Here is a 72,089-nt window from a genome sequence, read left to right on the forward strand (position 1 = left end):
TCAACATCATGGGAGCCTACCACCATTCCCAGGAGACGATGGCAACGGTACTGGCCAAATTTCAGGAGACCCAGCGGCTGCAGGAGGAACAACATTTGGGGTTCAGGGAGGAACTCAAATCCATCAATACCACCCTGGGAATCATTGTAGGGGTGCTGAAGGAACTCATGAACACCAGGAGGGACACTGTGGCACAACAAGGGGCCCCTGACACTAGCCTGGATGATGAACTGCCCACCACCTCCGCCGGTGCTAGCAGCCAAGAGGCACTGCCACCGGACCTCAACACAAGCACCCCACCCCCTGCAGATGGAGAACCACCCCGCAAGCGGTCCCTGAGATCCAGGACATAGACAGAGAACAATGCCAAGACCTCCGCCAAGAAATGAGACCACCCTGATTGTCATCCTCTGTCCCACTTTGTCACCCTGTCCATCCATCAACTGTCCCAGCTCCACTTACTATGCCCCTTTGGACAATGCACCTGTGAAACAAATATACTGGACTCTGCCATGGACATTCATCCACCCTCACCCCTGACCACTTTACAACCCCCTCCACTATTTAGCACTTAAATAAACACCCTTAAATCACAAAACTATCTGGAGTCAGTCTGTGTTTTCACATATGTGTATTTGCAATAACTGAGGAAAAATGCAATATCCATTGTACTGTCAACATACCTATCTCACACAGCTATAGTCCATGAGGAAACATAGCAGATGTCACACAGTGGGACCCACATCTGCAAAATCGAAAGGGAAAGTGACAAATCAGGGTCCATACACTGGGTGAAAGTGACAGACAGATGAGAGGTAGAACAAGTGTATCAGATGTAGCAGGCAGTGATGTCTTCTTACCTGTGTCTCACTGGAGGTATTGATGAATCACAGTGTTTCTGTTGTCGATGTCCTTTTCTTCTGCTTCCTCTTCTTCAATGCCCACAGGCTCCAGAACTGCCACAAGACCTCCTGCAGGATCACCCTCCTGCAGAAAAGGCGCCTGTCATCGCAAAGCCAGGTTGTGCAGCATACAGCAGGCCACGATGATCTGGCACACCTTCTTTGGTGAGTAGAATAGTGAACCACCTGTCATATGTAGGCACCTGAACCTGGCCTTCAGGAGGCCGAAGGTCCTCTATATAACCCTCCTAGTTCGCCCATGTGCCTCATTGTAGCATTCCTCTGCCCTTGTCCTGGGATTCCTCACTGGGGTCAGTAGCCATGACAGGTTGGGGTAACCAGAGTTACCTGCAAATGTCGAGGGACAACTGCTAGACACACACTAACCCTTAGGGACAACCCCAGACAACTATTCACACTGTATAGGGTCCATGTCCTCACTTAATAGCCACACACAGTGCCTCTGGAGTTGCCCCATCACCGAAGGGATGTTGCTAATCCTCAGAAAGTAAGCGTCATGCACTGAGCCAGGATACTTTGCATTGAGATGGGAGATGTACTGGTCTGCCAAACAAACAATCTGCACATTCATCGAATGGTAGCTCTTCCGGTTTCTGTACACCTGTTCATTTCTGCGTGGGGGGGGAACAAACGCCACATGTGTCCCATCAATGGCACCAATGATGTTGGGGATAGGTCCCAGGGCATAGAAGTCACCTTTCACTGTGGGCAAATCCTCCACCTGGGGGAAAACGATGTAGCTGTGCATGTGCTTCAGCAGGGCAGACAACACTCTGGACAACACGTTGGAGAACCTAGGCTGGGACATCCCTGATGCTATGGCCACTGTGGTCCGAAAAAACCTACTTGCCAGGAAATGGAGTACTGACAGCACCTGCACTAGAAGGGGGATACCTGTGGGATGGCGGATAGCTGACATCAGGTCCGGCTCCAACTGGGCACACAGTTCATGGATTGTGGCACGGTCCAGTCTGTAGGTCACAATTACATGTCACTCTTCCATTGTCCACCAGCGGTCTGTACACCGGAGGATGCCGCCATCTCCTCACCTGCCCCAGCGGACGTGCTCTATGGAGGAGAACAGCGAGCAGAGGGTCTGCCAACACTGAGGTACGAAAACACAACTTTTTTGCACATATTTTTCAATCTGCTATGTGCCTGTCTTAGTGTGTATGCAAGGCATAGATATGTGTGACGCATTTAAAAAGAATGCCATGTGGCCCCCTGAAATGTCGGCTGCCTGACCTGTAATGTGGGACAATGGGATATGAGGTAACTGCGCTGGCGTTGTACACCTTCGCGGTAGGCAGTCGAACATGGCAGTACAATCCTGCATTGGTTAACATTGGGCCCTATGGGTCCCAGGAGCCAATGACGATGTACGCCGGCGGTGATGGTACGCACCTCCGCGGACGTGACCGCCATTTTCTATCTGTTCACTCACTCTTGATACCTGATCTTTGACAGGAGAGGACCTACACTGCAAGTGCTGCTGTGACTTCAGTCTGGAAGCGACAATGGCTCATGTGTCTGGGAAAGGGCCCCTGCCTTCACCACGGAGAAACTTGTGGATGGGGTCCTCCCCCAGTACTCTCTATTCTACAGTCCTCCAGACAAACAGGTAAGTACACTGTGAGCTTGCTGTATGGGCAATGCCTGTGTGGAGTGGTGTGGATTGAAGATACGGGAGGAGAGAATGAGGCGTGCATGAAACAACGGTGAGTGCATGTGCGTCATGGCAAGGGTAGGAACACGGGCCAATGACTGTGACGGTCCGGACGGTTATATCTTCTCCTTTTCCCCTGTACTATTAATCTAGGTCAGCGTCCACCAGAAGAAGGATATTTGGCGTGCCATCGCCAAGGAAGTCCGGACCCTGGGGGTCCACCACAGACAGAGCACCCACTGCCGGAAAAGATGGGAGGACATTTGACGCTGGAGCAAGAAGACAGTAGAGGCCCAGCTGAGGAAGGCCTCCCAACGTGGGAGGGGTGCCCGTCGCACCATGACCCCTCTGATGTTCCGGATGCTGACGGTGGCATACCCGGAGTTGGATGGGCGCTTGAGGGCATCACGGCAGCCACAAGGGGGTGAGTAAACTCTCATTCAGCTGAATCATTGCGAATTGGAGGTGTCTGGGTGGGGGAGGTGGGCTGTGGATACCCCTAGGCCGGGGCGAGTTTTGTAGGCAAGGTCCCTTCATAAGGCAGGCCATGTGGCACCCCACCCCACCACTGTTAAGAGCCAACTACACCTAGTCAGGCTCCTGTGACTTCCATGTGTGCAGCAATCGGGAATAGGCCTTGTACCCCATGGCCCTGTGATTAATGAAGGAACTCTAAGTGCATGGCATGGTGCAGAGAGCTGCTGTGTCTGTAGTGTCCGCCAACGGTAGCGGTATTGCATGCACTGAACATGACTTTCTTCTGTCTTCCCCCCCACTTTTTGTGGTCTACCTGTTTTTGTGTGCAATAGCATCATCAGGCGGAGGAGCAGTGGCACCGGAGCAGGAGGGCGCTGCATCCCACATGGCCCTGGAGGGCGAGACAACAGAGTCTGAAGCCACCAGTGGGACGGAGGGCAAGGGGAGCTCCACAGTGGGGACAGGAGCTGAGACCAGTGACACGGACTCCTCCTCTGATGGGAGCTCCCTTGCGGTGGGGGGCCCCTCTATGCCCCCCGCATCTACAGGTACAGCCACCCCCCCTACCAGCACCGCCCACCCAGCAGCCCCTCAGCGTGTGCCCAGTGGCGGCTCACCCAGGAGGGTGGGCATCTCCTTTGCCCCAGGCATCTCAGCCCCTGCCCCTGTCAGCCCTGCTGCCCTCAGTGAGAAGGCCATTGACCTCCTCAGATCCCTCACTGTTGGTCAGTCTACCATTCTGAATGCCATCCAGGGTGTAGAGAGGCAGTTGCAACAGACAAATGCATACCTGGAGGGCATTCATTCTGGTCAGGCAGCCCAACAGAGAGCTTTTCAGACTCTGGCCTCAGCACTGATGGCAGCCATTGTCCCTGTGTCCAGCCTCCCCCCTCCAACCTCCTACACCAAGACCCAATCCCCTGTACCTCAGCCTATCCCAAGCACACCATCAGACCAGCATGCACACACCTCAACACACAAGGGTAGCTCTGGCAAACGTAAGCACCACACATCCCACAGGCACTCACACAAGCATCATACCCATGCACACATACCAACATCCACTGCCTCCACTGTGTCCCCTCCTCGTCGTCTCCCTCCTCCCTCCCTGTCGCGTCTCCACTCACACCTGCATGGACTAAATCTTCAGCCACTACGTCCATCACCAGCACGCCCATCACCAGCACGCCCATCACCACACCCCACTCACGTGCACTCACCACCCCCACTACCATTCACACATACCCTGTGTCCTCTCCCAGTGTGTCTGTGAGCCCACCTCCCAAACTACACAAACGCAGTCACACACCCACCCAACAGCCATCCACCTCACGACAGCCTCCAGCCCATGCACCTTCACCCAATGTCAGCAAACGTACACCTCCTACAACCACTACTTCTTCCTCCACTCCCAAACCCACTCCATCTACCCGTCCCAGTGTGTCTAAAAAGCTTTTCCTGTCAAACCTTGACCTCTTCCCCTCACCTCCCCCACCCCTTCTGTCACCTAGGGCCCGCCTTTCCAGGTCCCAACTCAGCACCTCAGCCACCACATCACCGGGAAAAGTGGTAACCGGCTTCTGGAGTGCGCCAAGCAGCAGGACAGTCAGTGTGCCAAGGAGCCAGACCACAGACAGTCCCACACCTCAGAAACATAAGTAGTTGGCCACAGGTCGGAGGGAGAAGGGCAAAACACCTGCCACCAAGGGCACACACAGGACTACAGTTGGGAGTGGCAAGACAGCTGCGCCACCATCCAGGGTGGGGAAGGGGCACAGAAAGAAAGGGAAGTCACCTCCAACCTGCACGGCAGACAAAACCGCCACCAGCACCGCTTCCCAGCAACCGCCGCCATCAGCACCGCTGCCAAGGACACCGCCGCCACCAGCACCGCTGCCAAGGACAACGCCGCCACCAGCACCGCTGCCAAGGACACCACCGCCACCACCACCGCTGCCAAGGACACCGCCACCTCCAGCACCGCTTCCCAGGACACTGCCGCTACCAGCACCGCTGCCAAGGACACCGCCGCCACCAGCACTGCTTCCCAGGACACCGGCGCCATCGGCACCACTGCCAAGGACACCGCCAGCACCTGCACACCTGGCAAGGACACCGCCGCCACCAGCACCGCTGCCAAGGATACTGCCGCCACCACCAGCACCGCAGGCCAATGAGCGATGCAAGCACCACTGCTACTGAGGCCGCCACAAGCACCACCAACGGCCACGCCACATCCAGTGCCAGTGGCACCACCGCAGACATGGCTGCCATCCCCTGTGGTCATTCGTACAAAACTGGTTGTCAGTTTCAGGGGCCTGGACAGCTTCCATGTAGGCCCACCATGAGTGGAGATTCACATACACTACCTCAGTCCTTGGCAGGATGAAGCACTCTGGGCACAAAGTCCCCTCCAGAACCAGTGGAGTTTCACATCCACTATCTAAGTCCTTGGCAGGATGAAGCACTCTGGGCACAAAGCCCCCTCCAGAACCAGTTGAGTTTCACATCCACTACCTCAGTCCTTGGCAGGATGAAGCACTCTGGGCACAAAGCCCCCTCCAGAACCAGTGGAGTTTCACACCCGCTACCTCTGTCCTTGGAAGGTTGAAGCACACTGGGCACAAAGCCCCCTGCAGAACCAGTGGAGTTTCACATCCACTACCTCAGTCCTTGGCAGGATGAAGCACTCTGGGCACAAAACCCCCTCCAGAACCAGTGGAAAATTCACATCCACTACCTCAGTCCTTGGCAGGGTGAAGCACTCTGGGCACAAAGCCCCCTCCAGAACCAGTGGAGACTGTTATTCACTTGTGAGACTGTGGCTTTGCACTCCCCGGGATGCAGCAGTGGGCAACCCACCCACTGTAAAGACTTGAGAGACTGTGGCTTTGCTCTCCCCAGGATGCAGCAGTGGGCAAAACACCCACTGTAAAGACTTGTGAGACTGTGGCTTTGCACTGCCCAGGATGCAGCAGTGGGCAAATCACCTACTGGAAAGACTTGTGAGACTGTGGCTTTTCACTCCCCAGGATACATCAATGGGCATGGAGCCCCCTTGTGGATTTGGCGTTGTGCACTCATCCGGCTGAGGTGCCCCCCTTCCCTTCCCCCTGAGGTGCATGTTTTATTTTTATCTAATGCCCCTGAAGTGTTCTCTCCGTTTTGATCTGGTATCTTGTGTGGGCCTCTCCCATGCATTTTTGTCCCAGTGGTCCACGGACTATGTATGTGCAGTACATGGACTTGAATTCTTGGTGTATATATTTGTTAATAGTGTATATATATTTTTGAGTACAGGATTTCTATTGATTACAATTGTTACAATCATTTCCTTTTGTCCTTGCATTCTTCCAGGAGGGGTTAGGGGGTGTAAATGTAATGTATCAACATGTATTTGTGTGTGTGTTGTAGTGGGTGAGGGTGGGGGTGTTGGGTGTTGCATGTGTGTGTCACTCTCTTTTCCCTCCCCCCTCCCCTGTGTCGTAGGTGCAGTACTCATAGCAGTCTTGCTCCTGGTAGAGGAGCAGGAAGACAATGGCTGGTAGAATATGGAGTTCCGCTCCATGGCGTCCTGGTTCCTCGTGGGTTGTGTAGAGGTGAGCGTTTCCCCTTCCAAGTCCTGCTTCTGCCGTGTTTTTGTTCGCGGTGAATCCGCCCCGGAAAAGGTGGCGGATTGGCCTCTCATGATACTGTGGGCTGTACACTGTCTTCCGCCTGTCTGTTTGCGGTGACTGCCATGCTGTTTGTTTGTACCGCTGTGGCGGTCGGAGTGTTAAAGTGGCTGTCTATGTTGGCGGTTTCCGCCACGGTCGTGATTCCAATTTCTTTACCGCCGGCCTGTTGGCGGTTTTACCGCCGCTTTAACACCGACCGCCAGGGTTGTAATGAGGGCCACTGCCATTCATTAAGCACAGATTGGTCCATCAGTAGACTTATCCTTAGGTCAATCTGCACACATGCACACACAAAATGCTGTCACTTTAGAAATTCAGTCGCCAATTGGCCCATGTTGTATGCCACTTGAATGTCACTTCAACAAGCCAGTGATTAAATAGTGTTGAACTAGAGCCTCCTCTATTTCAGAGGAATGAGGTTGAAGGTTGAGTTCCTTCATGAGGTAATGGAGCTCTGAGGAGATTTGCAATACACTTTTAAAGTATAACATAGAATGGCATATTTACATGTCTCTAGCGTCACCAAAGTGTCACTTTTTGTGATACTATGGTGGTGTTGTGTCTGGCGCCATATTTACAAGGCGGTGTTAAGCCACTTTTTTGTGACTTAATGCCACCTCGTAAATATGGGCCCCTCCGGTGCAGTTTTCTGTGGCAGAGGGGCGTACAAAGGGTGCTGCTGTGGGTTTCTACCACAACACCCATTGCTTTTGAAAATGCACCAGATTTACAATAATTTATAAATCTGTGGGAGCGCCACAGTGCAACGAGGAGAAATACTTTAGTTTTTTCCTTTTTTTTGCTTCATCTATGTCTGCAGCACACATGGAAAGAGCAAAACACCATAAATGATTGTAAATTTTTGGTAAACAAGCACATTGTGCAGAGGCAAAATGACTTCACATACTGTAAAAGGAACCAATGGTTGAAGTAGGATCTCCCACTGGCCAATGCTGTATACTCAGGTTGGTGTAACCAAAATGTGAATGACACTTAGACAGACCAATGGATAAAAAAGGGCTGGATGAAAGCCCTTCTTTGTATGTATATTGCAGAATATTAAAAAAAAAATCTGGTGAGGCAGCTAAAGTTGTCTAAAAGGCCAGGACTAAAAATTGACCTCTGTTCATTGGCACCTTGCACGGCAGTCAAGTGACTCAGGAAATATTTAGCAATCTTTTCAGTGGACACATCTATCAGATCTCATTATTGCTAGCCTTAGGAATCTGCACACTTTACCACTACTAAAGAGTGCTAAGTGCTTGTGCTCCGTCCTTTAAATATGGTAGAATTGGCTTATACCCAATTGTCATATTTGATTCACTTGTAAGTCTCTAATAAAGGGGTGGTACCTGTGCCCGGGACTGTAAATTTAATGCTACTAGAGGGCCTCCAGCGCTTTCTGTGATACCCACCTAAGTTGGCCTTTAAACATATATCAGGCCTGCCATTGCAAACTGTGTGTAAGTTTTCATGCTGCCTTTTTAACCTAGCACAATAAATCTTTTGCCAGCTTAAACCTTCTTTTTTAATACATGTAGGTGACCCATGGGGTAGTCGGTGAAGAGCCCTTAGGCATAGTGCAGTGTTTTTAACAAGCTGGACATGTACTGTTAACTTTCAAATGTCCTGGTAGTGAAAAACTCTTAACTTTGTTTTAAGCCTACAGCTTGTGTCCTGGGTCACTTGACTAGGTGTAGCTGGCAGTTGGTCTTTATATATTGCTCCTATTCAGTGAGACATTGGGGGGGAAGTGTCGGCAGGATGAACCATATTGAACTTGATGAGGGGAAGTAGCTGTCACCTATAATACTTCCACTGTACAGAGGTTCTGCTCAGCACACCCGCAAAGGATTTCAATACTAGTCTTATATGTCCTCAGGCAAGATGAAGCCAGGGCAGAGAGGCGGGACATTTCAAGCACCTCTAAGAGTGGAAACCTCCAGAACTTTCTCCTATTTCAAGGTGGGCAAAATCTATAAATAGTAGACCCTCACACCTAACTACTCAGTACACTTCTAGACATGTGGAAGAGTCAGAGGGACTGCTATGCTGCTCTGTAAGAAGAACTGCTATGCTGCTGCTCTGATGCCTCAGTGAAAAAGACTTGACCTGCAGCTTGATCCCAGGATGACCAAAGTTGTGGGCTAGTTGGCTATCCTCCTAATCAGAGTCTCAGGGACTGAAAAGGCACCCACCGCCCTAAACCCAGCACCTGCAACTTGTCTGCAGTGTGTCCTATCCTCCCAAGTGGGGCCACCCCAGTCCTGGACCCTTGAAGTGGTCCTGACAGTGCTCTGCGAGCCTAGCTCTGTTCCTGTAAGCAGACTTGATGCAGCATGATGCATCTCCTTGCAGCCGCTTCAGAACTGCCTCGATGTGGTGCATCCCGATACCGGGTCTTATCTCACAGCCTGCAGTTTCCTTAGAACTCCCGCTACGTGACATTCCGCTAACACCTCATCAACGGCATCCCCAGCGACGACGCATGACTCTGCATCGCAGATCCGCAGCTTCTACAGAACCAGCAGTGTGCGACATATCTTCAATGCAGGACTTCGCATCACAAGCCCTTCTTCAATGGCATCCTCAGCAATGATACAGGACTCCACTTCGCAGCCCCGGAGCTCTTAGAAACTCCCACTGTGCAGCACATTCTCGACATCGGATCCTTCAATGCTTTGCAGCCAGGATTTAAGGTACTTTGTTCAGCATGCTTAGCTTGGTCAATGTATTTGGCCCACACTTGACCACAGTCAGACTGATCTTGTGACTTTGTCCTGGTCTGACCCGACCAGATAACCAGAGTTGACGCTTGGTGCTTTGGGACACTATTTACACTTAAAATTTTAAAATTGCATATTTCCTGTCCTACTATTTGAAATTTTGTCTTTTTGATCTTCAATAAGTTATAACATTTGACTCTATTTTTCTAATTGGGTGTGGGATTTTTCTTGTGTTGTGTTTTCACTTCATTACTGTTTGGAGTGCTTCATAAATACTTTGCAATTTGGCACTAAGTTAAGCCTGACTAATTTTGTGCCAAGCTACGGAAGGGTTGAACACAGGGATTCACCCTCTCTTAACCAGTAACCCAGTTTGCAGCAACCAGTTTCATCCCTTACATTCTGAAAGATACTGCGTGAGCTACCCTGATACAAGCTTGAATCCCAGCCTTTGTCCATGGTTTCTTATTGTAGTGTGCACTAGTTACTTGAAGCCCGGTAACTACTATAATGGTATTTCTGTTATATAAATTGCCCCACCTCCTAGTCTACCAACATAATTATGCAGACAATGGTGAACAAGTGGCTCTCGTGTAGCCCTTCATTCTCTTCATCCTCTCTAGTTGTACTCCTTCGGCTTCCACCTCACTCAGACTGGATCAGATCCTTAAACTCTATTGATTCCTTCTTTGAAAATCCATCTCACTGGCCACAATAACTGCGCTACACAATAGCACACCTCCAGAGTGGGCATCCCATCCCACTTATTATCCTCATTGTCTTTGCCACTGCCGGGCTTTCCCTCCTGGTTGCTTAATTTAAGCATGGGAGAAGGCTATTTATCTTCATAAAAAAACACTTTTTTTCAAGACAGCAGGGATGGCTAGATTGTGGGACAAAAATTGTGGGGCACCTGCTATTTTAGCAATGGCCACCCACATCATGGGTGAGAGGGGAAGTGTAGTCCAAAACAGGATGGATGGTCTAATTTCAGATTACGTTTTTCTAAAGTTTTCCAATTCTAGATGTTCATCTCTGGGATGGATTTGTACCCCCAGGTACCTAATGTATTCGGCTCCGACTTGAAAGGGGAATCTAGATATAGTGTGTCAGCTCTATCTCACATTGGAAAGAACGGAAAAAATAGAATTTCCCAATTTACTTTCCACACTGAGTGGAACCCAAATTTGCCCAATATCTCCATGACTCCTGGTAGACTCCACTAGGGCTCCCTCAAATGTAGAAGAACATCATCTGAGTACAGAGATAAAAGATGTGTACTAAAGAATCCAAAGCAATATCACACACTCTTTGACCTCTCAGCATTGATCTCTTGTTCCCCTCCCATGCTCACATTTGCTACTGAATTATTAGAGGAAAGACAAGGAGGTGAAACTAAAGAAAGTAAAAAAGACCCAGCCAACACTGTTTATTTTTGCATACAACTGCCTTTATGGCTTCTGAGACCAGGGGTAGTAACAGCAGAGCAAAGGGTAACAAAGAGAAAGAGAGGCAGGGGCAGGTACACTGACTACCCATAATTTATGTGCATGATATTAATGTTATAAAGGATCAATCAAACACCGGCAATGAGTGTTAGGTTTTTCGGTTGTACAAGTCTCCATCCACAGTTTGCAGTTACATTTTGACCTCAAAGTTTCAAAGACTTGCACAAATTGTGGGTTGTTTTGGTCCTGTAGTCAATATTGTTTTTTTGTCTTTGTGAGGCCATTTGCAAATCCTTTGTTTTTCAGAGTGTATATAATGGGGTTGCACAGAGGAGGAACTGCTGTGTACAGTAAAGACAAGATCTTGTTTTCTTTTATTGAAACCTTTGATGTTGGTCTCATGTACGTAGAAGAAATAGACCCAAAGAATAAGATAACAATGGTGAGGTGCGAACCACATGTTGAGAAGGTCTTACGCCTCGCCTCCGTAGACTTCATGTTCAGTATCGATGAGATGATCTTGATGTAAGATGTGAAGACAATAATTAAGGGTAACAGTACAAAAGTACATCCAAGAACATAGGTCAGTGTCTCAATAACGTGGGTGCTGGTGCAAGATAACTTCAACAGGGCAGTCAAGTCACAGAAGAAGTGGTTGATGGTGTGGGATTGACAGTAGGAAAACCCTGAGATTATTACAGTGTGTGGTAGAGGGACGAAGATACCACCAAGCCAACTTCCAGCGGCCAGACGTATACACATAATTTTGTTCATGATGCTCATGTAATGTAAGGGATAACAGATGGCCACATACCGATCAAAAGCCATAGCTGTGAGGATGAGGAATTCTGTTGCCACCAGGAGGACAAAGAAATATATCTGTAGAAGACACTCGGTGAGAGAAGTGAGTGTACCTTTCTGAAAGAAGTGTGTCAGCATATGTGGGAAAGTGAGTGAAATGTAAGTGATGTCAATGAAGGCGACATTTATGAGGAAAAAGTACATGGGGGTGTGCAGGTGTGAACTGGAGAATACTATTGATATAATAAATAGGTTTCCAATCAAAGTAATGACATAAATTACAGTAAATGTAACAAAAAGGGGAACTTGCAGCATTGGAAGATCCGAAAACCCTACTATAAGAAACAGTTCCTCTGAAGTTAGGTTTTCTCCTTCCATTTGGGATTTGAAGACAGGCTGAAACAAAGCACAACAGCAATGTGAATAACAGTTTTGACTAGCTAGTTTGGCTTGTAATTTTCTGTATTTAGTTTTAAACAACAGTCCTAAGTTCACCCTTTGTACATTTTTTAAATAAATGGTGTTCCTTTAAATATGTCAACAACAAAAAATGTACTCGCATCACAATTTTAGTGTTTTTTATCATCTGTCACTAAAAAAAGGAACTTTTATAGTAGAATATATATGTGCTTAAAACTGGTATCTCTGTTTTTAATGGAGAATAATGTATCAACTGTATTAAACTCGCTAAAATATTGAATTATATGCTGTATACTAAATTTTTTACTCTATTGCAACAATACTATCCAAAATATTTAGTTTTGGAAAGAATAAAATATATATATATATATTCAATTAGCAAAGACTCCAGTCCAAGATTATCACATTAAAAGAAGGCACACATAGTAGAATGAATCACACTCACCACGTGATGCCATTTCTGGGTACAAAACTGCTTTCTGTGACTGGTGGTCTATCTTCCCTCTGACGTGATATTTTTCTGTCCCTGATCCCACTTCTGTCTATGGCATTTATTATGTTTTTTTTTTAAGGTTGACTTTTTTTCATGATTTTTCAACCTATTTCTAATTTACTTCCTCTGTTTTGAGGTCTTTATTTTTGTTTTAGATTTAAACACAGTACATGACTGAGGCATGTTCCCTGAAGATGAAGATGAAGTGGCCCTCCCTATCCAGTCTATTTAAAAGGATAGGCCATAAATGTTGGGGTATGGAGGGAGAGTATATCCTATAAAACTTGATGGTTTTTGAACCAGAGTGGTCCAACAATAGAAGGAATATTGGTATAAAATGAAAATAAATTAGGCTCAACACTGATGGGGCAAAATTTAATGATGGTAACTCGACTGGAGAAACATGTGTCCTAAAGTAATAGCTAAGTATGAGATAGCAATAAAGTTTGTGCTAGTTTGACAACTATGAGTTAGTATGGTGCCCCTGTACCCTCGCTATGACCCCTTAACACTGTTAACTGCCTTAATGATGCATTACACCAAGGATGTGGAGTACTCTAGTGTCTAAAGTTTGCTGGCTCCTGTCTTTTTTTTTTCATTCTCAGTGCGTGTAATTGTCTCTTTCATCTCAGGTGTCAGAATTTCTGTCTAGCAATCATCATATTGTATTGTTTATTCTGTCCTCCTGTTTTTATCTCTGTCATTCCTCTTTTTATGTGCTTATCACTGCCATTCCCCATATCTTGGCTTGTTTGGTAATATGTCTATGCTGTGTCAATTAATCACAGTCCGCTTCAGTCTTTTGTTCCATGTGTCTATATGACACTTTTATTTCAAGTGTATATATATTTCTGTCTCCTAACCTCTGTATGTATGGAACTTCTTCCCAGTATATGTGTGTCTAACAGGACCTGTGTTGTGTTTTCCACTTCAGGACTCAGTTTCGTTGAGGTATCTCCTAGGTTATATTTCTGTATATCCCACTTCTAGTATTTCTAAGGATTTCATGCTCCACTGCAAAAGTCTCCTCCTAAAGTGTCAAGTCAAAAGCTGAAAACAATCTTCAGTAACTTTATTGTGTGAGTGTTTTGCTGATTACAACAATTATTTGGAAGAATTGTGTGATTAATGGCAAATGAATTATGGCAACAGTATTGTATCTTAGAATGCCAGTGAGTTTACAGATGCAACAGATTCATGCCATGACAGTAATAACAGTTGGACATAGGTAACCAGTTCTCATTACATGCCATTGTTTGTGCATGACTGTAGATGATGCAGTGACAGCATCATTTAGAGAATACAGCTTGGCTTTCTTTTATGACATGATGGAAAGACATTTACTAATTGTGTGATATTTTAGATCATCTATTTTCTTCCATGATGTTGCATTTATTTTTGAATTTTCATTTTACTTTTTATTCTATTTTTTTATGGGTTTTAACTTTTGAATATCATCAACATAAAAATATTGTTTTGCTAATGTAATAAGTTCCTTATCCCCAAGTGGTGCCTATCAGGTCCTGGACCCATATTTTGGCCCATGAGCTCTTGAAATCAAGCTTTTGAGCTCTTTGCAACAGTGAACGGGCTCATTTGCTCCCAGACTGCGCCATTCACACTGAAATTTAGCTCAAGGCACCACCAGCCTGTCTCTTCGCACCTCAGCATTGACAACCCGTGGTGAACTCCCAACACTAAGCTACAGCCTGCCCGTCCATGATGTCTCGCTTGCTCTTCGTACCACGATGACTATTGCCCTTAAAACACTTCTTACTCTGCGTGATCCTCTCCAACACAAACTGGACTCTTGGCTTAAAGCTTGAGAAGGTAAATAGTCAGCTGGACTAATCTGGGAATGTATGCAACCCATGCATCATCATGGCCAGCCTGAATATTTGATTTTGACCTGGTCTGGCATGACCAGATAGCTGGGGTTGGAGCTTTCTGCTTCTAGTGGTGTTTTAACTTTTTTACTGGTTGATGTGTTGCTCAAATACTTTACACATTGCCTCTTAATTAAGCCTGACTGTTCTGTGCCAAGGTACGAGGGGGATGAGAACAGGTTAATTTGGGGTTTGCTTGTGCCTTATCCTTATCCTCAGTTTGTTGCTGTGCAGAAGTGCTTCAGCAAGGACACATATGAAGATGTGCGTCTGGATATTTTTATTTTGTGCATTTACTCACAGTGTATTGAATAGGATGGAGTTTATGTCTCTGCTTTAGTAGCCTGCCAAACATCACTCTCACCATTAATGACAATATTACATTTATCATCAGTTTCACCACTTGTGTTATGTTATTCACTAACAATACTTATGTTGCGCATATCACTCACACCTCTCACTCTACTCAAACTGCTTTCATGAATAACACCCCTCACATCACTAATATATGTCTCATCTCATTCAATATTAACATTACTCACACCACCACTCACACATTGTCCTCTTGATTCGCAGATTGCTCATCACTTATTCTTGAACAATTTCCTGTGTCAGATGTCCTACAGTTGGTACCCTTGTATGCCTAGCTTGTTGTGTTTCAGAGGCTGGCAGATTATTTTTAAGTAAGTGCAGTTGCCCAATTGCTTTCCTAGAAGGCCACACCCACTTCACACAAACACCTCCCACTGTCAGCAGGGAACACACCCAAAGGTAGAATGCAGGAAAGGAGGATGACCACCAACCTCAAGAGAGGGTTTAAAAAAATGTTAGAGATTGAGGTAAAATACAGCATTTTACAATCCACATTTAATATACAATTTACTAAATATCCCACACACATTCAAAGGGCTCTCTGAAATGGCGCTTGTTACAACAACCAGTCTCTTCATGCTTCGTTTGAGTGGAAGTTGGAGGAGACAGACACTTACCACTGGTCTGGAGGTGGAAGGCTCAGCTATTTCAGTTCAGTCTTTCAGTTCAGTATTATTCTTACCATGTCCAAACAGGCAGAAGCGACAGGCTTCCACAGTGACCTCTGGGGAGGAAGAGACATGCATTTTACAAACAGCTTTGGAAGGGAGATACTTGTTTGATCTCTGCGTTGGAAGCGACTGCCTCTTAGCAGAGTTCAAAGTGGAAGAGCTGCAGCCTAGAGAAAAGGTTGAGAGAGATGGGCTCTGGGTGCAAGAGACAGACCTCTAACTTGGATGGATGGTGTATGAGACACAATTTCTAACTGAGAATTTCATGTGACAGAGCAAATTTGGTATTAAAAGTCTAATGTTCATTGGTATGTGTTTAAGTTACATAACCTGGCTGCAAAAACAAATCTACCAGGCCTGTCATGATTTGCATTTACAATTGAATGACATTCTAAAAGTACAATTGATAGTTTCTTGTGTGCATTTATGTCTCTCTACAGTACCTCCCTTTTCATAAAATAGTTGGAATGGGATCTGTTGTGTGGTGATGTGCTGAAACAAAATGTAATTTATTTTGCAGAGTCCCAGGAAGCTGTGTTCTAACTGTATGCACACTTAAAATAAGTCAATGACTTCTCCTGCTCCTATGGATGACTCTGAAGACACCCTTATATTTAATAAGTGCAAAGAAGTAATGTATTTCTCTTGTTTTTAGGTTAAAGGTCAGCATTAATTATGCATCCTGAAGGTGGCTCTAGCAATGTTACAGGTAATGTAGCATGCGCATATGAAAATCTTTTTTGTTGTTGTCATTATTACTTAATTTCCTACTGTATCATGAGCATTATGTTCATTTTTCAGAAACATATAAAGATGCCTTTTCTGGGATGCATACCAGACCTTTCCTTGCTTTCATACTGAGAAGTCTCCATGTCAGTTTATTATATTTTGTATTTTTCATTGCCACATTTTTCCTAGCTTTCTCTAGAGTTAGACTTTGTGTTGGTTCTCTTGATGATCCTATACTTAGATCTGTTCTCCATAATTATGATATATATTGATGCTGATTTGAATGAGCTAACTATCATTTGGCTTTCTGTAATGCTTCTTAAATGTAAATAAATCTTCATGGTTTTGACTTTTAATCTTGACATGTGGAGGCTTTTCTTATTTGACTTGGGCCCCCGTCCTTAGCAGCTCACATGGCTGCATCCTTTTAATCAACCTTTTGATAACTTATTAGAGCACAGGGGTGGCAGAGTACGGTAGCAAATTATGTCCTCAGGCAAAATGGGTACATTTGGACATAAAATGTTATTGACATTTTCAGTCCACATATTGCCAGAATTAGGGTTCTGGAAATGTGTGGATTATCCTGATATATCCGTCCTGTTGATGTTGTAGTAGTTGCACTACATGAGTATAAATAGGTGAAGAGAGTTATCCTGTGTGCATTATGTGGGCTGTGATGGTGGACCTGTATTTTGTTGCAGCTTGTAGTTTTTAGTGAGTCAATTATTTTGCTGCATATGTTATGTTTTGTTGTCATGTTGTGTAGCATGCACTTTGACATCAAAGGTGCACTATTTTGAAGAGGTGTGAGTCAAAGTGAGCCTAGGGGCTAGTGAGACTATTTGAAAAGCCATTTCCTCCACTTCTTGCGGAATTCAAGAGTTGAGTATGTGTCTCATATGTGTAGCATATGGTCATTCCTTGCTTTCAGAGTGAAGTAGCAGAGGGCTTGATTGTTGGATATGGTTTTCTGTATGCATGGGATGTGTCAAGTAGGAGTACGGGCAAGCAGAGGAGTCCGGAATGTTTGTGTAAAAAGATGCAACTGTTGAGATCTGCTCGGCCAGGGTTACGTAGTCCCTTGAAAGTGTAGATGAGGGATTTGAATTGTGATCATTTGTGTATGGGGAGCCAGTGGGGCGAGCTCCTTCATGTATGCAATTGTGTTGTTATTCCAATGATGTTTTGTGTTGTACATGAGCTTAAGTTGAAATTTTTACTGCATTGCAATGTTTTGCATCAAGTGCAAAAGCTGTTTAAATTGTTTTCTTGATGAAAGGTATTGTGGTTTCGAGTGATTTATGAGCACAGGTTTTCGAAGGAAATGTGAAATGTTAGTAGATTTATGGAAATCAAATTCCTTGAGATAAAACAATGAGATTGTCAACTGAAAAGGCATGTGATATCACATCAGGTTATAGGTAAAAGTGCTAGGATTTAAACTTCTGTGAGACCATTAATAGTCTGGCTGTGTATGAACTAATCACAATGGTGTGATTGATTTCTTTCTGCATGGGAGGATAGACACACTTACTCACATTTGAGGGTCACCCTCTCAAACCTGTCTTATTGTGGCTGAAAGCACCCAATGTACCCATTAGGTTGAGGTTACAATGGATAGACATTTGAATATGCCAAATATTTTCTGCACCTGAATGCAATGCCTGCCCACAAGATGCCTATTGGTTACATACATGCATATGGCTTAAAGAATTGAACAGAATTACTGCTGACAATAACAAGCTATACTTTACTTTGGGTGGTCAATTTTAAAGTATTCCATTTCATTCATTGGAAATATGTGCTACACCTAGCTGCGGAAAATATGCACCTCTAAATAAACATGATAAGCTGCAATTGTGAAAATATTCCATACCTCACACACCCAATCTGCACTCTGAACACATGCACAAGCTGTCTGCACACCGAGTGTACTAAACTGAATTGTATGGCCTTTGAAACTATCACATATCTCAGCTATATTCAACAAGGCACCATTGTTGCAGGGATTCATACCAATGGTTTAGTGCCGGAGATGTGGAACACAGGAAAAAGATGGATTTCCTCACAGCTCTAATGTTATCACCTTACTCCATGGCCTCCCTTCAAGCTGGCACTCCTAAGGACTTCCTACATGCACCAACACTTCTCATCCAGGGTCGGAAGAAATATGATCCCATCACCCAATCCGAATAGAGCACCATTGGCTCCCCTTACTGACCCAAACCATCTCCAAAACCTGCTTCATCATTTACAAGGCGAATACAGCCAGCATCTTGCTTATCGTGTAGATAAGCTCACCATCTTCTTGTTTCCCCAGCACATATGCAGCGAGTTCACCATCAGAGTGCAGACTTGTGGATTTAAAAAAGAAAAATCAAGGTATGAGACGTTTTCCATCTATGCACCCAGGATCTTGAACAACATTCCCATAAACATTAGGAAAACCTCACCGCTGCTGTCATTTAGAAAAGAGTTGATCACGCACCTCTTTAAGGAACACTATATCACAATGTAGTAACAGTCCAAAAACCATCTATCTCTCCAAGGATTTTCTTTGACTCTGCACAAGTCTCCACTTTTTTTGGCTACATTTGTGCTATAGAAATACACATACATAGCACTTAGGCCCTCATTTCAACTTTGGCGGACGGCAAGCGCTGCCCGGCAAGTTGAATCCCCCGCGCGGCCGCCAATGCGGCCGCCCTCCCGTGGTGGCTATTTGGAGATCCCCACCGGCCCAGCGGGGATCTCAGCTGAAACACGGGAGCTGGCTCTAAATGGAGCCGGCGGTGTTGCAGCGGTGCGATGGGTGCAGTTGCACCCGTCGTGGTTTTCACTGTCTGCTATGCAGACAGTGAAAAGCTCCATGGGGCCGTGGCAGGGGGCCCCTTGCACTGCCCATGCCAAGGGCATGGGCAGTGCAGGGGCCCACAGAGGCCCCACGACTCCCCTTTCCACCAGCCTTTTCATGGCAGTTCATACCACCATGAAAAGGCTGGAGGGAGGGGGACTCGTAATCCCCTGGGCAGCACTGCAAGCAGCACTGCCCTGGGGGATTACAACCGCCGGGACAAATGTGGCGGGAAAACGCTGGTCCTTGCAGTGCGACCGTGGCGCTTCCGCCGCGGTCGTAATCCCTTGTGAAGCACCGCCGGCCTGTTGGCGGTGCTTCTGTCGAAACAGCCCTGGCAGTCTTTGACCGCCAGGGTTGTAATGAGGGCCTTAGTTTGTAAACAAAGAAGGGCCAGCTGTACATTGCTTATGGTTTGCAATTTCCAAATAGCAAATCTTTGCTATTCGCAATTTGGTTATCACAAATGTACTAATGGATGTGTCACACATTCTATGAGTCCCAGTGGGTTGCAAATAGACCTGCCTAATTAATATTCATAAGGTAGGTCTCGCTTTGCGACCAATTGGGAATTGCTGAAATAACAGGCATGCTGTGGTCAGCACACCACCATGTCTGTGAGTGCTTTTAAATAAAGCAATCTTATTTTTTTGAAATGCTGCCCATTTTCCTTAAAGGAAAACGAGATGCATTTCAAAAAGAAAAATTAAAAGTTTTATTTTCTTGTTTAGGAGAAGGCAGTGGTCCTTAGGACCACTGCCTGCTCTGAAAATGTTTTTGCAACCATTCACTAAGGGTAAGGAGGACCTCTTCTCAATTGAGAAATTGTTATCATCTACTTGAAGTTGGAGGCAAGATGCAAATGTTTTGCTACTGCATTTTAATAGCAAAACATTCATACATACCACTGTGATTCATTATTAGGAAGAGATGTCCTAAATATGCCCATCCTAATACCAAATCGCAAACCCAAATGTGTGATTCGGTAACAGGTTAACCTGTGTGTGACCTCAAAAAAGCTTTGTACATCTGTCTCTAAGTTCGGGTGCCCAAAGTTTACTCAGGGCCAATCAAGTGTGGTTTCAGAAACAGGATGAGATCAGCGTGCCAACTCTACACATGCTGCCCGGGCACCGCCCCTTCTTTCTATCACACAATCTCTTAGACCTGAGGGTGTACATGGACACAAGAGTTACTACATTTGTAACATGTTTTGCCGACCCTCTCTCCCTCTAAAAACGGGGACAGACGTGTGTGCCCCCATTTTGTAAATACGATAAGTACAGGCACTGTGACACTGGATCTAGGGGTGCAGATGGTGCTGCAGCACCACCATAAAAGTTAAAAGAGTTTATATGGAGAATGAGCATCAAGGGTGATTGAAGGGAAGGAGTAAAGGGGAGTGCAAAGGTCCATAGAATTACCTTTTATCATTCCTGACACTGGTCCTTGGAAACAGTAGGTACCAGGTGTTCCTCTTGCCACAAGGTGTTCGATAAAACAGTATCTTGACATTACTTGTCCTTCAAGCCACTTAGGTCAATTCTCAGAAACAGTCACACAAACAATTCTTCTTCCAAATAAGAAATAAAGGGCCAGATGTAGCAAGCAGTTTTGCCCATTCTATGTCTATGGGAAAATGTGTTCGTACATATGGCCCAAAGTGCCTTAAAGCCAAAGCTAGACATAATGGTTCAGATAATGGGTGCAGTTGGCTATCACAATGCTTGTGGATGGAGGTAATATTTCGGGTTGTCCAGTCTGTTTCTCGTCTACTAACCATAGTTGCGGGTGCACAGAATGTGAATTCAAGTCATTAATTAGAAATTCTGAAACAGTGCTTAATTTGTAAAGGCATGAATGAATAAGTCCCTCAAGTTGTTTTAGGAGCCTCTGTGTTGAATGCTGGAGTTGCCGAATACCAAGGCTGCCTGGTCCTGATTCCATCTATTGACTCTCTTCCCCCCACCTCCACTTCCTGTCTCTCTGTCCCACTCGGGGACCTTCCTTTTCACTCTGCCTTCTCTCCTTGACACTACTGACCTCTCACAGTTTTCCTCCTTCTTCCTTTTATGTCTCTGCTGCCTCGGACTGCTGCAGTGACCCCTGAGTGAGGCACAGTCTGAGTATTGTGTGCTTTGAATGGGGAACACCTTCCCGGCACACAACACGCCGAATCACGTTCAATGACGTCATGTTCCTTTGCTCTTTTTTCATGTGCTTGATATAGACTTGTTCAACTTTCATGGAGCACAGAACGCTCCATTGCAAACTTTTTTGACATGATTACAAGTTCATGGCGAATTACTGGTTCTTATGTAAACAGAAGTTTTGTGCGGAGTCAGAAGTCCAAGATAAGTGATCATTACCCCACCAGCTGTTTTCCCTGACAGAGTTTGGCAAGTCAAACTAGTTGAAATTTCCTGGGAGAAGACACCGGTCCTATAAAAGACAAAATATGCCAAATTCTGTGTTCTTACTGATTGTGACTGTTATGCCTCATTCCCAAGCAGAAACTGAAAACAGGAGGTACTTACTACACCTTGTAAATACTTCACTACTTGTAATCAAGGTATAAAGGTATAACCACATCTCTTACGACATAAGAGAGCGCGAGCACCAGTTACCAACAGATTTTTAAAAAAACATATGTGATGGATAAGGAGCCTGGATCATGTACATATTGCTGGACAACACACATTTAACAAGCTTTATAATACACATATTATCATTGTCACTCTGCCATTGCAAATATTTTCAGTGCTTCGCACAGGGGATGAGATGGTTTCTCTTGAATGACAATATTTTTGGTGAAATGACAGAGCCTGGTTTTCAGGTCAGTAATTTAGTCCCCTGGCCATAACTACACAGTTGTGACTTTATATTTTTATAAAACAGGAGTGACTCGCAAAATTTGTAAAACCAGGTTTGCATCTATTTTGTATGTAAGTTTAGGGATTTTTAGAATTGGAAAATCATTTTACGAGTACTCCTGAAAATATGTTTACACTCCAACCACAAGCAGTTCCACCCATGTAATAACACACAGTACCATTGAGCATGTGGCAGTGTTTACCCAAAATGTCACCATTGTTCTTTCCTGAGAAATCCCCCTCACCGATCCACTGCCCTGTAACGTTACACCTTACGGACAAAATATTACATGAACATCAAACTATCTCACAGTTTGGAAAAAGCAAAATCTATTTAATTTCTACACCAAAGTAGAACTCAGGTTGGCAAATGGGTTTTTGAAATGGTTACCTGAGTTCAGTGCTTAATTTGTAACGAAAAACGTGTCTGTGCCCAAAGCTCTCCTATGCAACACGTCTTTTGCAATTCAATGTGCGAGCACCTAATACCGAGGCAGCGTAATTCTAAAGTCATCTTGGACTTCTTTAATTCATGTACAGCCACTCCGTGCCCCTTCAGATCACTCTTGCAGCTTTCAATTTCTCGTTTTGTGGTGCTTTTTCATTTGTCTCTTCCTCTGCCTTTCCCATATGTGTCTTTTGCTCGCACTAAACTCTTTAGGCAGAAAAATAAGTGCCGGCCCTCAAAACTAAGTGCTGGTGCCCCGCACCAGTAACCGCCGGTTACAATTAAGCACTGGCTGAGTTTCTTTCAAGAAGGAGTGAATGATAATATAAGAGTAATAACTTTCTACATTCACTATTGAAGCAGACTGTATCTGGTTATATTACTGCCTCTGAGGCGCAGCTCAGGGTGTGACATAGGCGTGTGACTGTAGTCCTGGTGTGCAGGTAATAGAAAGAGGTCTGTAGGATCTCCAATCTTCCTTTGCAATCAATGCCTTAGGACAATTGAGAGAAGAGACACAACTCCCCATCTAGATGGTTTATTTCAGGGGTGTCCAGCACTGATCCATGTAAGGTGGTATTCTTTACCACTGACTATGTAAATGAGTTCCATTTAAATTCATTGTATGTCAATCTGGCTATTCGGAGACTATTGCACTATGTGCTATGAAACTGGGTGACTTACCTTGGAAAGAAGAATAAAGCAGGGTATTTTTGAAAGCAGTAGCCAGATGTCCAACGAAGTGGATCTCAGAGCCAGGTTCTTTGAAGCTGCACGATGGCAGCAGCTTCCACAGTCTGACTTCTGTAGAATTCATGTCCTACAGCCCCAGAGAAGGGAAAAACAACCTGTTATACGCATGGACCCATAGGAGGCTGTACATGCATTAAATGTGGCAGGTGCAGGTGTTTGGAAGCTACATCTCAATGAAGGTTTCCGAAGTTCCTTCTTCAGTGTTCCTTGATATAGGGCAGTTTTCCATTATCACACGGCACCTTGAGACATGATCCCCAAAGATGAACACAGCACAGGCACTGCAAGGTGCAGAGCCGAAATAATTAAAACTTAGCAAGTCATTAAAAGTTATTATTTAAAAAAAATATTTTTTACTAAAGTGAAGAAAGGAAGGCTCAAAGACGGTCTTATGAGGTGGGCCTCACTCAACTGATTTGAGGTCAAGGACTGTGGAAATTGTGAGAATGTACACTGCTCCCTACAGAGGGGTGTAATCACCTCAGAACAAGGGCACATGTGTGGGGTGACTCCTCACCATTCACATCGGAATTAGAAATAATGTGGAAAAAACACATGGGTTAATCACCGTCGTAATTTTCACTGCTCAGTTCACTACAGCAAAACATCCTATAATTTCTGAGACATGGATTTTAGTGAGAAAAGCAACAAGCAACAGTATGCTATTCCCCATTTAGCACAAAACTTTTAGTTTGAAACATCATTGCACCTCCACGGTATGTTATTTATCAGGTGCGATATATATTACACTAACCTCCAGACCACTCCTAATGAGGGATTAAGCAGGTGTCAACTGTGTTCAAGGTGGGTCTAAAGAATGGTAGGTGACCATGAGGATCTGTGGTGCAGAATGCAGCTGACACCAAGTACAGTCATTCCATTGATGCTTCAAAATCTATGAATGAAGATAGACACATGGTTTGTAGTGCAACTGTGGTAGAGCACAGCTAGGGCAAGGCCAGATCTAAACTGTCACAAAGCCTCAGACTTTAAACAATGAGTGAATGGGCTCTGGTCACTTTCTGGCTTCCTGCTTCAAGGAGGTGACCAATCACAGTGTGGCTCATTGGCTGGAGTATTAGCACACACAATGGTTTAGTTGGGGGGGGGGCTTCAGAAAGCTGGTTTTCTGAACCAGCTTACCTAGTGATAAACTAGCTCAATGTAATAGTACCTGCTGGTGGTCAAAGCTGAGAACCCATGGGAACATCAGGATGAATCAGTAAAACATGAAAGGTCACAAGATTATTCCAAAAAGAGCCAGGAAACATATGGGAAAAATCAATATTCTCTATTTGTTTTAGGACAATATCCAAAAGATTTGTTCACTCAACAGTATAATGGAAATGCTTGAAAAAATAATAAACAAATAAGAGGAAGGGTACAGTAAAATGAAAATATTTTGAAAAGAAGTGGTAAAACAATACAAAATTTACAAAAATGTAAATATTTGTAATAATCTATACTCTGTTAAGCATGGCGGCCTAGAAGTGAATGACTGTGAGGCAGTTTGACCTACCCTTCAGTTTCGGGTCAGCACAGGGTCGCTGTGGACATGGTACAGCATGTTAATGTTTTTGCGAGTTTGTGTCAATATCCTCAGTCACCGGAGCCAGAAACCCTAGGAGCTGAGCAGGGCTGGGTGGAGTTTGAATGTTTCAGTATCCTGAGTCACAAGAGCAGAGCAGGGCCAGACTGGGAACCCAAAGCAGCCCCAGCAATTTTGTGAGATCAGCCCACAGGTCGGGAGTGTGTGCAAGTGCTAGTCAGATGCTACTTTTGTTTCTGGGGGCCGATATTGCTGCACCCTTGCAAAATTGCCACCCTCAAAAAACTGGCCCCCACCACTGCAAAACCAGCCCCCACACTTCCAGCCTTCTGGGAAAATGACCGATTCCTGCTCCGGCTAGTCCGGCCCTGGAAATGAGCAGAGATGCAAGCCTACAGACCAGGCACCTGAAATTGACCTGGGAATGTGTCAACATAGATCCAGATTCTTTAGAATTCTCCCTGAACTCAATGAGACCACAGATGATTTTTGCAAATGTGGTGATTTTTATTGGAGTTAAAATTAGTCTGAAAATGTATTAAACATGGAAGTGCGTTAACTTGCAGGTCATACGAAGGCAGGCAGTGACAAGATGACCTAAACTGACTGCCTACTGTGTTACTGCAGCCTCTAGGAAGAGTTTCATCAGCTGTTGTCATTTTGGGGTTTGCCGTGCATCTATAGTTCATGGACCCACAATCACTGCTCCTGTACAGTTTGGGACAATCACATGCCAGACACGCACTTCCATAAGATTTTACCTGTTTAAATAAATATTGTGGGAACAGCCACTTTCATGATGGGGCCATGCCCCCTGCTCCAACATGGCCACAGCTGGGGGCTCTCTATGTACTACCTTGAAGCCCCCTTCTGTGCATCTCTGAGAGTTTGTGTGCAACACAGATTAAGCGCCTGGATACCCTCACTGATGACAAGGAGCATTGTACAAATGCCTTCCTGCTGGGGTCCTGGAACAGTGGAGCTCTTTATCTGTTGCCTTTATGCCTCCTTCTGTGCACCTAATTGTGGTTGTTTGCTACACTAATGTCCTTTGGATCTCCCTTTAACTCTGCAAAGCCACAGTGATGACTGCTGCTCTCTATAAGGATCCCTAGAATCTGTGGCCCGAAGTTAAGAAAAGTGGCTCTGCATCCAATGCAGCGCCACTTTTCTTCCTCCCCCCTACCGCCACTATGTGTGCACCCTATTTAATATATGGCACACCATGGCATCGCGAAGGGGCAATAATGTCAACATTTTGATGCTATTGATGTACTGTGCAGGATTAGCACCAAAAGTTTAGCACTAATTCTGCAGAGTACATAGGGGCCCATTGAAAACAATGATATGCCCCCTTTTAACACCAAAATAGCAGCTGAAAATGGCACAGTGTAATCTGTTAGCTTCCACTGCACCATTTTTGTGGTCTCCCTAATGGGGGAACGCCCCCTTGCATACATTATGACTAGTGCAGCATTGCACCACTTTGTAAATATTGAGTGGCAAATTTGGCCTTGTTTGGCAACATTCGGGTCATAAAAAATTACGCGAATGTGGCACTCTGTTTCCTAAAGATCAGAATTGACTTACATACTGCCACTTCTGTAACCTCTTGTAAGAGTGCTGTAAGTTTAACAGTAGTGTATCAATTCTCACGTTGGGAGGCGCACCCCAACGTGGTTAAAATGTCCATTGATGCCTGATTTCAATTTCTCTAATGTTTTGGTAGCTGGTGGTGTGAAGCATGCCTTAAGTGCTGTGAGGTCTTTCTGCTAAAATTGTCACTCAAGATTGTGAGAGAAGCCTAAAGACATTATAAGACCTGGCATACTGTCACTGCACCTCACTGGCCCAATCCAAGAGTGAAAGCCCAGGACAAAAGCTAACATTTTTTGCCGTCGAACCAGACACATCATAAGGTCTGTCCAGGTTGTCCCAGGGCAAATTAAAAAATGTATTTTTTGTAGTTGAAACAATATTAGCCAATGAGAATGGGATTTTTGTGCCACATAGCCAAAACACCAGTGACCCTCTACCAGTGCCCATCATAGAAGCAGATATTACTCCACATTTCCATGAAGGACTTGGGCAACGGTCACAGCACTGATGTGGTGCTCACTGGACTTGTGGCGTTATGACCTGTAAAACCTCAATTTCTGGTTGTGTCTATACAAACATCCTGCAAGTAGCAGTTTAGTTCTATGATTCTACCTTTTTAGCCTCCCCTTTCATGCCAAACCAGAACGCTGGTCCCTTTCTTTTTCACAGGCTTTGAACATGCCTACTAGTGTTCACTTCACTGTGTTGACATAGATTGTCTGTTAAGAGGAAACTAAGATTTAAATAAAGGCAAAGAAGGTGATATTATATCCCACCCTGTCTAGCTGTGGCGCCCAAGTAACTTCTTTAACAGGAAGCTGATGTTTGGCTTCATTGGCTGTGTCTCTTCTTTGTGCATTCACCTTCAACATTTTTCGATACTAAGGAACTGTGGTTACCTTTAAATGTTTTAGATGTTAAGCCATTGCCATTAGAATGCTGAGCATGTCATTTTTGCTTTATCAAGCCAAGTTTCCCTTGGCCTCATACAATTCTTTTCACACTGCTCTCTAACCTCCATGCTCACTTCCTCTTTCTGGATGGACTTTGTCCCACTAGTGGTTTGGATCATGGTTTCCAAAGTCTCTAGCCTTGTTCATCTGGATCATTCACCTGTAGCAGAATCGGCTTGTTTCTTGCCTCTCTGAAATCCTGCCCATGGCTTGTGGTTGATGATGCCTTTTTGGTCTGCCTCTACATTACCAGTTGATGACTTCCTCATATTCCATTTTAATAACACCACATTTAAGCAGGTGTCAATTTGTTTTTTTTGTGATTCCTTGTTTTCATTTTTTGGTTACTGCCTTGCTTTATACCATCAATTTAAAGATGCTGTGTCCTTCAACAAGTTCCTTTTGTTTCAATGCCTTTAAGACTCATTTGTGATGCCTTTGTGGCAGTTAGTGGCTACTGAAGGAAACTATTCATACACTGTCTGCCACCTCATCTTTATAAAAAATCTTGATTTGTTCTGTGTATGTTCTGTCTTTGATCTATGGCTCAATAAAGGGAATTGTATATTCATTGTGCAACCAGATTAGTTTTGAGTCCACACACAGAACTTCAACAGAAAATTTTTGCAAGCCTATCCCTAACAGTTGAATTGTGGGTTTGAGAGTTTCTTTACATTTTTGACCTTTTTGCAGATGCTGACAAAATTGATGATCTTTCTAATTGATGATGTTGCCACTATTGATACAACTGAGAAAGTGTTGAAATGAGTGAGCAATTGGGTTATTTGTTGAGGGGGGTAGAAGCACCACTCCAGCAACAACCACAAACATTGTCACTGTGACCCACAAAAGTCACTAAATTAACTTGTGTTTAGCCCTCTGGAGGCTTGGCATAGAAGAAGTAAGGCTTAACCTAGAGGCAATGTATAAACTATTTATGAAGCACACAAGCAGTACTAAAGTGAAAATAAAACACACAGAAAATCCCAAACCAAGGTATAATAGTAGAGTACATTTTAGTCAATAAAATGAAACAGAAAGCCAAAACCCCAATCAGTATAACCAGAGATAAACAATGTTAAAGTCTTTAACGAAAATAACACCAAAAAACACAAAACACAACTCACTGTCATCTGGTCGTGCTGAGCTGGGGGAAAGTCAAAAGTGGAGGCCATCCAAAACTGAGCATGGGCCAAATACAGACACCAGGTTAGTGTCATCGGCCTTCGTCTTCAGCATAAGCATGGCAATGTTTTTTGTCTAATTCCAGGCACCTCTCACTCAGAATGCTGTTATAGAGCTGAGTCTAGGATTGGCCAGGTGAAGGAAGAAGGAGTGAGACCTGGAAAGGAAAGGAAAAAGTTAATTGACACACTCTGATCAGTTGTGAGTGTGGCACATGGACTAAATGTATGAGCACCCTCACTGAGTTTGGCTGCCTTTAGGAGCATGTGTGACTTATACCTCTACATTAAGGTTTTCAGCAAGCTACATATCTGTGAGCTTGTGCACTCAAATACATGATTATTGGTAGTTTAGAGTTCAAGCACATTTAGTCTCACTGTGTCTTTCTAGGGTTGCTTTAAAACTCCCCACCCCAAGTTTCATGCACAGGAACGTCAGATTCACCGGGAGGTCACTGCTTCAAACAATATTCAGAATGGGCACCTATTACCTCATAGGAAATCCATTTGCATCAATGTGCTTTCAGCAAAGAATCAGGACAATCAGAGCTAGACCCAGAATCTTTGTATGATCAATATCCTTTCATTACACATTCAATATGATCAGTTCGCATCCCAGAACCTTTGTATTATCAACTCACTTTTGTAAACAATCAAGACAATCAGAGCCCGTTTCAAACTGTTTGTCTCACAGTTTTAGTCCAAACGGGGGGAAGACCTGGCCGGTCTTACTAATGTCTTCCTCTTGGGAATTCTGCGTGGTCTTTAAGTGGAGCTTAAGTCCTCAGACAGGCCGACAGGAAAAGGGAAGACACCGGCATCAAGATTGGTGTTTGAACAGTGAATGGTTTTTTTGGGGCGGGCCGCCTTTTATATCATAGCAAAACCCAAAATGACCACCGTTCCTGGGCATCTGGGATTTGAAGTCCGGTTTTATAGCGGGCTACAAAAGACCAGTTAGCAGAAAGATGTTAATGATAAAATGCTGCACGAACATTAGATGACACAGTGTAACTACCAGGGCACAGTGCTAGCAAACAAACGTGCTTTGCCAGAAGGCAGGCCTTGGACATTACATTTTCTGCAACATGGGGTGTAGACCTTGTGGGTAGGGGACTTGAGGAAACCTCTTGGTGTGAACCCAGTAGTTAGGGTGGGCCCTGGAGTGCAGACCAGCACGATCCTGACAGTTAGCCCCCCTGAAGTGTTACCTTCTAAATCAGTAGCAAACTGTCTGGGGCCGCAAAGAGCAGGGAGAGCATCACTGATGGTCATTGCTGTGGTACAAAGAGCAGGCAGGCACCATGCGTGTTGCTGTGGAAGGAAGAGCTAGTCGGTGTCATAAACAGTCATTGGTGTAGCTTCCCATTGATGGTCAAGACTGGTTGTCATTGCTGAAGTTCAAAGTGTGGCTCTCCCATTCTCTGTTAGTGCTGGTGGTCACTGTAGTGCGAGGAGGAGATCTAAGCGGAGTCTTGTGTGAATAGTCCAGTTCCAGGTCTTGAAGAACCTACACTTTAGGATTTTCTCCTTTTCTTGGGAAAGAGTACACTGCCATGCCAGCCAAGGATTTAAGAGTAGAGGTGGGCTAAGTGCATGGAGTTCTACTCCATGGAATTCCTTGGATATTGGGTAAAAACTCAGTGTAATTAGTTCCACATGCGTGGGAGTGCCACCTGCCCTCCCATCCTGGTGCTGATTGTGTCCGATCTCTGAAGCACTAAGCAGGGTCAGGCCTGGTTAGTAGTATTGATCCTGCTTAGCACTTCCGAGATCGGGCGCATTCATGCAAAGGTATTCCAAAACGGCAGTGAAAGCTGCTGGTCCAGGCCTTTTGTGCTGACACAGCTCACCAGCCTGGAGTGGCACCTGCACATTTCCATTCACCAACTGCCCTTCTTCACAAACTTGCTTCAGAGGGCCAAGCTGATGTCTTCTTTCTGCCAAGTGAGTACTGCAGCCCAGTTGTGGGCTACATAGCGCAAGTGCAGACTGTCTGCACTTGCACTGTGTGGCCCATAACTGGGCTGCAGTGCACATGAGGTTAGCTCCACTCCCCTGCCAGGGCTAACAGTGTTTTTGGCCCAACTCCATGCTCCAAGCAGAGAACCAAGAACTGCATTAACTCCACCAGTGGAGCGGAGCTCACTGTCCACCCTTATTTAGGAGCTGGGGAGGCACCTCTTGGTAAACAGTGACTCATTCCAGCAGAGACCAGCAGATATCTGGCAAGGTCATTTGCATGTCCAGGCCGGTCCAGTGGCAGCAGAACTGTAGTTGCTTTGCAGGCTTTGCATCATCCAGCGTCACTTCAGATGAAAACCTGCAGTGAATTGTGGTGGGACTTGCGTCACTCTGCATCAGCTCGGATGAAGCTGGTAGGTGTGTAGTGAGGCTCTGTGGGGTTTTGAGTCACTCTGAGGAAGCTGGCTGCTGTTTGGCAAGACTTTGCAGGGCTTGTCAACACTTTGCATTTGTTCCAATGGAGACCGAAGCTGGGCTGGCAGACCACCTTCACGCCCACTTCTAAGGGTCCAAGACTGGATGGCACAACTTTGGGGGCAAAACTCACAGCAAACAGAGTCCAGGAGCAGGGGGATGTGGGATGTGCACGTGTGGTAGGTGACAGTTCCGCCCCCTATCAAGTCAGAGTTGGCCCATCCTGCTAACACCTATTCCTCATTTGTCTCACTGTGTGTAATACACAAAGACACACAGCCAACTATACCTAATCATGTGACCCAGGAAGAGTCACCTAATGGTAGGGACAAAAAATGTCAACGTTCTAAAAGTAGCATTTTCAGAATTATGACTTTGTTAGACCTGACAGCCTTAGGATGGTCATCCCTCTTCTTGCCTCCATCCCTCCATTTTTCTGGCCCTGTTTTTGCTGTATTTTGGATTCTGCACATTATACTACTGCTTACTATTGCTAAAGTGTGTATGCTCTCTCCCTGAAACATAATACCATTGGTTCCTACCCAACTGGCATATTTAATTTACCTGTAGGTCCCTAGTAAAGTGCACTACATGTGCCCCGGGCCTGTAGATTAATTCCTACTAGTGGGCCTGCAGCACTGATTGTGCCACCCACATAAGTATCCCATTAACCATGTCTCAGGCCTGCCATTTCAAGGCCTGTGTGTGCAGTTTCACTGCCACTTAGACTTCACATTTAAAACTACTTGCCAAGCCTTAAACTCCTCCTTTTCTACATCAAAGTCACAGCTAAGGTAGGCCCTAGGTAACCCATAGGGTAGGGTACTATGTAAGTAAAAGGCAGGACATGTACTTATGTGTTTTACATATCCTGGTGGTGAAAACATCACAAATTTGTTTCTCACTACTCTGAGGCCAGGATTAGAACTACCCTCATATACATTTAAATGGTAGATTATAATCTAGAAGAAGTAACACTGTCATGTTTAGTATTGTCAGAATGGTAATAGAAAATCCTGCTTACTGGTGAAGTTGGATTTAACATTACTATTTTAGAAACACCACTTTTAGAAAGTTACAACCCTGTCTCCAATCCACACCTGGTCTGTGCCGGTTGACAGCTTCCTTTGTACATTCCACCCAGACAGCCATAAACACAGGACACTCACTCATATCTGAATTTATCTGCGTACTGAAAGGGTCTCCCTGGACAGGAAGCGTGGAGGGTCTCTCTCTTACATTTCAAAGGCCGGTGGCCATCACTCACACAAAGGACTCACAACTCCACACAGGGATTCTGGCAGACAGGACTCAGCAGAAAGGGGAACTTGTGCACTTCAAAACCACTCTTTAAAATTTCCCCCACTTCTAAGGCATTTTTGGGTATATAAACTGAGTCTCTGACCCCACCAAATCAGACACTTCTGCACCTACACCTGGACTCTGTCATAGAGTCTTCTAGTCTGCCCAAAGGACTCATCTGGACTGCTTTGCGGAAGGACTGTTTCCTGCTTGTTGCCCTGCTGCCTGGTGCTCCTGTCTCTGCTGGAAGATTCATGCCATCCTCCTACAGTGCTCTCCAAGGGCATGGATTGAGCTGACTCCTGTGTCTGAAGTCTCAGGGCCAACAAAGACTTCACCCCTTCAGGAAAATCTTGTGCATCAGAAAATCAATGCAACGTCAGCTGAAATCAACACAGCGCCTGCCTCGTGGCTAAAATTTTGCTGCATCGCCTACCAGATCAAGGCAGCTCTTGTTTCTTCTATCAGCGCATCAAGGATTTTCAAAACATCATCGCTGGGCATCAAAATATTCCTGCATCCCAGTGAGGAACCAAGGCTGCGATCCTGGAATTTGACGCATCACCTTGCAGCTTGGAACAAAGCAATGCATCATCTGTGCCACGCCAGAACATCTGACGCAGCGCCTTATTTTTTAATGCATCTCCTCCTCTGCTGACCCTGTGCATTGTTATTTTTGATGCATCACGGAGACTGTGTGTTATAAGGATACAACCACTGATTCTTAAGGATTGAGACTCATTTAAACCTTTACAAAGTAATATCTCAACTTGTGCATATTTGATTGTTGTTGTTATGATCTAATTTTATTCAGATAAATATTATCCATTTTTCAAAACCTGTTTGATCTATTTTTGTGATGTTTTCACTGTTACTATATATGTTATTGCACAAATAGTTAACACATTGCCTTCTAAGTTGAGCCTGCCTGCTCTGTGCCAAGCTACCAGAGGATGAGCACAGGATAATTTGGGTTGTGTTGTGACTTACCCTGATAAGGGTGTATGCTTCTGCCAAATAGAGACACAATTTCTAGCAGATTTAAAATAAAATTTTACATTTACCAAGGCTTTTAAATTACAATAATTTAGACTCCAATCTCGACCATCCCACTTGCTTCCAAATGAAAGTTATCACTTATTAAATGTAATAAGGTAACCCACTGTTATCCTAAGGGAGAGGTAGGCTTCACAGTGCTGAACAAAAAAAATTAGGAATTTTTCACTACCTGTGTCCAACTTTTTAAAAACATCACACTCTGCGCTACGGTCTGTTTAGGGACTACTCTGGGGGGACTTATACTTATTAAAAAACAATGTTAAGCCTGGCAAAAGGTTAATTTAGAAATGTTCAAATGACAGTAAAACTGCACACACAGGGATGTTTAAAGGGCTACATAGGAGGTGGCAGAATCAGTGCTGGGCACCCATATTGGTATTTGATTTGCAGGCACGGGATACCTGTAGTACCAGTTAAAGGTGCCAATTGAGTGTAATCCAATTTTACCATGTTTAATGGAGATAGCACAATCCCTTTAGAACTGGTTAGCAGTGCTCAGAATTACAAAAAGCCAAGATAAATGGGTTCTGAAAACAGGAGGGTTAAGACAAAAGTTTGGGGATGGCCGTGCAGAGAGGGCTAAATTCAATACATTGTCAATAACTAACACGTTGAATAGTCCACAATTATTGGGAGGACCAGTAAAAGCATGAAGACTTTGAGAAGCATTACCTAACTGTAAATGAAGATAATTACAAAATGATGGAATTTGACGGTGCGGGTGCACTCAGATGATTGTGCTGGTTAGAGGGAAGTACACTGTCAGAGATGGCGCTTTTGTATTTCTACAGAAGATAGAGCATTCCTGGAGAAAGCTCACAGTGACCTCCCACTACAGCAGTGACATGACCCTGCTGGAGAAAGCTCACACTGACGTCCCACCATAACAGTGACAGGACACTGCTGGGGCAAGCTCACACTGATGTAACACAATAGTAGTGAGAAGACATTGCTGGAGTAAGATCATGCTGATGTCAACTATACCAGTGACATGACCGTCCTGGAGTAAGATCACACTGACCTCCCACTATAGTAGTGATAAGTAACTTCTGGAGTAAGCTCACACTCACATCAACTATACCAGTGACAGGATACTGCAGGAATAAGCTCACACTGATGCCAAGTACACCAGTGACAGGGCACTGCTGGAGAAAGCTCACACTGGAGTCCCACCATGGCAGTGACAGGACACTGCTGGAGCAAGCTCACACTGACGTCCCACCATAGCAGTGACAGAACACTGCTGGAGCAAGCTCACACTGACGTCCCACCATAGCAGTGACAGAACACTGCTGGAGCAAGCTCACACTGACGTCCCACCATAGCAGTGACAGAACACTGCTGGAGCAAGCTCACACTGATGTCCCATCAGAGCAGTGACAGAACACTGCTGGAGCAAGCTCACACTGATGTCAACTATACCAGTGTAAGGACAATGATGCCGTAAGCTCACACTGACCTCCCACTATAGAAGAGACAAGGCACTGCTGGAGTAAGCTTACACTGGTATCACACTATAGCAGTGACAGGACAGTGCTGGAGTAAGCTTACACTGATGTCACACAATAGTAGTGACGGGGCACTGCTGGAATAAACTTACACTGGAATCACACTATAGCAGTGACAGGACATTCTAGAGTAAGCTCACACTGATGTCACACAATAGTAGTGACAAGACACTGCTGGAGTAAGCTCACACTGATGTCACACAATAGTAGTGACAAGATACTGCTGGAGTAAGCTCACACTGATGTCACATAATAGTAGTGACAGGTCACCGCTGGAGTACGCTAATGCTGATGTCACACTATAGCAGTGACAGGACACTGCTAGAGAAAGCTCACACTGACGTCCTACCATAGCAGTGATAGGACACTGCTGGAGGAAGCTCACACTGACCTCCAAATATACCAGTGACAAGGCAATGCTGGAGTAAGCTTACATTGATATCACACTATAGCAGTGACAGGACACTGCTAGAGTAGGCTCACACTGATGTCACACAATAGTAGTGACAAGACACTGGTGGAGTAAGTTCACGCTGTTGTCACACTATAGCAGTGACAGGTCACTGCTGGAGAAAGCTCACACTGACGTTCCACCATAGCAGTGATAGGACACTGCTGGAGGAAGCTCACACTGATGTCAACTATAGCAGTCCAAGGACACTGATGGAGTAAGCTCACACTGACCTCCCACTATAGCAGTGACAAAGGCACTGCTGGAGAAAGCCTACACTGATATCACACTACAGCAGTGACAGGACACTGCTAAAGTTCACACTGATCTCACACAAAAGTAGTGACAAGACATTTCTGGAGTAAGCTCACAGTGACGTTCCACCATAGCAGTGATAGGGCACTGCTAGAGGAAGCTCACACTGATGTCAACTATAGCAGTGACAGTACACTGCTAGAGTAAGCTCACACTGATGTCACACAATAGTAGTGACAAAACATTGCTGGAGTGAGCTTACACTGATATCAAATTATAGCAGTGACAGGACACTGCTGGAGAAAGCTCACACTGATGTCACCCAATAGTAGTGACAAGACATTGCTGGAGTAAGCTCATGCTGATGTCACACTATAGCAGTGACAGGACACTGATGGAATAAGCTCACACTGACCTCCCATTATAGCAGTGACAAGGTACTGCTGGAGTACGCTTACACTGATATCACACTATAGCAGTGACAGGACACTGCTAGAGCAAGCTCACACTGATGTCACACAATAGTAGTGACAAGACATTTCTGGAGTAAGCTCACACTGACTTTCCACCATAGAAGTGATAGGACACTGCTAGAGGAAGCTCACGCTGATGTCAACTATAGCAGTGGCAGGACACTGATGGAGTAAGCTCACACTGATGTCACACAATAGTAGTGACAAAACATTGCTGGAGTAAGCTTACACTGATATCACACTATAGCAGTGACAGGACACTGCTGGAGTAAGCTCACACTGATGTCACACAATAGTAGTGACAAAACATTGCTGGAGTAAGCTTACATTGATATCACACTATAGCAGTGACAGGACACTGCTAGAGTAGGCTCACACTGATGTCACACAATAGTAGTGACAAGACACTGGTGGAGTAAGTTCACGCTGATGTCACACTATAGCAGTGACAGGTCACTGCTGGAGAAAGCTCACACTGACGTTCCACCATAGCCGTGATAGGACACTGCTGGAGGAAGCTCACACTGATGTCAACTATAGCAGTCCAAGGACACTGATGGAGTAAGCTCACACTGACCTCCCACTATAGCAGTGACAAAGGCACTGCTGGAGAAAGCCTACACTGATATCACACTACAGCAGTGACAGGACACTGCTAAAGTTCACACTGATCTCACACAAAAGTAGTGACAAGACATTTCTGGAGTAAGCTCACAGTGACGTTCCACCATAGCAGTGATAGGGCACTGCTAGAGGAAGCTCACACTGATGTCAACTATAGCAGTGACAGTACACTGCTAGAGTAAGCTCACACTGATGTCTCACAATAGTAGTGACAAAACATTGCTGGAATGAGCTTACACTGATATCAAATTATAGCAGTGACAGGACACTGCTGGAGAAAGCTCACACTGATGTCACCCAATAGTAGTGACAAGACATTGCTGGAGTAAGCTCATGCTGATGTCACACTATAGCAGTGACAGGACACTGATGGAATAAGCTCACACTGACCTCCCATTATAGCAGTGACAAGGTACTGCTGGAGTACGCTTACACTGATATCATACTATAGCAGTGACAGGACACTGCTAGAGCAAGCTCACACTGATGTCACACAATAGTAGTGACAAGACATTTCTGGAGTAAGCTCACACTGACTTTCCACCATAGAAGTGATAGGACACTGCTAGAGGAAGCTCACGCTGATGTCAACTATAGCAGTGGCAGGACACTGATGGAGTAAGCTCACACTGATGTCTCACAATAGTAGTGACAAAACATTGCTGGAGTAAGCTTACACTGATATCACACTATAGCAGTGACAGGACACTGCTGGAGTAAGCTCACACTGATGTCACACAATAGTAGTGACAAAACATTGCTGGAGTAAGCTTACACTGATATCACACTATAGCAGTGACAGGACACTGCTGGAGAAAGCTCACACTGATGTCACCCAATAGTAGTGACAAGACATTGCTGGAGTAAGTTCACACTGACTTGTCACTATAGTGGTGACAAGTAGGGATATATTTCTGCTTGCAGGCACAGCATGGAAGACAGTCTGTGAGACATCTGTGATATTCAAGTGTTAACATTTGGATAATGTCAGAGATTACTTGCACCATATTCTATTTTTATTTACTTTACAATTACTGCATTTTAGATTTAGAAATGATCAGACCGTAATGCATTTCTTTTTAGAATCTATAACAATCCTTGCCATTTTTTAAATTGCTCTTTAATACCTTTCATTTTTTTGTAGATGAAAATAACTTTTCACTTTGCTGGTCTTATTTAAAATTCACAAGCACACACCTTTTTAACTTAAACGTAACAGGGCTGCTGGACCCAATGTTCTTCTTTAATGATGAAATCAAGAATAACTGAATTAACTCTCAAACCTCGACCAAGACAGCACCATCCTAGAGAAGTCCCATCTGTTTAGTAGCAGTCACCTTGTCCAAAGAAACATTCTTATAGTCAAACTAAAGCTCTGTGTCTGCTTTAATTTTGCAACATATTTATTCAAGGGTGTGTGCATTTAATACTAGACGTTATTCAGTGTACCGCCCCGTACCTCCTACCACCTTATGAACAGGTCACACACTACACTTCCAGCTCCGCGCACTCTTATTATCTCCTCCTTTTATGGCGGAAGATTATCTGGTTTGGCCGATTGGAACCGGTCCAAGCTGCCTACCAATGTGCCCTGTCCCTGCCCTTTGTTAGTGGGAAGGGCGCTTAAAGCCACCAGTCTGCACTTCCATACATCTATTAGCGATGACTTACACTCAGGCACGGCGCCTGCATTCCACCCCATCGGTATGCGCCTCTCGGCCAGACCTAATACGAGATCTATAAAATGGCTCTCATTCTTTAGAGCTGTTGAAAGCTACATCAGTCCAAGCAACACACGAAAGGATAAAGAGGCACCCCCTCCCCTCCAATCTCCACAGTAAGTTCAACAACAGATGACCCATACATCTCAACCTATGAGCATTCCCATACCACATGGTAACAAGCGTTGTCAAAGCCTTTAGGTATGACGTTGACAAATGTACATTTTTTTTATCTTATTTTTGCAAGTTCATGCAACAGGCATTAAAGCTGTGAAAGCAGTGAAAAATAAACATGCTGCCACCCAAAGAAAGCCAAAAATGTAAAGCTCAAATGAAAGCAGAGATTGCCGCACCAGCCCTGGCACTGAAGAAGACATCCTTAGGTCGATTTGCACATCACACTCAATATGCTGCCTCTCAAAATTTAGAACATCAGGGGCTGAAGAGGGTGGCCCATTGGCCCTTGACACAAGCCACTTGAATTTCACTTGAACAGGTCAATGGTTGAGGAGTACCCCACTAAAGATTCCTCCATTTAAATATAAAGACCATACAGCGGATTGAGGACAAAGGTTGAGCTATTTTATGAGGTGATGCATCTCCAAGCTGACTTGGAATATACTTGCAGACACAGGATATTTTATTTGTTATAATATAACATAATACTTGGTCACACATTTACACTTCCAACACATCTCTTACATCCTTGGAGTCTTGTTATTTCATGTTCATTGCAGACATGAAAAATAAAAGCAGAATCTGAGATGCAAAATTCATTTTGTAATTTGTATAAACATATATTATAATAGAATACATTCAGTTTAATGTAAGTCAGATTAATAAACCTCTGTGGTTTAGATTGTGAAAAGCATGCATGATTCTATTTTTTCCTATAATGGCCCATAACATTCAAAAATGAAATATGATGTCATAAATACCTCCTGTCGGCTGATCACTTTTTTTAAAACAGATTATTTTTCCTTATGTAAATCGGAGCTGTTGCTCTGTTATATATGTATATATGTTTGTGTATGTCTGTGAGTGAATGTGTTTATTTTTATTATGAGTTTTTCTAAACATGAATTTGGGAACACAGCTAAAACTGTCTCTATGTCAGACGTAAACTAAAGCAGAGATCAAAATTTTCCTGTAAAAAAATATAGGGGGTCATTCCGACCCTCGCCGCCGCCCGCCTGGCGGGAACCGCCAGATGACCGTACCGCGGTCAAAAGACCGAGGCGGTCATTATGACTTTCCCGCTGGGCGGGCGGGCGGGCGACCGCCAAAAGGCCGCCCGCCCGCCCGCCCAGCGGGAAAGACACAGCAACGATGAAGCCGGCTCCGAATGGAGCCGGCAGAGTTGCTTTTGTGCGACGGGTGCAGTTGCACCCGTCACGATTTTCAGTGTCTGCTATGCAGGTCGGAATGAGGCCCATAATTCGCTTTAATCATTTGAAGAATAATCTTCACAGAAGAACCTCCAGCTGTTGCAAGCACCATAGGACGGCGTCAGAGGTGTTTCATGTGCTGGCTCAGGGCAATCTCATCATAGAATGAAAGGTCTTGACAGTGCTTCTTATGGTTTCCAGTCAGCACTGACTCAATACAGCTTCAGCATATGTGTGCTGCAGCCTCAGAGTCAGGAGAGGGCGCGAGCAGATAAGAGCCCGGCCAGAGCTGCTCTGAGAGAGCAGAGCCCAGGGGAGCAGCAGACACTATGAGGAGAATTCACAATGAGGCAGTAAAGCTGCAAAGAAAATGCTCTAACACTTAATACCATCTGTAATTAAACATCAGTGAATTGCCAAGAAAAATATCACATGAGCATTGCAATAAAACAAGTATCTGATTTTGGCATTTACATGCAACTGGGAAACAACTGTAAGCGCTTTTTTCAAGGGAAAATTGAAAGACCATAAAGTGCTACTTGGAATGATCACATTTCAGATCCGAGGATGTTCGACAATTCATGAAGATGAATAAACATGAAGCGCGTTAGGCTCCAAGGAAGACAGAGCCTGTGAATGTTTCATACCAGAAAGGTTTTGTATCGCTTTATAGCCTGCCGTAGAGGGCTATACCGGGCATTAATGGCCCGTTCCATTGTTAGAGGCCAAAGCCGAAGGGAAGGGACTTTACAAGGGAGCGGGCATTTAATGGGCGGTATAGCCCACTTCTGGGCGCTATAAAGCTATAACAACATTCCACCCAGTGAGAACAGAATGTCACAACTGAGAAAAGAAAGGTATGGAGGACCGAGGGGTTGAAATGCTGCGAAGCTCTGAAGCACTTATTTCACTTTTAACAGCCCCATACAGCGCCAGGACTGATACCTGCTGATGAGTGCCAGCAAGAGCTGGGCAAGCAGGCTGTCAGTCATCAGCTCCTATTCCCCCCGGCTCTGAAATACGGCTTTCCTTAGTTTAGAGAAACCAGTGAGAGCCAGGAGCTGAGCAGCATTCCCATCTCCCCACCTATGAAGCTCCAGTGACACTGAGCGACAGGAGTAGGGCAGGGTGAAGGCTTCATGCGTCCTGCTGAGTGGCCCCTGCCTTTCACTTCCCCCTGCCCAATCCATGTATTCTGGAGAGCATGGGTGAAGAGAAAGACAGAGGACATTAGGACAGTGAAGTTTTGAGAGCAGCAAGCCTTTACCAACTGATATGGGCCGCTGCTGCTATTTTATCTTCAATGTGCTCTGTTCATCCCAATGTTATAATAATGGTTAATGGATTACAGAACGAAAATATCATAAAGTTAATATTGATTAATCACATATGAATGCATCAAAACATGTGTTGTTCAAATCAAATCAAAATATAAGAAAGAAGAGGACAAGCCAGGATACGTTTGACCACAATGGAAAGTCCAAAATAAGTTTGGTTCTCCTATGGAGTACCATAAGTCTACTCCTGTGGTCTGTGCAGCATCAAACCCCAGTCTGATACTAATCTACATTGAATAGCTTAAATCACACAGTTCTATCAGTTGATACATCCACACACAAAGACCATGAAATGATACAGTCAGGTGAAAGGAATATGATGGAATTATATGCTGGATAGCTTGTCAGGAGCTTCAACAATACAGCTTCTCTCAGTGCCCTTCAAACTTGTAGTATCTGCAAGAAAGTGAGATACAGAGGCCAGCGTCTACTGTGCAGGGTGTCTCCTTGAATGTCATACTTATTATCACATTCCACAATGAATACAGCAAAAATAAAATATTCTTCTTGTGAGAAAGTAGGAAACTAATGCACAGTAACCAACAGCATTAGAAATTAGGCTTTCCTAGAAAGCACAGCCCTATTTGATCTCATGACAGTTTATATGTGAATAAACAGACATTTTCTCATAATCGTTACATTTGGGTTTCTTTGTGTTAATGTCGATTAGATGCAACATATTTAATTTATACAAACACTTCTCATACTACACTGCAAAGCTGATTTATTAACCACAAAATCCTATGTTTGGTTACAGAGAAAGAAGGTAGCCTCCCCAAGATCACCTCTAAATCAACAACAACAAAAACAAAATAATAAAAAAGGTGACTCATTGCATCAGGGAGAACCACGTGTTTTCTGTCCCACCTAACTGGCTGTGCAGTATTGTCAGCATTGCTTAGATGCCCAAGCTCTAAAACAATAAATAAAAAAGGATTATACAGAAGGCTTTGGAAGTGTGGCAGGACTTCTTGTAGACTTATACCCTTGCTACTGAATGATAGAATTTGTGAAACAACTTTGCTTAGAACACGTAAACTCTAAAGTGTCATGATTCAGAAGAGAATCAGTAAATCTCTGGTCACGCTATTCTGAATAATTCAAGTAATTTATACCATGGCTGCTGTAATTTCAACAAAGAATGTCCTTGCACTGACCACTCTTAAACAGATCGGTCATACAGACTGGTACCTTCAGGCAACGACCAGCGAGCTGCAATCCTTTGATGATCCTACAGCCCATTATTGGGTCACTTAAAATAGGAGACATGCACAGCACCTTAGAAAGATCAGTCCTTCCTTAGCAGTGGCATAGTCAGTCCACACAGATGTCTAAGGGGCCAATGGTCTTCAGTTTTACACATCTAAGACACCTAAGGCCATTACGTGTACTTTTTTCACTTGTCCTTCCAGAGCAGCATGGTGACCTCCTCTACTGGAGCGTATAAAAATGTGTTTTAATGATGCTAGGCAAAAATGGTAGGAAATGTGCATCAAAGAGATAGATGGCAATATATTGTGTTTTTTAGAAAAAATATTGATTTCTTTTTTCCTTCTAAGAAATCAGTATTATGATCTTTGCTGCTGCTTTCAAGGGTAAATTAATATGAACAAAGGCAGTGAGAGGCCTAAAGGCAGCAAATGGGGACCTGCTAACAAATAAAATAAGTTTATAGTAATAATACATTTACTTAGGATAAGAAACTTCGGTTCGCCACACATGGCAGTACATTTGTGGCAAACAAGCACATTGTCCAGAAGCCAAAAACCTTTACACATTGGAAGCGGAACCAATGGCCGAAGAAGGATGTCCCACTGGCCCTTGCAATATACTCTGATGGGCGTAACCAGAATGAACAAACCAATGGATGTAGATGCCTGGAGGAAAACACCTCTTTCTATGTGTATTGTAGACTATTTTTTTAATATATTAGGCTGATGCCATCGCTAAAATTGTCTCCAGGGCCAGACCTAAATATGGGCCTCTGTTCGTTGGCACCTTGGGCAGTGCTCAGGTCACTCAGGAAACATTTCACCCATCTTCTCTGGAGACAAATGTATCAGATCTCATCATTCTTAGCCTTGGGACTCTGCACACTTTACCACAGTTAACCAGTGATAACGTACTTGTGTGTCTCATTTGAATATGGTAAGTTTGGCTTATAACCAATTGTCATATTTAATTTACGTATAAGTCCCTAGAAAAGGGGGGTACCTGTGCCCAGAGTCCGAAAATTAAATGCTCCTGGACGGGCTCCAGCTATTATTTTACATGTCCTGGTAATAAAATACTCTTAACTTGTTTTTCGCTACTGCATGGCCTGCCTCTCCCATAGGTAACATTGGATTCATTTATTTTATTTAAAAAGTGATGACTTTCAATTGGGAGCAGGTTGGAATTTCTGGAGTTTGGTGTCTAAAGAATTATAATTTGAATCCTTCTTTAATGGTAAAGTTAGGGGGCGTGCTAGTAAGATGGGCCATATCTGAATTGATGAGGGGGAAACGCTGTCACATACCCAACTTGCACGTTGCAAAGATTCTACCCAACACGTGTGCAAAGTTTTGACACTAGTCTTTTGTGTCCCCAGACAAGCTAGAGTCAGGGCAGGGAGACATGAAATTACTAACAGGGTGGAAACCTCCAGATTCCAGAACCTTCTCCTACTTCAAATATTGGACCCTCAGACATCACTCCTTAGTACACCTCTGGATGTATGGAAGACTCAGGAGGTCTGCTGTGCTTCTCTGCAAAAAGAACTGCTACTTTGTTGCACTGCTGCCTGAGTAAAAGAGACTGGATCTGCAGCTTGAACCTACTACCACTGGAGTAGTGGGGCAAGTTGGCTGTCTTCCTGATCTGAGCCTGATCAGAGCCTCAGGGACAGAAAAGTCTCCAACCACCCTGAACCCAGCACCTGGACTCTGTCTGCTGTGTGTCGTACTCCCCAATTGGTGTCACCCCCACTCCTAGACCTTTGGGAATGTGGGCCTGAAGATGCTCTGCCAGTCCAGCTGTGGTTCTGTAACCACACCGAGAGCAGTGTGATGCATCTCTTTATTGCCACACTGGAACAGCCGCAGTGTCGTGCATTCTGACACCGGGCCGCATCTTGCAGCTCATAATCACCACATAACCATTGCTGCCTGATGCATCCTTGAAGCAAGCCTTCGCGTCACAAGACACTCATTGATGGACTTCTCAACAACGATTCAGGACTTTGCATCACAGCCCCAGAGCTCCTCAAAATGGCCCTATGTGGCACATTCTCGATTTGGGATCACTCAATTCTCCGCAGCCAGGATTTTAGGTATTTTGGTCAGTGCACCTGACTTGGTCCCTGTATCCAGCCCACACTCCATCATGATTGGCCTGAACTTCTGACATTGTCTCAGTGTAGTGTGACCAAATAACTGCAGTTGGCGCTTGGTGCTTCTGGACACTTTTTACACTTAAATCTTTAAAACTGCATACTCTGGGCCCACTAATTAGATTGTTGTCATTTTGATCTCAAATTTTTATTTTTTATTTTACTCTACTTTTCTAATTTGGTGTGAGATTTTTCTTGTGTTTTCTTTTCCTATTAAAGTTTGAAGTGCTTCATAAATTCTTTGCACGTTGGCTCTAATTTAACCTTGACTGCTTTTCTGCCAAGAAACCTGAGGGTTAAGCTCAGGTTAATTTAGGGTATGCCTGTCTCACCCTCACAGAGATTGTGATTGCTGCTGAGTAGAGATTAACGCCCCCTTCAACCAGTAACCCAACTTCCAGCAACCAGTTTCCTCCCTTATATTCCCAAAGAAACACAGCGAGGCACCCTGATACAAGCAACCCAAAACTGGAATCCCAGGTTTGTCCATGGTTTCCTATTGTAGTGTGCACTGGTGTCTTGAATCCCGGTAAACACTACAATGGTATTTCTGGTGTATAAATGTCCTGTCTCCCAATCTACCAACCTACTTATGACAACAATGCCACACAAATGGCTCAGGTTTATCTCTTCAATCTCTGCATCTTCTTGCGGTGTACCCCCTTGACTCCCCCGTCTCCCAGACTGCCCCAGGTCTTTAAACTTTATTGGTTTCCTGCTGGCAACAATGACTGCAGTGCGCAGTAAAACACCTCGGGATTAGGCACTCCCATTCCACTTAGGGCCTCATCGTCTTAGCGAGGGCAAGCCCATTTCTCCTGGTTGCCCAAATGAAATATTTGAGAAGGTTATTTCTCTCCATAAAGAACACTTTTTTCAAGACAATGCGTAAGGCCAAAAAGTGGTACAGGGATCATGACAAAACCAACAGTTTAGCAATGGGCACCCATGTCATGGGTGAAAGTTTTTCCAAAGTTTCCCATTTTTAGTTGTTATTCTCTGTAAATAGTTTGTGCCCTTTAGTGCCATATTGGTACTATATTGGGCTCCCACACAAAAGGGGAATATATATATATATATATATATATATATATATATATAATGAGTCAGCCGGATCATGCATAGAAATAATTGAGAAATGCTAGATTGTTCACAATTTACTTTAAACACTGAGGGGGTCATTCTGACTTTGGCGGGCGGCGGAGGCCACCCGCCAAAGTTCCGCCGTCAGAATACCGCTGCGCGGTCAAAAGACCGCCGCGGTAATTCTGAGTTTCCCGCTGGGCGGGCGGGCGACCGCCAGAAGGCCGCCCGCCCGCCCAGCGGGAAACCCCCTTCCACGAGGATGCCGGCTCCAAATGGAGCCGTCGAAGTGGAAAGGGTGCGACGGGTGCAGTTGCACCCGTCACGATTTTCAGTGTCTGCTATGCAGACACTGAAAATCTTTGTGCGGTCCTGTTAGGGGGCCCCATGACACCCGTTCCCGCCAGCCAGGTTCTGGCGGTCAAAACCGCCAGAACCAGGCTGGCGGGAAGGGGGTCGGAATCCAGCGCCGCCATGGAGGATTCCTCAGGCCAGGGGAAAACCGGCGGGAAACCGCCGGTTTCCCTTTTCTGACCGCGGCTTTACCGCCGCGGTCAGAATTGGTCTGGATGCACCGCCAGCCTGTTGACGGTGCATCCGCGGTCCCCGGCCCTGGCGGTCCATGACTGCCAGGGTCGGAATGACCCCCTTAGTGCAGCCAAACGTTTCCCAGTAACTCTACGACTCTTGATAGACTCCGGTGGGGCTCCCTCAAATGTAGAAGAATGTGCTTTGAGTACAGAGAAACCGTATTTGTACTAAAGTATCCAAAGCAATATCACACAGGCTGACTGCTGCTGATCCTTCAGCATTGTTCCCCTCCCACATTCTTTTCTGCTGCTGAATTATTAGAGGAAAAACAAGGAGGTACAACTAAAGAAATTAAACAAGATCCAGTCAACCTTGTGTACTTTTGTATAAACTGCCTTTATGGCTCTTTAGAAAAGGGGTAGTAACAGCAGAGCAAAGGGTAACAAAGGGAAATATAGGCATGGGCAGCTTCACCCCTAATTTATGTGCACAATATTAGTGTTAGTGTTATAAAGGATCACCCAAATATCTGGCAATGAGTATTAAGGTTTTGTGTGGGACATGGCTCATCCACAGTTTACAGTTACATTTGGACCTTAAAATTTAAAAGACTTTCGAAAATTGTTGGTTGTTTGGTCTTGTAGTCAAAACTGATTTTTTGTCCTTCTGAGGCCAATTGAAATTCCTTGGTTTTTCAGGGTGTATATGATGGGGTTGCATAGTGGAGGAACAGCTGTATACAGTAAAGACAAGATCTTGCTTTCTTTTGTTGAAACTTTGGAAGTTGGTCTCATGTGTGTGGAACAAATAGATCCAAAGAATAAAATAACCATAGTGAGGTGCGAACCACATGTTGAGAAGGTCTTGCGCCTCCCCTCCGTAGACCTTATGTTCAGTATCACTGTGACAATCTTGACATAGGATGTGAAAACAATAATTAAGGGTAACAGTGCAAAAGTACATCCAAAAACATAGTTCAGTGTCTCAATAATGTGGATGCTGGTGCAAGATAGCTTCATCAGGGCAGTGAAATCACAGAAGAAGTGGTTGATGACGTGGGACTGGCAGTAGGAGAGCCCTGAGATTAGTACAGTGTGCGGGAGAGGGATCAAGATACCACCAATCCAACTTCCAGCTGCCAGCTGTATGCATGTTTTTTTGTTCATAATACTCATGTAATGTAAGGGATAACAGATGGCCACATACCTATCAAAGGCCATAGCTGTGAGGATGAGGAATTCTGTCCCCACCTGGAGAACAAAGAAATATATCTGTAGAAGACATCCAGTGAGGGAAATCAATGTACCTTTCTGAAAGAAATGTGTCAACATGTGTGGAAACGTGAGTGAAATACAAGTGATGTCAATAAAGGCAACATTTATAAGGAAAAAATACATGGGGGTGTGTAGGTGTGAGCTGGAGTATATAATGGACATAATAAAAAGGTTTCCAATCAAAGTCATCACATAAATTAGAGTAAGTGTAACAAAAAGAGGAACTCGCAGCAGTGGATGATCCGAAAACCCTACTATCAGAAACAGTTCCTCTGAAGTCAGATTTTCTCCTTCCATTTGGGATTTGAAGACAGGCTGAAATAAAGCATACGAGCAACGTAAATAACATTTTGAACTAGGTAATTTGGCAATCCCTTTGCAAATTTTCAAAATACATGGTTTTCTTTCCAACGTGCTAACAAACATTTTCTCTAGCATCACCTTTTCAGTGAGTTTTGTCATCTGTCTCAAAGAAAAGGAACATTCATAGCAGAATATATTTGTGCCTAAAATTGTTGTTTCTGATTTCCATGGAGAAAAATGCATGTGGGTGGCTATGACCTGTAGCTCTGTGAAAGCCCTGTGAGGTGCTTGTGGTATTTGGCCCTTCCTGAGACACCAGTACAGGCATATTTTCCTCCGGCGTCCGGAGACTCATCATGGCGCACCCGGCCCCGGCCTAGGCTGTGAATAGTGCTGGCAACCATGACTGCTGTGGCTGACTGGGTAAACTGCATCTGTCCTCAGGTGAGTGCGCTTCCCCCAACTGGGGGCCCCTGGAAAAGAAGACTGTATGTAGTATTGGAGCAGCACCACCTTGTTGGCAATGGGGTGGTTCAAGGTGGGGCCTAGCAGTTTGTCACAATGTGATGCTATTAATTGTGTTTGACCAATGACTTTGGGTTTCACCACTGCGCATATTAGTTGCTCAATGTTCACCAGTAGCACATTATGGCCCTCACTACGACCTTGGCGGGCAGCTGAAGCCGCCCGCCAAGATCAGACCACTAGGCGGCCGCCAATGCAGCCGTACCCCTGCCGCGGCCATTTGGAGATCCCCACTGGGCCGGCGGGCGGAAACCTAGTTTCCGCCTGCCAGCCCAGCTGGGATCTTGGCTGCGACACAGGAGCCTGCTCCAAATTGAGCCGGCGGTGTTGCGCTCGTGCGACGGGTGCAGTTGCACCTGTCGCGCTTTTCGCTGTCTGCATAGCAGACAGTGAAAAGCTGCACGGGGCCCTGTCAGGGGCCCCTGCACTGCCCATGCCAGTGGCATGGGCAGTGAGGGGCCCCCAGGGGTCCCGCTACTCCCCGTACCGCCAGCCTTTTCCTGACGGTTCAAAGCGTCAGGAAAAGGCTGGCGGTAGGGGGACTCGTAATCCCCTGGGCAGCGCTGCTAGCTGCGCCGCCTTGGCGGATTACTACCGCCGGGGCCATTGTGGCGGGAAACAAATGACACTTAAATGGACACTTCTGAGGGACTCAACGCCACCTTCTCCAGTGATCCTGGGCCAGATTGCAGTTCCAAGGATCGGGAGTCTTCTACAACTCCCCCAACCATGCCCTGAGAAGCACTGAGATACTAACTGTGTCCAGACAGGCCCTCAGGTCCAGCAGTCACCTTAACAGTCCCGTTAATGGGCACATACAGACACACCTTTTCGTGCCTGGAACTTTTATTTGCCGTCTCCTTCGGGACAAGTTGCCCCCTTGAGCTGCAGCATTTCCCCACTGATACCACTTACTGTGCTCCAGTGATCAGACACACAATTAAGGACCTGTTTGGGCCATTATCCTTCTTACTTCCTCACTAATATACTGGACACCACCCTGCATTGGTGATTACCATTTCACAGCACAGACTCCTTTGCGTTCACACTTGACCTGGTGAATTCAACCTCTCACTCGCATCAGGAGGCACATTATGAAGTTAGACCCAACAAAGTAGGTCAACAATTCATGGACCTGGTAAGCCTGGTAAGGGTTGGTCACCTTTCCTCCACATCATTCAGATGATCTTAGGCCATATTTCTACTTTTTTTATCCCCGCATTTGCATAATCTTTTTACGCAAAAGCAGCGCAATCTTACAAAATACTACTGTATTTTGTAAGTTTGCACCACTTTTGTGTCAAAAAGCAGCACAAACGTGGCACTAAAAAAGTATAAATAGGGGCCTTGGTACTTCACTACTCAACGAGGTCCCTACTTGCTTGTCTCTCCTGCTCTTGGGCCTCTCCTCTATATTTGTTCACCTATTGTGAGTGATGTCTAGTTCCACTCTCGGCTGCTCATGCTACTGTGGAGTGCAGCAAGCCGGTTGGGTTCTGCAGTGTCAGCTCACACTCTCCTAGGATCATGGGGAAAGACAGACCGGGCAAACCACCACCCACCTCACAAGCTCGCATTGATCATTTCACTACTTTGGCTGAATCCTCTGGGAGCAAAACCTCTGATAAAGGTCCAAAAATGGACAGCAGCCTGGATAAGATCCTTCAAGCCATACAAATATCACAGACTGCAGTTGAGACGCAGATTGGGAAGTTACATGAAGATGTGATGCTTCTCCGTCAGAATATACGGAATGGCTCGGGCCCGATTATGGAGGCAGAGGCTTGCATCTCCACGGTCGAAGCCTGGTGACTCGTATGAACGAGCTCGACTACTGCGTGGAAGATGCCTCAAATAACTCTAGAGGCAATAACCCACGCTTTGTGCAGTTACTAGAAGAGGTGGAGAGTTCTCATCCAGGTGAGTTCCTGTTTCATGGATGTCTGCTGACAAACTATCCCAATGGTTCACAATTGAGAGGGCACATAGGGCCTTAACTCCTAAACCTCCCCCAGGTGCTCAGTGGCGACACATGATAGCAAGATTCCTCAACTTCAAAGACAGAGGCTTCATCCTCAGGGAAGCACAGGGAAGCACAAACGATTCCAGACCTCCATTATAAAAACTCTACAATACTCATTTTCTCAGTCTACACTTGAGAGGTCCAGACTAAGCATCACTCCTACGAATCAGTCAAGCAGAAACTCAGAGCTCTTCAATAGACTTATATGCTCCTGTTCCCCACACGCCTCAAAGTTATTCATGATGTAAATCCTTCTTTTTTGATATCCCAGAGTCAAACTTGGAATGTATCATTGAGGAGACACAAAACATTTCTTCTCCAATTGTTGACACAGAGACAATCAGTGGACAGGAGCCTGAAGAGAGGCCATAACTGTTCCCCCGATAGGAAACCTCGCACTACATCCCCCTCAGTAGGCCTCTGCTGGACGATGCCTCTGACACCCCAGAGGTCCGATCCATCCATGTGCATGTCAGGAGATCTACACTTGTCAACTTGCACTGAGGAGCGGCTGAGCCAGACCTCCTCTCCTATCCAGCTGTAGTATACCCAGCAAATACGTCTACCTGGTAAACTTCACGAAACACTGTCAGACGATACTGTCTTCTGATCACCCGCGCTCTCTCAGGCACTGTATTGCAGTCTTCCTAGGGATGGCTTTGTTGGTTGCTAAGCATGACAATGCAGCCCAATGGACTCTCTCAATCTCCAATTGATGACGTGGTGGAGACTTGTGTGTCCAGCATAGCCTATGTATGAGGCTCGGGGATGCCCAGCTAAACATGGTAAAATATGGGGTAAATGAAATGGGATCATGGGTATGGATAGGCTGTAATAGGGCTGATATGGGGATGTCACCATCATGCTGCAAGGTCTGCAATAAAATAATAAAAACAGTTTATTGAAAAAATATGGTGCCAGTCTATTATTACTATGACCCCGTAACACTGTTAGTTGCTTTAGTGATGCATTTATTCAATGAGGTGGATTAATTTTTTTGACTACAGGGTTCTTGCTCCTTCCTCTTTACTTTTCTTTCCCAAAGCTTATATTTGTGCAGCAGCGGCTCTATTTTATTGGTTTTGTTGTATTCCACGGGTATTGGTTTTGTTTTATTCTGCGTCCCCGGGCCCCTCCCCACCACTTTGAACCGTTGCTAGCCGCAACTGTAATTGTGGCAATCATTTACAGATATCTGCTTCAGACGTTTGTTCCTTGGGTCTCTATTTGACACTTTTATTTTCAATTATTTTCAATGTATATATACATATCTGTCTCCTAAACTCTGCATCTATGCAACATCTTTTAATGTCTTCCCATTGTATGAATGATTAGCAAGAACTGTATTGTGTTACCCACTGTGTCAGTTTTTCTGAGTTCACATGTGTGAACTCACATGTGTGTATGTCCCACTTCCAGTGTGTCTAGGGATGTCATGTCCAATTGCAAAAGTCTCTTCCTAATGTGTTTATGGCCCACTTCCCATGTGTCTAGGGATGTCCTGTCCAATTGCAAAAGTCTTATCCTAAAGTGCCAAGTAAAATGTGAAAAGGTTCTGCAGTAACTTTATTGTGTGAGTGTTTTTTTGAGTACAGGAATTAGGTAGAAGAATTGTTGGATTATTGGCAAATTAATATGGCAACACTATTGTATCAAGCAGTGGCGGTAAGTTTATAGATGCAACAAATTCATGTCATTATTGTAATAACAGTTAGACATTGGTGACCAGATGTTAGGTGGCATTGTCTATGCATTGGCTGTAGATGGTGCAATAACAGCATCATTTAGAGGATACAATTTGCCCTTTTTTTTTAGAGATGATGGAAAGTGATTTACCTAATTGTGTGCTATTTTAAATCATACATTTTCTTCCATTTTGTTACATTTATTTTTGCACTTCCTTTTTACTTTTTATTCTCTTCTATCCTGATGTTTTGTAATTATTGTATTTCAACAAAAAATAAATATTATTTGGATTAACTTTCAAAATGCCTTATGTTTAAATATGTATTTTTATTGCCTATAGGCAGCCTGTTACTGTCAATGTGTTGCGTATTCCTGTTGTAGAGATGTTTGTAATGTAATATCTACACAGCAGTATAGATAACAGTGAAATAGTTTCTGGCACATGCAGTCATAGCCAAACCTACTAGAAATATGCCACTGATGTACATGAATGTTCTGTTGCAAATAACAAGTGTCATGCCAACTGTTAGTGCTAGAAATGGAATGCAATCTAAATGCAGTAAATTTCCCCATTTCAGGGTGTGATACATTTGGTTGTTGGTTGACTGGAGTATGAGCCCTTGTCAAGGCGCAACCACAATCTCTGTCAGGGTAAAGCACAGCCTTAACTAATCTGTGCTCAACCTTCTGGTAGGAGGGCACAGAGCAGTCCGGCTTAACTTAGGGGCATTGTATAATGTATGTGTGCAACAATTCAAACAGTAATTAAGTGTCAACACCACACGAAAAGGATCCAACACCAAGTAGAATAGATCTTTGTTAATAAATAAAGCAAAACTAAAAAAACAACAAAAAGCCAATCAGTAGAACTTGAGCTATGCAATTTTATAGATTTCAGTGAAAATTATGCCAAAAAGCACAAAGTGTCAACTGTGGATGTCTGATTGTGCCAGACTGGGACAAACTCACAAGTTCATGCTGACAGGAATGGAGCACGGGCCAGCAACAGGGACCCAGATTGGCCTGCTGAACACAATAGCTTACAACCTGGTTTACGGACCATAGCGAGGATCAGACATGCAGTGAGGCGGCAATGTAAGGGCTGCATCTTCATTGAGGATCCAGTCGATGGGGCTTTCAATGTGAAGTCCAAAGTTGAGGATGAGGTGCAGAGTTGGGGCCATGCGTCAGTTCTGAGGAGCTGTGAGGCTGCAATGTGGCATTGGGTGTTGTCAAGGCTGATGCTGACGAGAGATGCGAGAGCTAAAGCTGAGGATTCATTACACAGCATTGGTTCAGAAGGTGATGAGGCTACAGCAGAAACAGAGGTCATTGTGATGGGTCCAATCTATGCATTAGCAGAGAAGAATTTCTTCTGATGAGGGTTGTGCTGCACAGCAGAAGAGATGCATTGATTCTGCGGGATCCTCAGAGACTGGCAGATCACCTTAAACTGGCAGATCACCTTAAACCCACTTCTGAGTGATCCAGACTAGGGTGGCACCACTTGGCAGGGTTCAGTGGTTCTGGGTTCAAGAGATGCTGTCCAGTGTTTCTCACCCAGGCAAGATGGCATCACGCAGCAGGTCAGTACAAGAACAATCCTTTCAGAACAGCAGTCAAGCAGAGAGGCAGTACTTGTAGCAGCACAGCAGTCCTTCCTGGCAGAGTAGCTGCAGGTCCAGAAGTGTACTAAAGAGTTGGTTTCTGAGGTCCTGTATATGTACCCAGTTGTGCTTTTGAAGTGGGGAGAAGCTTCTTGATGCTCACCTTTGAAGTGCAGAGAGGCCCTTCCATCCCTGCCATGGCCTGGGTCAAGACTAATTACAGGGTGTATGCAGCCCTTTGTGTGAAGACAGGGCACAGCATATTCTAGCATAAGTGGGGCTGAATTAAGCTCCTCCCTCCCATCCTGCAAGTGATGGCAATTCCAATCACACATCTAAGATCCCCATTGTGTGTAGCTATCTAGGAGAAATACACAAAGCCCAATTGACACTGGCACCCAGTCGTGTGACCCAGAGACAGACTTCAGGCACCAAAAGACTAAGCCAAGTAACTGCCTACTCACTAAAAGTACTTATGGAAAGGGGGCAACCCAGTAACCCAGGGATCTGGGCTGAAAACTTATTGTCAAAAAAGTTGTCCCTATGGGGGAAGCATAACCCTAGACTTCCACAGCAGCAGGCAAAGGTAGCAGTTTGGGACATCACACCAGTGTAAAACTCCTGTTTTCACTTTGCCCTGATGACGATCCAGTTCTAAATTATTCTACAGGGGTTTCAAAACGTTCACATTTGACATATGTGGACTGGTTGTTTTATGATTATTTGTGGGTTTGAACATTCATCCTATGAGTGTCGCACATGACAACATATTTTTTCAATCAGCCACATATAAATATTTCTGTACATAGCACAGGCACACTTTAATTCACTTTAAATCACTCTCACTGCACCATCTCTTTGTAGGAGCACCTTGTGTGTTTAGAAAAATGAAATAAAATTGTATTATATTGTTGGGAATCATTACTGCATGAACAGAATTGTTGGAATGAACGTACTGATCGCATTGCTGCAATTGAGTAGTTTTTGTGGCATTATTACTGTGGAAATCCAAGGTTATACATGTTGAAAGTGGAATTGCATGCTGGAATCCGACTTCACCCCAAGTTAGGATTTTAAGGTACTTCTAATAATATCCTGGGTGAGAAGCAGGCCTTAGGGCACAATTCATGAAATGGTACCAAAGATATAGGCAAGACAAAAAACACTTTTTCAGTGGAAACTAAGGGGCAAATTTACAAGCCTGTTGCACCACCTTGTGTCACCCTAGTGTTATTTGTTTAATGTTAAGGTGGTGCTTAGAGAGTATTTGTCCAGTTCCAGATTTACAAAGTGGAGCAGTGCTTGGATTGGGCCACTTTGTGACCTTTTGCACCACATTATATCTGCGTCAAGTCTAATGAATGTGAGGAGGGCATTCAGACACAGAGGCCTGAAAAAAAGGCACAGTGATATTTACAGTATTTCACTGCACCATTTTCTCCTTCTTTCCAAGGCAGGCTTTAAAATGACACACCCATAGTAACCTTTGGGCCTCCCTGTGCTTTGCTGCACTAGCATCAAAGTTTTTGATGCTAGTGCAGCAAAGGGCCAAAGTAGAGTAAACAATGTTGACGCTATTGTGCTATCCACTGCCATGGAGCCCCATATTATAAATATAGTGTAATTATTTTGTCGTTATGTGGTGGTAGGGAGCGCAAGAAAAGTGGCACATCAGGATCGATGCACCACTTTCTGTTAATCTGAACCCCTAACTCCTAAGTATAACTACCTACTGGCGACCGCCCTAAGATAACTGTATCATGCTCCCCCACCTTCTGCAGCTTTGTCCTCCATAGTTTTACTTCAAATGTTACAATGACATTATGAATGATGTTATCAAAGATGTCATAAGTGATGTAATATGTGGGGTTTTTATTAGTGCATTGTGAGGGCAAGAGTCATAGTTACCTGAGGGCATGAGTTATTGTTACTTTAGCTATCCATAGCTATAACTGATGAATTTCTATGGTTTTGTGGGTGAAAATTTAGAACGTCCCTGTGGCCTTTGTTTATTTAAGTGAATTCTCTTATTTTTTATCATATTTCCTAACTATAATGCCCCTGTAACCTTTGTTTTTTCAGATACTTTTTATGTTTTTTTAAGCGTTAAGCAATTGCTTTATGATAATTTAACCACCACGCATGGCAGGGGTTGGCCACAGCGTCTAGCCTGCGACCAGGCCCTGCGGCTAAAGATATAGCTGCTCTGAGACAACTACTTATTCATTTTCTGTCATGCTGTTTGTTTTCATTTGTATATTTGCTTTGCGGGCACTCTATTGGACGAAATAAACCTTAGTTGGCTTGATAACCTGATGTAGTGGTTTGAATTCTGACATTTACCTTTGAGTCACTCTTGCAGGCTTTGAAGTAAATAGTGGCTAGTATTAATCCTGAATCTGCCTAAGAGCTATCCACATATGTGTAATGCAGCAAACTTCCTCCTGCCAGCCTGAGGAGAGAGGTCACAGTATTTACATGAGTTTATGATGTCAAGGCTGTGGCAGTGTTCTTCCGGTAATAGCCAATAAAACAGCACCCTGTATGGCCGTACTTTGGCTGACTGCAGCACTATGATAGCCGGCTGAGGGGATGCCTTCTTCCGGAGATCAAAGCAGGCCACACCTAATGCCACGTTTGTAAACTCAAAGACATGTCCTTGCAACAGGCAAGCTACAAACTGGAAAGAATCTCTGAAGATGGTGGTTGGTTTTCACTGCAGTCTCAGAACAACAATTCTGTATACGATCATATGTGTTTTAGTGAGCTCACCAAGCGCATAAACACAAACCCGGCTGGTGTATTGCCCACTGTCACAAACATAAGAATTGGAGGTGGAGGCTCTTAAAATAATCTCTCCATGAATGATTACCAACTGTTGTGCTTCCCATGAAGGTACACCTTGGTGGGAAGAGTGGTGGGGGACTGCGGAGGTTGAGTTCTGTGAAACGGTTTTGATGATGCACATGCATAATTACTTAACATGAAGGTCAACAAATATATCTCTGTATATCTCTGTATTATATTGCAGGAGAAGGCTCGTAGAAATCTCTTGAACATCCTATTCAACATGCTTATAGTTAGCGGATACCAACGCTGTGGAAGCTGAATTGTTGTTATTTGAAACCTAACTCCAGGAGCAGGGGCGGGGGTGCAAGCTAGGCATGACAGCATTATTTAGACACCACGCAGCCTCCCCTCCAAAAATTAATAATAGGCCCCGGGGAGGTGGTGGTCACTGGGCTCTTAACAGATGATCCTTTTCTCCAACATAGTTGGGTAATTTCCTAGGACCTGGCCCGCACTGAGGCTGTACTTTTCAAAAAGTCTGTTTTTATTTTAAAAATGTTGCCGTGAATTATCTGTAAATTTATTTAAAACATTTTTTAACTGCTTTATGTCCCCGGGACCTGGCCCACCTAGGGGCTTTCTTTTTTTTTTTTTAAAGTGTGTTTTTTGTTAAAATAAAATGTTGCCGCAAATTTCAGTTAATTTTTCACATTTAAAAAAAAATGCTTTATGCCTTGCGGGGACTGTAAATTTGTCACAATTTTAAAAGAAATGCTTTATGCCATGTGGGAAACTCAGGACCAAGGCTAGGGAACAGGGTATTTTTACCTTGCCCTCTTTCCTTTATTGTTAATCTTTTTGTTTGACACTTGGCTGAGTCCAAGTACCAAATGGCTGGCAGCACTTCCTGGTTTAAGTGTTGTCAGCTAATCAGATCTCTGCACGAGATCTGGACAATTTGAGAATTCGTCATGACCCTAGACATACAAATTTGATTTTCCTTACATATTTCAAAGGTTTACACCAATGGGAAATACACTTATTTGACATCCTTTTTCTTGGACCCTGCTTGATGGATCGACCTGAATGTTCCGACGTACAACTAGAATCAACAGCGCAATTTTTTTTTAGAAACTTTTGCAAGATTCGTCATTCGGCTACAAAGGTATAGTCAAGTCAAAAACAGTTTTCCTAAGGAAACTAGGTCCTAACTATAACTACCTACTGGCAACCTGGCAACTACCAGTAAGTGTACATATTTAAGATGCATAGATATAGAAAATCTATGCTTACCATTCTCAATATTTTGGTCCTTGATATTATGTCCACACGATAATTTTGTTTCCGAAATTCTGTCAGTGATCCACTTTTATTCACAAATAGTCTCAAACATTTCATCACAAAATGTACACTTTTTAGATGTTATATTTCCAGAATTTCTATTGAAATTCAAAGTGGAAGATTGTTCTTTGCTAGTCCTTTGAGCAGAACTGTAAGGGAAGCAGTCAATCTACTTGGAGCCTTCCATTACCTTCAAGGCCCATGTTAAGTATGAGCAAAGAATTACAGAGTTTAACCCAGTCAAAGATTTGTATTCACATTGTTTGATATCATTTCATGTTTTTGTAATTTTTTTTATTCAAATTATTTGCCAATTAAAACTTGTCAGTCATTTTTAGACTGTTAACCTTGAGCAATAACCTTTTCTTTAGAACTGGGTCATGGCTGTGTATTTAATATTCCTTTCTATTTCTGTACGGCTGTACCCATTACAAGAAGAGTTCACACCTTCTGAAAGGGCCAGTCCCAGGCAGGCTAGTCTAGTTTTCAATTCATCCATATGTTCTACCCCACCAGCATTTTGCTTTCAAACTTTATTGTTTTGTGAATAGAAAGCCTCAAATATATTGGCATTTTTTACAGTTGTTTTCTCTTTTCAATTGGAACATCTTCACCCCAAGTAAATAGAAACATAAAAAATCTGCACAGAAGAAAGAAAGTGGATTCAAAGGGGTCACAACTGTCTTTAGTACATCACTGCCCCGGAACTTGTGCTATGTTTACAGGTGAAAGATGTTTGCTGTTTTGCAGGAAGCATTGTGCTGCTGCTGCCTGTGGAGGTGAAACGAAATGTAAATCTTTGATTCATTTGAAATGTAGACCTTTCCATATTAGCTACAACAGATGCAAATATTTACTTTTAAATGTGGAAGCAAGCAGAGAGTTCACTTTTGTGTTTTTGATACCAAACAGTGGAGTAGATTTAGCCACAGATGTGAATGTCTTTTGTTGATCCTGGCATTCTGAAACATTTACTGTAATTTGAAGTTGAATGTAGCCATTGTTTCTCACAATGTCAGTGCTCTCTGTGGTCTTTTAACATTTTCAGTATCACTTCATGGACCAATGACCCAGAGGTTTCACATAGCTTCTGGTAGAATTCTTGTCGCTTACTATTGCTGTGGCATTTCTCACCACTATGACACTCTCTTAGAACCAATAGCTGAGAAGTCAATTTTATGGATGGCCCTGCCTCACCCAAGCCTTGCTTTAATGTGAATTGATGGCATTCCAATGTTCACATAGGTTGACTAAGACCCTCATTATGACATTGAAGGTAAATACAACTTACTGCCATGCTGAGTGCCGCCAACATACCGCCGCCACGGCGGATATCCGCTAAACATATTATGACACACACACCAATCCGTCACTATTCAGCCACATATAGAAATCCGTCAGCTCAAAGGTTAGTGATAAAGTGGTGGTATCACAACCCACCCCATTAAGCCAACAAAAAAAACACTCACAACATTATGACCCAAGAATCACCACAGCGGACATTCAATGGCAGTAAACCATTGGCGGTACATACCGCCGTGCTCAAAATACACACACTCAAACAAAACCACACCACATTGGACAATTCAAACCATACACACCTGACACACATACACACACCACACGCACACACCCACACCACTATAAAACACACAATCACAACACCTACAACCCTTTACGAATACCAATAATTGCCAGTAAAAAGAGACAGCAAGAGCACTCACACAACCACATACCACCATCACCTATACACCACCCTTATATCACACACGCTAACACATCACCCTACACATCCTCACCCACACCACTCACACTGCACCCATGGCACCAAATGACACCCCAGATTCTCTGAGGAGGAACTAAGGGTCATGGTGGAGAAAATCATCTGGGTAGAGCCACAGCTATTTGTATCACAGGTGCAGCAGATATCCATTGCTAGGAAGATGGAGCTATGGTGGAGAATCGTGGACAGGGTCAACACCATGGGACAGCACCCCAGAACAAGGGATGACATCAGAAGAGGTGGAATCACTCCACCACACCCCACCACCACAACTCACTCATCCCAATGCCAAGCCCTGCATGCCATACCAATGCATGGACACCACTCACAGCCCTGCATGGACACCTAGCACTACAGCATGCACGCTAGACAATCAGCTAGCCCACAAAATAACAACTCACACAAGGCAAAGCTGCAAGGGCAAATACAACCATAGAGGGCAACCCACCCATGCACAATATGTCACACACAGAAACAATGACACTGCATTTACATCCCCATCCATACCCCAGCCAATGCCAGTGGAGAAGAGGTGCCAGCAACATCCAGTCCCCCCACAGAAGAGGCCCACATTGATGACAGGAGCTCTGGTCGCCTGGATCTGGATGACCAACCTGGCCCATCAGGGATCCCTGGACAGTCGGTTATCCAGGCACAGTCTCACACCACCACAGAGCCTCCCCCCCCCAGGAAACACCACCATAGCACCCACCCAGCAGGCCCATACCTCTGAAACCAGGACACATAAATCAGAAGTGTGTTCACCACTATAGGGACCCCAGGCCACCCCACAAACCCAGGACAATCAGGGACCTGGGTCAGTGGAAGTGGGTACACGGTTCAGGGGACAGAGGCACAGGACTACAGGGAAGCTGGGAGGACTGCTGTGTGCCGGGGAGGACAAGCCCAGGAAACCGACTCTCCAGGAGGCACTCACCACGATCCTGGGAGCATGCCAACATTCCCAGGATATGCTGGGCCAGATCCTGGACAAGATTCAGGAGAACATGCGGCTGCAGGAGGGACAGTACATGTTGATCAGGGAGGACCTGAAGTCCATTAACACCACCCTGATCTCCATTGCAGTGGTGTTGGCAGACATAGCCCACAATATGAGGGAGACAGTGGAACAACAGCGGGCCCCTGTCACTAGCCAGACTACTGAACAGCCCTCCACCTCCACTGCCCCTAGTGGACAGGAGGCTCCGCCACAGGACCAACAGGCCACCAGCCCCCCTTCCCCTGCAGAAGGAGAACCACCCCACAAAGTTCCCTGCAATCCAGGCTGAAGCAAGAGACTATTGCCAAGGCCCCCGCCACTAAATAAGACTCTCCTGATTGTCACCCTTGTGTCCCACTCTGTCACCCTGTCCACCTTAAACTGCCATTGCCCCCCTTCCTATGCCCCCTTGGAACATGCACCTGTGCGAGAAATAGACTGGACTCTAACCTGGACTTCCCTCTATTATCACCTCAGCCCATTGCACTTCCCCCTTTTCTTCAGAGCACTGCAATAAACATACTTTGAACAAATACAAGTATGGAGTATGTCAAATGATTTAAATATGTATTTGTTTAACAAGGTTCAATCATTGAAATTCAACTGTACAGTAATGTTTACATAGGAAGGACCTGTAGTTAGCTGCACTGAACACACCGGGAGCAATAGTGGGGCACCAACATCTGCTAAAAGAGATGCCAATGGGTACGGTGAGTGGACATAGAAGTAGGAATTCGCAGCCTGCCAGTGACAATGTCACACATCAAACTGTCAATGAAATGTGAAATAACAATCTTTTACCTGTGTGTCAATGGAAGTACTGACAAATGACTGCACTTCTGTTGTCCTCATCCTCTGCCTCCTCATCTTCACCACTGTCCACAGGGTCCACTGCTCCCACACAGCAATCTCCAGCCTCCTCCTCCTGCAGAAAAGGCACATGGCGATGCAAGGCAAGGTTGTGCAACATACAGCATGTCACAATGATTTGGCAGACCTTCTTGGGGGAATAGCACAGGGATACACCTGTTAGATGGAGGCACCAAAACTTGGCCTTCAGGAGACCGAAGGTACGTTCAATAATCCATCTTGTTCACCCATGTGCCTCATTGTAACGTTCCTCAGCCCTGTCCTGGCATTCCTCACAGGGGTCAGTAGCCATGATATGTTGGGGTAACCAGAGTCAGCTGCAAATATCGAGGGACAACTGTTTGCCACACACTAACCCTTATAGCCCACACCATACCCATACACCAACATCCACTGGGTGGGAACCAGGGCTCACCTATTAGTCACACCCTGTGCCTCTGGAGTTGGGCCATCACATTTGGGATGCTTCTATACCTCAGGATAAAAGCATCATGCACCGAGCCTGGATACTTATCATTGACATGGGAGATGTACTGGTCTGCCAAACACACCATCTACACATTCATAAAGTGATAACTTTTACGATTCCTGAAGACCTGTTCATTTTGCCGGGGGGAGACACATGCAATATGTGCCCCATCAATCACACCAGTGATGTTGGGGATATGTCCCATCGCATAGAAGTAAGCCTTCAGTGTGGCCAAATCCTCCACCTTGGGGAAAACGATGTAGCTGCACATGTGTTTAATCAAGGCAGACTACACTCTGGTCAACACTATTGAGAACATTGGATGTGACTTTCCTGCTGCCAAGCCCACTGTCACTTGGAAGGAACCTGTTCCCCAAAAATGGAGCACTGATAGCACTTGCACAAGAGGGGGATCCCAGTGGGGTGAAGGATAGCAGATATCAGGTCAGGCTCCAATTGGGCACACAACTTCTGTGATTGTGGCCCTGTCAAGTCTGTAGGTGAGGATAATGTGCCTGTCCTCCATTGTTGCCAAGTCCACAAGGGGTCTATATATGGGGTGATATCTCCATCTCCTATTCATTTGCAGTGGTTGCAATCTATGAGGCAAAATTGAGAGCAGCTGGTCATTATCTGTACATTGTAACCACTATTGTTCAATGAATAGTATGATTGTTATATTTCGGTGACATTTGTCCAGAATGTGAAAATGTGAACGTTGACGCAGTTGGGATCCATGGCCTGATCCCCTTCCCTTTAATGGTGTCCGCCTGTCCAGTATGGAGGGACAGGAGGAAATGAGGTAATTCCGCTGACGCTGTGCGCTGCTGCAGGAGGCGGTAGAGAACCACGTTGCAACTCCTCATTGGTTATCATTGGGCCCTATGGGGTACAGTAGCCAAAGGTGATGTACGCCGGCAATGGACGTGACAGCCATTTTGTATCTGTTCACTCACTTGCTAACTGACCTTCAACAGGAGAGGACCTTCACTGCATGTGCTGCTGTGACCTGTGTCTTGAACCTACCATGGCATGTGTGACTGGGGAAAGGGCCCCTGCCTTCACCTTAGCGGAGTTGGAGCGACTAGTAGATGGGGTCCTACCCCATTACCGACTGCTTTATGGGCCTCCAGACCAACAGGTGAGTACACTCTGAGTACGATGCATGGTGCATGAATGTATGGACTGCTGTGTGTGAAGGCCTCATGTGGGGGGGGTGGTGGATGGGCCCTGGGCAGCGTGCAGATGTATACTGGGCCATGTCTGTGCTAATGGGGATGGGAAGGGGTATGGTGGGCCTTGAGTGTAACAGGCAGGACGGTCTGACTAATACCTATCTCTGTGTCTATTTACTCTGCAGGTCAGTGCCCATTAAAAGAAGGGTTTGTGGCATGCCATCGCCAAGGATGTGCGGACCCTGTGGGTCTACGGCAGGCAGAGCACCCACTGTCGCAAACGGTGGGAGGACCTGAGACACTGGGCATGGAAGATGGCGGAGGCCCAGCTGGGGATGGCCTCCCAACGAGGAAGGGGTGCCCATTGACCCCTGACCCCCCTGATGGCCCGCATACAGGTGGTGGCCTATCCATAGCTGTATGGGCGCTTGGGGAAATCATAGCAGCAACAAGGGGTGAGTACAGTGCCCTTCAGTACTACTTACTCCTGGTGGGGTGATATCTGGGTTGGGGGTGTGGGCCTGTGGGTGCCCCTAGGCCATGCCTGACATTGCAGAGAAGGTCCCATGTTGGACAGGGTTCTGATGTGAAATTCCTCCTACCTAGCTAGTAGGAATCCACTACTGGACAGGGGTGTGTGGGTCTTAGGTATGCAATAGTTGGCAGTTTGTGTCCCTAATCATGGCCTGGTAACTAGCATTGTAACTGGTAGTGCATTGCCTACTGCGCAGGACTGCTCCCTGTATGTGGGGTTGGTGCCGCTATTAACCAAGTGTATCCTATGTCTCTCCCCCCCTTTTTGTTTTGTCACCCTGTCCTTGTGTGCATTAGCATCATCTGACGAAGGAGCAGAGCTACATCCCACAGGACTCAGGAGGCCGAGTCCACCGACGGTGAGGGCACCAGTGGGATGGAGGGCGAGGGGAGCACCACAGTGGAGACTGGAGGTGACAGTTCGTACATGGATACCTCCTCCGATGGAAGCTCCCTGGTGGTGGCGGACACCTCTGTACCCACCCCAGCTAAAGGTACAGCCGCCAGCCCTGTACCAGCACTGCCCTCCCAGCAGCCCCTTAGTGAGTTTCCCATGTCCGCTCACCCAGGAGGGTGGTCATCTCCTTTGCCCCAGGCACCTTAGGCCTTGCCCCAGTTAGCCCTGCTGCCCTGAGTGAGGAGGCTATTGATCTCCTGCGATCCATCTTTGTTGGGCAGTCAACTATTGTGAATGCCACCCAGGGGCTGGCAGCCCAAATGCAACAGGCAAATGCATTTCTGGAGGGCATTCACACTGGCTTGGCGGCCCAACAGGGATCAATCCAGGCTCTGGACTCCTCTCTGATGGCAGCCATTGTCCCTGTTTCCACTGTCCCCCCTCCAACTTCCTCTACCAAACCCATTACCCTCAAACCCAACCTATCCCAAGCACACAGGCAGACGAGCATGCACACAAGACAACACACAAGAGTGGACATAGCAAACACAAGCACCACACTTCATCACACAGGCACTCACACAAACACCATCCAGATGCAGACATACCAGCACCCACTGCCTCCACTGTGGCCCCCTCCTTCTCCCCGTCTACCTCCCTCCCAGTTGCGTCTCCACTCACACCTGCATGCACTACATCCTCATCCACTACCACCATCACCAGCATACCTATCAGAACACAAACCTCACTGGCAGTCACCACCCCAACATCCATGCACACGTCCCCTGTTTCCTCACCCACTGTGGGCCCCCTCCTCCCAAAGTACACAAACGCAAATACTCAGACACCCAACAGCCATCCACCTCACAACAGCATCCAGCCCATGCACCTGCACCCAAACACAGCAGACCGATACCTCCTACAACTACTCCCTCTTCCTCCACTCCCAAACCATCTCCTTCTTCCTGTCCCAATGTCCCTAAGTAGCTTTTCCTCTCCACCATTGACCTCTTCCCTACCTCTCCCCCCTACCTCTCATATCAGGCCAGGATGGTCAAAACCCAGACAAGCACCTCAGCCACGCAGTCCACGGGCACAGTAGTGTCCCCAGCAACTCCAGGTGGGAAAGGATCCTGGCCACCACCCAGCCAGACAGAAAGGGTGGCTGCCCCAAGTGCTTCAAGGAAGAGCAAGGAGCCAGCCCCAGCTGCAGGATGGAAGATCAAGGAGCCAGCCCCGGCTGCTGCCAAAAGGGGCAAGGAGCCATCCCCAGCTGCTAGCAGGAAGGGCAAGAGGCCTGCACCAGCAGGCAGTAAGGACAAGGGGCCTGGTTCCGGTTACTCAGTCGGAGCCCCCACCACCAACCATGGTGGTGCAGCCATCCAAGGCTGCAAGGGATGAGATGGAGCCTCCCCCACCACCACCACCAGCTCTGCCACCAGCACCACCACCAGCAGCAGGAGCACCAGTGGGCAGCCGTCCAAGCCGGCAGGGGATGGGCTGGAGCTTCCCCCCACCACCACCACCAGCTCCACCAACAGCCTGGCCACCAGCACCACCACAAACAGCAGCAGAACCAGTGGGCAGCAGTCTGAGGCTGCAGGGGATAGGCTGGAGCCTTCCCCCACAACCAGCACCAGCAGCATCACTGCCACCAGCACCACCACCAGCACCAGTAGGCAGCCATGCAAGGCTGCAGGGGATTTGCTGGCGCCCCCACCCACAACCAGCAGGAGCAGCAGTAGCAGGACCGCCACCAGCACCACCACCAGCACCAGTGGCAGCCGTCCGAGGCTGCAGGGGATGGGCTGGAGCCTTTCCCCCATAACCACCAGCAGCAGCAGCAGCACCACTGCCACCGCTGAACAGCCTTCACCACCGGTGGACATTCTTTAGACCTGCGTCCATGGGCTGTTGTGCGGCCTGCCCCCGCAAATCCTGTGGTTATGACACCCATCTGAGTGACTGTGGCCTTGCACTCCCCAAGATCTGCATCACAGGGCACGAAGCCCCCTCCAGAACCAGTAAAGATGCCATCCAGTCACCCCATCCTCCCCAGGATGAACATCACTGGGCACAATTCCCCCTCCAGAACCAGTGGAGAAGCCATCCACTCACCCCATCCTCCCCAGGATGAAGCTCACTGGGCACGATGGCCCCTCCAGAGCCAGTGGGCAAGTCACCCACTTGAGAGACTGTGACCTTGCACTCCCCAGGACAAAGAACAGGGCATGTTGGTCCCTCCAGAGCCAGTGGGCAAGTCATCCACTTGAGAGACTGTGGCCTTGCACTCCCCAGGACAGAGTAATGTGCATGTTGACACCTCCAGAGCCAGTAGGCAAGTCACTCACTTGAGAGACTGTGGCCTTGCACTCCCCAGGGCAGAGTAATGGGCATGTTGACCCCTCCAGAGCCAGTGGGCAAATCACCCACTTGAGAGACTGTGGCCTTGCACTCCGCCAAGACCAAGCATATGGCATGTTGCCCCCTCCAGGACCAGTGGCATTGTACCATCTGCCGGCTGAGGTGCCCCGGTTCCCCGTCCCCCTGAGGTGCCTGTCTATTTTCGACCTGATGCCCCTGCAGTGTTCTCTCTGTGTTGTTGCAAGAGTAAAGTGGGGCCTTGGACTTTGTAGTGTGGCCCTGTGGCCCACGAACTTTGAGGACTGGGTAGTGTCCATTCATTTGTAAATATGTATTTTCTTTTTCATTTGGATGCACGTATTGCTACTATTTTATCTTATTACAGTCACTTTTATCTATTGGAGTTGTCCATGCATTATTCCTGAGGGGCACGGGGTAAACTTGTTATGTTTCTGCATCTGCTTGGGTGTATGGTGTTGGGGGTGTTGCATTTTGCGTGTGTGTGTGTCACTCTCTTTTTCCTCCCTCCCTCCCCAATGTGCTAGGCGGCTGTACTCACCATGGTCGTCTTCGCTGTCGTTGGTGTTCGTAGTGGAGCAGGATGTAAATCAACATTGGGAATATGTGCAGCTCAGGCTCCATGGCAGCGTGGTTCTTCCCTGAGTCTCCACAGGTGAGTCCTTTAACTTCTGAGTTCTGTTTCTGCCAGGATTTTGATGTCATTGGTACCGCCCCGGAAAAGGTGGCGGATTGGACTGTCTTAATACAGTGGGTGGAATATTGTCTTCCGCCTGGCTGTAGGCTGTTACCGCCGTGGTGCCTGTTGATTCCGCCCTGGCAGTCAGTGTGTTAAAGTGACTGCCTGTCTGAGCTCTTTCCACCATGGTCATAATTTGACGGTATTTACATCCAGCCTGTTTGCGGTATTACTGCAACTTTATCACCAACCGCCAGGTTTGTAATGAGGGCCTAAGTCTCTTGTTCTTTTCACTTCCTTGAAACTGGAATAATGTACAGTGATACACCTAAAGTGTGTAACTTGCCCAATGTCTGACATTGACCAGAAAAATAACAGGAAACATACAGGGATTTTAAGGCTGTTGTTATACCAACCCACTAAAGCCTCATCTAAACCATACTTTGTGTCTCATTTATGCCTTTTCTGTAGAGTTCAAGAACAGACATGACTTAGTGTGGTGAAGAACACACGCTGTTTCATTGGCAGAGTGGTCAAAGCATTAGAGCTATATACACAAAGGTGCCACAAAGTACACACAGCTCGTCAGCACTAAAGGGTTCAGTAAAGCTGTGTGTGGGTCTCAGTTCGGAAACAGTGATTTGCAGGATTTCACTAGTGACAGCCACCCTTATCTCCTAAATCTCTCAGAAGCCTTCTACACTGTCTCGCACAACACGCTCATCTCCAGACTTCATAGCATAGGCATCCAAGGAAGCACCATCCGAGTGATCGCCTCCTTACTCACCTCCCACAGTTCACCTGCAAACTGAAGCCAATCATCTGCAGAGTCCCCCAAGGCTCATCACTGAGCCCCACCCTCTTCAACATCTACATAGTGGCCCTTCATAGTGGGGACCACTGCACCCCAAAATGTCTTGTTGATGTGATCAGGATGGTCAGGGTGGTGTCATTGATTTCCTTGTGCTCAGGAGGATAGATACAGTGACTCACATTTGAGGGTTACCGTCCTAAACCTTTTGTTAAGAAGACGTTCCGGCTGCACATCAAGGAGGACAGGAATCAGTAGGATTAACACGTTTATTCTTCAAAGCCGGTAATATTCTAAAGGTATTTTTCCATACAAAATAATAGCCCCGGCTGCACCCGGACCTGCCGCCTCTTCTCCCGTCACCTCCTTCTCAGCTGTCCCGAATCCTCCCCAACATTCATCTCACAACATTCACTCCTTAACATTCCTCCGTTCACCGGCTCGTGCTTATCACGCACGAGCCCATTACATAGATCAATCTACAACTACAATACAACACCTTTCTTGGTGTGATTAAAAGCATTCTATGTACCACTTGTTAGCTAGGCTGAGGTTGCAATGGATGCACATTGAATATGCCACATATTCTCTACCCATGAATGTTACTCCTGTCTATGAGAAGCCAACGGCCCAAGTGTTACATACATGTACATGGCTGAAAGAATGGAATAGACTTACTGTTGACAATAAAAGTCTATACTTTTTTATGTGTGGTAAATTTGAATTCAACCCATTTCATGGATTGGAAAAAAAGTGCTTCACCCAGCTGCAGAAACTTGCTCTTCTGAAAACGCATTGTACATGATAAGACACAATTGGGAAAATATATTGCATAACTCACACATTCAATCTGCACTTTCAACACCTGCACAAACTGTTTGCACAAGAGAGTAAATTTACTAAAATAGCATGCATGGCCTTTTTAATTATCATGTGTCTCAAACACAATCAACAACGTTTTGCAGGGATCCATACCAACTGTACAGTGCCAGAAATGAGGAGCTCAGCAAAAAGATGGACTTCCTCACAGCTCTTGTTCCGTGGCATCCCAAACCTCAAGCACTGGCTGCCCTTACCAGCCTGCACCACCCCCAGAACCAACTGTATAATTTACAAAGTTAGCACAGCCAGTACCCAACTAAGCAACCCTTCCCCTGATGCTACCTCTGGTGGCCAATCCTGCTCAGACAACCCCCGACCCCTTAGGACCACGCACGCAACCTTGGTATCATCATCATTAGCAAACTCACCTTCAAAGAGCAGATAAACACAGTGGTATTCTCCAGCTTCCATAACTTCCACACGCTACAGAAGATTTTCAAATGGATCCCTATTGAAACTAGAAAGGCGGTCATCCAAGCCATCATGACCTGCAGACTAGACTACAGAAACCCTCTCCATGTCAGAGTCCACTCCAATCTCCTCCATCACCTCCAGACCATAGAGAACACAGCAGCAAGACTCATCCTAGACCTAGCCAGAAGGACCTCTATCACCCACAACCTCAGAGATCTACACTGGCTGCTGGTGCACAAGAGGTGCAAATTCAAGGATTTCACAATTGCATACAAAACCCTCCACAATATATGGCCCAAGCTGATCAGCTGTAGACTCTCCTTCCACCCGCCAACCACAGAGTTGTGTTCTACAACTCTCGCTCTTGCTCATGTCCTGAGAGTCTGATGCAGCCACAGCAAAGGTAGCTCCTTTTCCTACCTCGGTGTCAAGACCTGGAATGACCTCCCCCACACCTTCGCACACCGCACACCTTCCTTGACTTCAAGTTATACCTTTCTGAGGAGTAGCCCTGACACACAGCACCATCCCAGAGTGCCTGCATACCCCCTGTGGTGATAAGCTGTGCTTTGCAAATCCATTGATTGATTAATTGTTTGCTGGAACATCTGCAGCCAGGACACCATCAGAATGGAGACTAAGGGTGTAAAAGAGACAAACCACGGGAACATACTTTTTGCATCTATGCACCCAGGATCTTGAACAACATTTCCATATCCATTAGGACAACATCAATGCTGCTCTAATTTACAAAATAGTAGAAGACACAACACTTTAAGGAACACTGCAAAACAATGTAGTAGCAATCATTCATCCAGCAACCTCTCCTATGCTTTTACTTGACTTTACACGGAGCTCCAATGCTTTTTGGCTAAATTTGTGCTACAGAAATACACATACATACATACATACCGACAACAAGTGCTTACTTTGTAAAAGATGAAGATCAAGAGCACAGAGTTTTGTTCAGAGTTAAACTAAAATGATTTAAGAAACAGGAAGATGTCAGCATGCCAACTCTGCACATGCTCCCTGGGCACTGCCCCTGGTCTCCATCACACATTCACTAAGACCTGAGGATGTGTATGGACACAGGGGTTGCTGTATTTGTATCATGTTTTGCTGACCTTCTCTTGCTCTGAAAAACGGCAGGGACGTGTTTGTCCCTGTTTTGGAGAGACGGTCAGTTGAGCATGCGCACAACTGCACACTTGCTGAGTGGCTTGCGTACTGACTTTTCCCCCTTCAACTCCGAGGTCTACAGCAAGAGCTCAGGGTGACAATGATGTGACACATATTAAAATTCAGGAGCTGCAGTGACACTGGATCCATGGGTGTATGTAGTGCTGCAGTTCCCCAATATAGAGTACAGATGGAGAATGAACAATAGAAGAGCTCTTCGGATGTTTTTCTTCAGGCAACATTTGCTGTGTTTTCATAGACAGGCTGCCACATGTCCTCTATGCATTTAATAAGTTAACATTATTGATCAGCACCCCCACTCTAAAAATGGTTCCAGGACCACCCTGCAGATAATCTCTAACTCTTTCCAACCAATACCTGCAATGCTGAAGAGTTTGATGAAGGACACCCCCTACCTCCTTTGAGAATGATGGCCCTGATCATACCCCTTAAAGATTCTACCAAGGCGAAGTGAGGGGGTGAAGGGAAGGAACAAAAGGGAGTGCCATGGTCCATTGAATGACCTTTTCTCATGCCTGACAGTGGCCCTTGGCAACAGCAGGTGCCAGGTGTGCCCTTTGCCACAAGGTGTTTGATAAAACATCATCTTGAGTTGACATTATAGGTTCTGCATTCCAATAAGGTCAGATGTCAGAAATAATGCACACAAATAATTCTTCATCCCAAATGAGAAAGAAAATCCATAATGCCAAAGATGGACTTGCAGTTTAGGTAACGGGTGCAGTTGGTTATCACAGTATACATGGCTGTGGGTAAGGTTTCGTTTTTTTCAGTCTGTTTCTCATCTTCTATCCCTGGTTGGTAGTGCACAGAATGTGAATACAAGTCATAATCCAGGAATTCAAAAACAGTGTTAAAATTCTAACACTATCTGACAATGTCCCCCAAGTTGTTTTACATCCTACCACTATGGAATGCTGGGGTTGACAAATGGAGAGGTGATCTGCTTATGTTTCCACCTACATCCTCTCTCTTTCACCACCCTCCACTTCCTTTCTCTTTATCTCACTCCGGCACCTTCCTCTTCACTCCTGCGTTCATCCCTTGTGACTTCTGTCCTATTCCTCTCTCCATCCTTCTTTCTTTCTGTTACATCTTTCTCTCTCCCGATGATAGATGACAAAAATTAAGTCCCAGTCTCCCTCCCACACTTTGACCCATCAGAGCCTTCTCCTGTCTCACTTCCTCCCACACTTTGACCCATCAGTGCCATCTCCCATCTCACTTCCTCCCACACTTTGACCCATCAGTGCCTTCTCCCGTCTCACTTTCTCCCACACTTTCACAAATCAGTGCCTTCTTCCATCTCACTTTCTCCCACACTTTGACCCATCAATGCCTTCTCTGTCTCACTTCCTCCCACACTTTGACCCATCAGTGCCTTCTTCTGTCTCACTCTCTTCCACACTTTGGCCCATCAGTACGTTCTCCGGTCTCACTTCCTCCCACACTTTGACCACTGAGTGCCTTCTCCTGTCTCACTTCCTCCCAAATTTTGACCCATCAGTGCCGTCGCCTGTCTCACTTCCTCCCACAGTTTGACTCATCTGTGCCGTCCCCTCTCACTTCCACACTTTGACCCTCATTGCATTCTCCTCTCTCACTTCCTCCCAAAGTTTGACCGCTCAGTGTTTTTTCTATCTCACTTCCTTCCACACTTTGAACCTCAGTGCCCCCATCTCTTGTGAAACCTGTGGTGATTGTGAAATCCCTGCCCACACCTTGCTTCTCTCATGACACTCACACTGACTCCACACTTGTCACATGTCCTCCCTACTCACAGCTCTGCTGCCTATGACTGCTGTGGTGACTCCTGAGGGAAACACAGTCTGAGTATTGTGTGCTTTGAATAGTGAAAACCTTCCTGGCAGACAACACGTGAAATCACTTTCTAT

This window comes from Pleurodeles waltl, chromosome 7 (genome assembly GCF_031143425.1).
Source record: "Pleurodeles waltl isolate 20211129_DDA chromosome 7, aPleWal1.hap1.20221129, whole genome shotgun sequence".
NCBI lineage: Eukaryota > Metazoa > Chordata > Amphibia > Caudata > Salamandridae > Pleurodeles > Pleurodeles waltl.